The sequence below is a fragment of the Lepidochelys olivacea genome (genome assembly GCF_965140295.1).
Source record: "Lepidochelys olivacea isolate rLepOli2 genome assembly, chromosome: 10".
NCBI classification, from domain to species: Eukaryota; Metazoa; Chordata; order Testudines; family Cheloniidae; genus Lepidochelys; species Lepidochelys olivacea.
In genome coordinates, this window is record NC_140420.1 from 84,414,594 (window position 1) to 84,483,596 (window position 69,003).

Sequence of the window (69,003 nt, forward strand, 5' to 3'; positions counted from 1 at the left end):
AGGCCCAGCCTTTGTTTGTATTGGGAGGAGAGGGACAAGGTACCAGATCTAACACTGCGGTGTCCCCCAGCTGGAGGGAGGGTATCCTGCCCCCTCGGCCGGCTCCCCTGCGTTGCGAGCCACACACCAGTCCCTCGGCGGGACGTTTCACCCCAGGGAAGCTGGTGTGATGGCTGTTAGCGGAAGGGGATGACCCAGCGTCTGACCCAGAATCTCCTGCCCACAGATCAGCCTGTGTGGGCTGGGGGGCCCGGCGAGGATGGACAGTCCCTGCTGCAAGGGCGAGAACTGGCAGGCGGTATCCCCAGGCTATTGGGACGCGGCTGGACATCACTTCACAAGTGATCGGCCCCCTGTGACAGCCCCGGCTTTCAGGGAGCTTTCCAGTGGCAGGAGTCCAGGACTCCCTGACTTGTTCCTGGATTATTTTCAGCCAGCAGTTGCTATAGGAACATCCGCCCTCCCTGCAGGGACGCAGCCCCTTTTGGAAGCCCTGCAGCACTGGCTGCCTCCTGGCTTCATTAAGTCACCGCATAGGAGGCCCCAGACCTTTGAGAGTTGCTCTGTGTTAGCAAAACCCAGACAGCCACAATGCCTTCCCGAGAGCTGGCCCAGAGACACCCCGTGTTCAGATTCACTAGCCGCACCATTTCACACCAACGCTACAGCACGCGGCACGGCTCAGGGAGACATGCGGCTGAGCAATGCAAGCACACAGGGTCTGGCTCTGCCAGCGATTAATCCTGCCTCGGCACAAGGGGCTGGACTAGGTGACCTCGGAGCTCCCTTCCAGCCCTGCATTGCTAGGAGTGGATTTCCCATTGGTTTATCACAATGGTAATTAGGCTCCGAAACAGGGTCTCCTCAAACCCAGCATGTGATCCTGGCTCTGCCTCAGTTTCCCTGCTCCCCCAGCCCACTCACCCACCAGCACATCAGCAGGGTTCCCACCAGTGTCATTGCCTCGTTCTCTTTCCCAAGGGACACTCTTACTGTTCAAACATAGCTCAGCATCAAGCCAGACTGGTAACCATGTCCCGCCACCTGGCCCCACCGCTGCCCTCCGAGGAGAGGACGTAGGACTAGCCACAGGTGGAGCTATGGCCAGTCTCTTTCTAGGGCCATCCCACCTGTAACAGGCCCCAGAGGGGATCAAGACCTCGGTTTTGCTGCGTGCTGGACACAGGGCAGGAGAGACAGCTCTGCCGCACAGCGCTTACCATCTCACTAGACAAGACAGACAAAGGGTGGGTTATCCCCATTTAACCACCACCCACTGCCCCAGCTCGGCCTCCATCTTACAGCCCCATTCTGGGCTTTGCTTAGTCTTGGTGCTCAGAACCCTTTCAGGTGCAAGCCTAGCGGGGAGCCAAGCGTCCCAAGAGTCAGCGAACTCTGCCAGAGCAGGCCAGTAACCCGGGTCATCCGCTGGATGCCGAGACCAACCCCAACTCTTCCCAGAGAGGAGCCGTGTTTCGCAGGAGGATTGCCTCTTTTACGCAGATGTGCCTCCTTGTTTTCAGCCAATCGCAAAAAGGAATTAACCTGTCAGGATCCCAGATTGTGTCGTCTATGGTGGGACCCGCTCCCTTCCCCGGGGCAGTGGGATTCAACTCCCTGAAGAGAGCTGTCCAGGGCAACTGATGCAGCTGTCCAGGGCCACTGACGGCCTCCATGCTAGCCTCCTTCCCTGGGCTTCGGCCTGCCCCAGGGGTGCAGAAAGCGGGTCTACTATCTAGCTCTGGCCAGGGCCACACAGACAGGGTCCTTTAGCAGCCGTTAGCCCACCCTGAAGATGCTGCAAAGGTGTCAGTTATGGAAGGAGCCCAATTTCCTTTCTTGATCCCTCTTGAGATGGTCTCAGGAGCTCAGCGCCATGGGCTGGGACGCAGACACAGAGCCGGGCACATTTGGAACACACTGTTTCTGCTGGGCCCTAGTTGCTGCAATGCGAGGGCCATGCTGAACTGGGAATGACAGGGCGACGTCTTTCCAAACAGGGGAGAAATGCTCAGGTGCAACCCTGAGGAAGGAGATAAGAACCTGAACAGAGCAGAGCCCAGAAGTAACAGGTGATTTGGGAACAGCAGCTGCTACAATGCAGGGAAGTAGAGAATCAGAAGTGATGCAAACAGGTGATTATTTGAGCATTTAGGAGGGCTTCCTCCCTCAACCCAAGGCCATGAGGAACAGTTCCTGCATGATGTCTACATGGTCCTTTACGCTGGCTGAGAGCCAGGGAATTTGCTTTTCCACCAACTCTTTGTTGTAGCCTTCCCCACCCTGACACAAGCTCCTCCATCCGTGAATTAGCTCGGGGACAGATCTGCCTTCCCCTCCCCTGCTGAAAGTAAACAGCTGTTCCTCGGATTTTGCTTTCCAGGCCTTCCCCACTAGCCTGCCACCTGAGGGAGGGCATTACCTGCTCCCTCTTCCCCCACACAGTGCCAGCCTCTGCTTCCTCACAGCGTTACTAACCCCGACTAAAGTGTCCCTTCTGTTCTGTCAACCCCACCCATCTCCAGTCTGTATTCCTTCACCTTCCTCCTCCAGCCTGCCCGAGGCACACCGCGGCCCTGCACCTGCCCGGAATACAGCAGGTCTAGCAGCCAGGCCACCTCACCGTCCTCTGACTCCCGCCATCCGCTGGAGCCCTTGGGCTGGCTGCGTCAGGTCAGAACTACGTAGCCCCATCTTCCACACGCTGCAGCGCCCCATGGCGGCCTGCTCTCCACTCCCGCTCTGGTCATAGCCATGGTGGGCTCCAGTCAAGGGAAGTGGCCTGAAGCAGAGCCCCAAGCCCCGTCCTAGAGGCGGAATAAGAAGCATCTGCCTCACTGATGAAGCCTGATGGACATGGGGTCATTGCTCCAGGCATCCACTGTGAAAGGACAGCCACAGGCACTTCTCCTGAGCTGGTGCCATTTGTAATCCTGCGTCAGAGAGAGAGGCCACCAACCTGCAAACACCTGCACAAGTGGGTGTGAGCCCTTTGGAAGCTAGCAGCCTGGTCACCTAGGAGCTCAGTGCAGGAGGAAGGCAGGCCGTTTGGGAGGGGAGAAGGGATCGTCCCACCTGCAGAGAGCCTGCTGAGCTCACGGGGTAACAGCTCTGGGGATAAGAGGCCAAGCCAGGAAAGGGGATCCAGGGAGCTGCTGCTCGGGTGTGACGTACCTGGAACTGGTGGTGGCATGCTGGGACACTGGGCAGTGGGATTCCTCACTGGGCCCTGAGACTGCGCGCCAGGAGAGCCTGCCTGGGCTGGATGCTGAGTTACCCCGCAGACCCCAGCTCTCCCTGCTAGGCCGACCCCGACAGGCAGGCTCCTGGGGCGCCCTGAACAGCCACGTGACCCATGCAGGGGCCAGGGACGCTCAGCAGCCGGGGCAGCCTGGCTTTCCTGCCAGAGCGAGAAGGGGAACACCAAGCACAATTATCACAGAGCGGTGCATTGGCTCCCTGCAGCCAGTGTTCAAAGTGCCTGATTGTGAACCCTGGTGACCCTTCTCCAGGGCCTGCCTTATTTCTGATGCAAACACAAATATCCCAGCTCTTAGCGACAGGCACTTTATTCCGTGCGCACGATGCCCGGCACAAAGGGGTCTGGCTTCTAGGTGCTACCCAATGCAAACCCCACATTCTTAAAGAGCCCCACAGTTCTGTTGAGGGGTGGCCTAAACAAAGTATTTGACCTCACCTGGCCATGGGAAGGGGTTTTGGGCACTGTTGTTTATATCCAGTAACTGCTAGAAGCCCCAGCTGGGATTAGGCCACACTGTGCTGCACCAAGAAGGAATCAGGAGCATGTTTGCCCCAGACCATTCACAGCCGTGGTTTATGACAAGCCCCACCAGATGGGGAAACAGACTGGCAGGCCCCGGGGACAGTGAAACAAGTGTGTTTTACACAGTGCGAGACATTCCCTGCCTAAAGGCTTCATCATCCTTATTCCAGAGATGGCAGCCGGAGGTGCAGAGACATTCAGGCTCGGCTCCTGCCAAGAGCTCCCTAGGCTCTTCGCTGTAACCTCTGCTCGCAGGCTAAGCGCTGAGCACTGGCAGGATCAGGGCCAGGGCCATGTGCCCAGTCACACCTGGAGCTGGCGTAGAGCTGGGAACGGAGCCCAGATCTCCTGGTATGTGGGGCACAGGCTGGGCCCCAGGAGAGCCTGGCTTCCGGCACACCTCCTTCCTGGCCTTGCTTCTCCCCAGTTACACACACAGGGTTTGTGCACACGCACACACCGAATCCTGTCTGGAGGAGAGACATCTCAAAAGCACGCGCACTCTGTATTTCATGGCAGGATCACTGACATCCACCTGATTTGGACACTGCTCTGAGAGCCCTGTGCTCCCGAACAAACCAGGTGTTCTCTCGCCCCTTAATTCTGATTGCCACAAGGGGTGGTTTACTGCCATCATTCAGTTTAAGTTCAGATACTGGAGAGAAGTGACACTTCTCTGTTTCCATGGCTACCAGGCAAAAGTACAAGATACAAGTTAAGGGCCAGGAAAAGAATGTTTCGGAAGAAGATGATTCTACAGACAACGACACTGGACAACACGTCTGCCACTTGGCCCCATCCACAGCCTACCTCCCCCTGTCTCCAGCTGCTTAGTCTCCCCTGGGATCCTGGCCCCATGGGGTGCCCTCCACATGCCGTGTTCTAGGACCAGACACCCCCTGGGCAGGGGGGCTTCTGTGGTGCCCTGCTAACAATTTCTTCTTCAAAGAGCTTCTCAACCAGCTTCATCCAGGTGCCTCTCATCTGTTCACCACCCCTCGGTGGGGAGAGGCAGGGCACACATTTATTTACCTAAATAAAGCTTCAGAATAAAACTCATAAAGTCCCAAATCACAGCCCCTCCATTCTCCCCTCGCCAGCCCACTCCTAGGGCTGGTCCCACCTGGGGTCGCAAGAGCAATGCCCCGCACCCCAGCCCTTCTGATGGAGACCCCTCACTGCCCGCAGCCCCCAAGTCCCCCTGCCTGGGCTCTTTTCTGCTACCACCACTCCTAGGTCCTACCTGGCTGGAGCCTCGGGTTTCTGGCTGCAGAAGAGCCTGTCTTAGGGGGCTCCCTGCAGAAGCCTTTCTTCCATCCTGCAGTTTCCTGAACTTCTCCCTGCATTGCAGCCACCTGGGCCCTCTAGTACCTGATCCAGCCCAGGTGAGCCTAGTGCCTCTAATAATCAGGGTGGCTGGTCGGCCCCAGGCCCCTCGGCCCTTAAGGGGCAATCAGCCTGTTACAGGTGGAGCCACGGCAAACCACACCGAAGTGGGTCCCAGAGCCCCAGACCGTGTCACTGCTGCCTTCTCCCACTCTCCGCAGCGACCTCCCCGAGAAAGGGTGGCTCAGAGACAGGGCAAGGGCCAGAGGCAGTTTCTTGAGCACGGTTACGGGGGCTGGAACAGGAGCGGTGCTGAGAGCCATTGAACCAGACTGCTGCAAAGCCTGGATCTGATGTAAACCGCTTCAAGCCGGGGGTGCGGGAGCCCTCCCTACATCCCCAGTACCAGCACCTCTGCCTGGGCACAGCACTAACGTAAGCACCCCCCACCCCCCGAAGGCAGGGCCAAGACCCACTGTCCGATTGCACCAGACACTGTTGTTGTCAGTGGTTTGATTTATAAAATCATTCAGGGGGCTGTCCCAAGTGATAGAGCCTCTGTCAGCTCCCCGGCAGAGCAACAGATCCCCTCCCCCGGTCGGATTGGCCCCAAAGCCCCCACACACACACGCAGCAGCCATGGAAATAGGTGTGTCCTGCAGCATGCACCGGAGCTCCACACACTTGGGCTGTTTTGTGACCTCAGCCATGAGCCACGTCACAGGCTGCAGCCCAATCCATGCGGGCCTGGGCTCGGCCGTGGCCACCCTTGGACGCGCTCAGAGCAGGGTAATATTCAGACGTGTGACCTGAATAACCCTGTGCCAGCAACTCGCTGTCTGTTTGTCCTTCTTCTCGCTGACAGCCCTGAGCGCTCCGGTGTTTCCTTCTTGGGGAGAAATGTGTGTCTAAAAGATGCTGCTGTGCACAGTCAAGCCAGCAGAAATAGGTTTCCAAAGGGAGCTATTTCTAGTCAGTGTAACAACGATCACCAGTTGATCTGCAAAAACCACCGAAAATAGACTCTGACCGGCAGCACGGGCTCCCTGGGAGATGGGCCTGGTTAGCTCACCCGGTTACAAGCTGTGCAGGTGTCTTGCCGCTCCGATGCAGCAGCTCCCGGAGTAGCTCCAACGTTCAGAAGTAAGGGCTAAATCTTGCCCTGCGCTGCCCTGGAGCACGACAGCTGGTGGACGCGGGGGCAGAAGGGCTGGGGCGCTCTAGCCGGGGAGAATATCTCCACAGCTGACGAGGGAGCACAAGGAAAGAGGGGACCGACCTCTGACCCTCAGCAGGGAGGGGCACTGCCTGGTCATGCTGATGCCCAAGGGCCATTACACTGGGTGTTCTTATCCCGCCTTTTAACCCCATGTCCATATCCCAGGGCGGTGTCCTGCATGATGGGACAAGGACACGTTCTGGGTGTCTCCAGGCCCAGAAGACAGGTCCCCTCCCAGCTGCACAAAACCTGCAGCAGCTCAGCATTGCCTTCAGGGAAGGAGGCAGTAACTATCGCTGACAGCCTGACCTGCCTCCTGGCAATGAGGGTGACTGAACCTGGCACCAGGCAGGAGCCGCTGCCTCGAGAGGCCTGCGTCCAGTGCTAAGATCTGTCTGCTTAGATGCCACCAACCTAATCGAGCTCCAAGAGCTGCCGTCTGAGTAAGTGCAGGAGCCCTGGCGCGTGGCTGGACCGCTGGGTCCCGGGAAGGTTTGTACAGACGTGAGCACCGTCGGTAGCTGGGTGTTGGCTGCTGAGCGCAGTCAGGGTTTTCTACACGCTACTAAAGAGCTGTAGCTTGCCAGGCCGCAAGATACCCCCTGGTGACTGACCCCATTCCTCCCAATCCCCAGCACGGTACCAGGACCAGCATTTTCTCCACTCAGGGAAGTCAGCTCAAAAAGTTTTACAGACAAGAGTCAATTGAACTGCACAGGTCTCACGGCCCCCAAGAGAGGCTGAAAATCTCCATGTGCTCTAAGGGTCTGGCTACTCTGCAGTTGGACCCCCGCGTCTGGCCCGGGCCAGCTGCCTCAGGCTAAGGAGCTGTTTAATTGTGGTGTAGACAGTCCGGCTCGGGATAGAGCCAGGACTCTAGGACCCTGCTAGGTGGAGGGTCCCAGAGCTCGGACTGTAGCCGGGGCTGAAGGTCTACATGGCAATTGCACAGCCCCTTAGCCGGAGTCAGCTGGTCCAGGCCAGCCGCGGGGGCCTCACTGCAGTGTAGACAGACCTGAAGAGCTCCTGGTATAGACGGTCCAGCTGCTGACAGTGCCCTGGGTGCAGCCTGGCACTGCAGCCTCCTTGTCACTGTACAGCACTAGCCCCAGCAGAGACCAGAGTCCCGCTGGCCTCGCCCAGTCTGGCCCTCAGGAGACGAGAGACGGAGGGCAAGCCCCAGGTCACAGTGCAGGTCGGGGCAGTGGGCTCCTGGCCACCTGACCAGGCCGGGCAGCCTCTGGAGTCACACTCAGGGGAGCTACTTTGTTTTCCTGAATGTCTCATGCAGGTTCGGTGACTTCTCATTAAATCAGCCGAACTGGCTCACAATGACCTTTTGCTCCAATTAAATCAAAAATTTCCTCTTCTAATAAACAACTGACATTTCCATTACACCGTCCGCTCAGGGATCCCGAAGCCCAGCACACATTACAGCCCGGGCCGGAATATACCCGCCGGGGAGCCTGGAATAGTTAGATCTTCCTGACACTCTCAATGGGAACAGAGGGCACAAAAACGTGGGGCTTGTGTGAGCAGAAAGCACTTGGGGAAAGGCAGAGCAAACCCCTGTCACGGAGTCCCTGGACGATGCTCTGGAACTGCTCCCTACGAAGCCAGTCAGGACTCTGGGGAAGTCTCCTTTCTGTGAGCAGCCTGTCTGCAGGACACACAGCTCACCTGGCTTCCACCTTCCTGGGTTTGACCTCGGAGCATTCAGCCTCCTCTGCCCCTCCGTGCGCTTCCCTCAGCGAGTCCACTCAGGCAGGGATCCTGGGGAAGCCAGAGGGTCCTGCCCCCCAACTCTGCAGTCAGACGTGACTCTCAACCAACCAGTAAAACAGAAGGTTGATTAGACGACAGGAACATGGTCTAACACAGAGTTTGTAGGTGAAGAGAACAGGACCCATGGCCGGGTCCATTTTGCGGGGCAGTGAGCCAGACAACCCCATCTGCCCTTCACTCCATGTCCCCAGCCAGCCCCAAACTGAAACTCTCTCCAGCCCCTCCTCCTCTGGGCTCTGTCCCTTTCCCGGGCCAGGAGGGCACCTGATTCCTTTGTTCTCTAACCCTTTAGCTCTCACCTTGCAGGGGGTAAGGGCCAGACCATCAGTTGCCAGGAAACAGGGTGTCGGCCATTCTCTGTGTCCAGACCCCTGCACACACCTGCCCTCTAGGGCTCTGTGACAATCATACACCCTTACCCCACCCCCTAGATACTTAAGTACTGCCTAGGGGAAACTGAGGCACCCCCACACTATTCAGAGGAAACATTAAGAACAGTCCCACTTCGTCACAACCCCAAACTCTCCTAGTCTTCATTTACTTCAGAGCAGAAGTTAATATGCACTTGCTGGGTCAGGATGCTCCTAAATATTCTTTCATACCAAAACACGACCCTGCAGCTCTCCGTTCTGTGCTTCCAGTGGATCTGTCTGGATGTATTCAAATGACGAGCGATCACAAACACGGCGCTCAGGGTTTCTAGCTCAATGCCTTGACCTCCTGAAGAGGTGTTTTTATCGGCTAATGAAATACTCCTCATCCGTCCCCACACAGCATGACCGGCACTCAGACTCCCCCGACCGGAGCCATCCGCACACAGCCCGACCGGCACGTGGACCCCTCTGGCCTGAGCCCCCACACAGCCCGACCAGCACTCGGACCCTCCAGCCTGAGTCTTCCCCACACAACACAGTGCCATGTCTGGCACACAGATTCCCCCACTCTAAGCCGTCACCCCCCGACCCTCTCCCACCCCTCGCAGCGGGGGGGTTAGGCCCAGAGCAGGGGGTGCTGGACTAGAACCGTTCAGCAGTCTCCAGTCCTGAGTCCCAAGGCCTGAGCGATTCTGTGGCCGAGATGAAAGCAAAGGCATGGAACTAGCAGAAATCAGCCACTCTCCCAAGAGCACTGCTGACTGACCCCCCCCGGGGCATGGAGGGGCGAGTGGGGAGCAAAGGTAGCCGAGTGCCCCCCTCCGGCCCGCCCCAGCTCTGTCACCCCAGGGTGTCAGCCACACCTCCATGAACACACGAGAAGGGAGGGTTCCCAATACCCTGTATCTCTGGTCCAGGGTTGTTATCGGTGTGTGGAGGCAACCGGGAGTTGTTAGCCCTGTTCTCGCCAGGTACGTATACAGACCCGCCCAGCACACTGGGGTCCGTGCACCGAATGCAAGCGTGGGGCCACTCATCTGGTGCCTGGAAGGAAAAGCTGTGGCCGTTTGACTTTTCTAAGCTCAGTGTTTGGAAAGCTCCCGCTGTAAATAGTGGTTTCACTACTGTGTGTCTTAGCAACCGGCATCCAGCCAGTGCAGCTAGAGTCCCACGGATGGTTGGGGCAGGACTGGCCTGACCTTTCTGCTCTTTTATTAGCTCTCCGGACCCCTGCAGCTCCGCCTGCTTTTTGGCTGTTCCCTCCCAGCTGGCCTGTTCGCAGCCCAGTGACACTCGGTCACTGGCGGCTCAGGGAAAGAACTCTGCTCCTGTGTGTCACCCCTCGAGGCGTAAGGCCTAGGATCCACTTCTGCCCCTCTTCAGCCCAGAGGGCTGCGGCCCCAGGTCAGCCCTATAAGGCCATCGGGGGGAGATGCGCCCGATATCGTGCACTGCTGCAGAAGGCCATAAACTCTCTCTCCAGGGCAGATCAGACTTTGCCAGGGACAGTTCAGCCACATGCATAATCCCCACCTCCAACTCTCCTCCAGCACAAGGCCTCCAAGCAGGCCTGGGGCCAGTGGGAATAGCGGCAGGCCAGTGTCAATGGGCTCCCCGTTGGGCCCCGCTAGCCGCCCTCTCCCCCATGGCCTGATGAGCTGGGTTGGCCGGTGAAGACCTCAGCGCACTGCGCCGGACAGAACCCGGTCCAGGGTCACTGGGGGCGGGTCAGTTTGCAAACGACAGGTTCGTCTTTTGCCTTTGCCCCTATTGCTGTGTGATGCCAACAACTGCAGCGTGTGTGGGGCAGGCAGGAGCAAAAGCCCCGTAATGGCTGTTGTGAGCGGAGCTCCCTGCCAAGCCCAGGGCCTTGTGGAGGCCTCAAAAGCCACCCTCCAGTTACCGCTGACGGCCCCTGCTGCTGGGCATGGAGGCAGAACCACCGTGCCACATCGCAGCCTGATGTGTCTCCACACAGCAACGGGGTTTATATAAACCTGGGACAAAACCAGACCCTCGTGACCGGTCCTGTGCCAGGGCTGTGACAGACCCGTGCCTGTCACTCAGCCGGGGGCTTTCAGAGCAAGTCAGAGCACCAGCCAAAACCCCCGCTGCACTGACCCTGTTGTTGTGACAGGAAGCTACTAGACATTCCAGCCGAGTAGGATGCAGCAGGTAGCAGGCTTCCTTGCAGTAACATTTCTGCCCATCTTTGGGGCTGGGAAACTGGGTTTCTAAATGTGCGTGACACGTAGCAGAATCCAGGACGTTCACACCTCATACCGCTAAGGAGAGCAGGAGGCCAGTGTGGTTCCGAGCTCCTTTCCGCCCCTCCAATCCTGGACTGGCAGCAGTGGCAGGGGCCAAAATAGCCCTGGCAGAATTCAGGGAGGTGCCCAATGAGGCTCAGCCAGAGCACCCTGCGCTCTCCTTCCCCCCCCACCCCCCGCCTTGGCTCTCCCCTCTGCAGAGCAGGGGGAGAGGGTGGCTACTCAGCCCCAGACTAGCCCAGGAGTCCCTCTGTCACAGGCATCCTCAGCTGCCCTGGCTAGATACTCTTCCTACTGAGAGCCGCCAGAGCCGGGGCCCCTCGGCCCGTGTGCTGGAGCTTGGGGCAACTTGCATGCACCACAAGGCAAGATTTTTAAAGCTAGGTGTCTCCGTCTGGCTCCGAAAGCCAGGCCCAGGCAGCGCCGAGCTCAGGGCCTGAACTGTGGGCTTCACATAACACAAGAACCAGGGGTCACCCTGTTGCCGGCATCCAGTGCCGAGAGGCTGAACAACAGCTTGAGTGGTTTGTTACTTGGTGTGCTACACTTAATAATTACAACGGGGTGGAGACGCAGAAAAGTTTATTTGCAGCTGCAAAAAGGTACAGGGAGAATAAAATTTCAAATCCTGCACAACAGAGCAGGAAGTTACACAGGCTTTTATACATTTTTTTTTTTAGCATACTTATTTAATAGCAAGCTGCTCCAAGTATTCATATAGCCAGCCAATCCAGTTCCCAGCTAGTTCCCTGATTCTTTGTATTATTTGTTAAATTATACATAAAGCTGCTTTATTCAGCATTGTTCTTTCATATTTTCCCTGTTTGGCCTTGCTTAGTTTCAGGCAGTCTGACTCTGCAACATACTGTTGCAGATTCTCAGCATAACTGCTGTGTGTGCCTCCAGGCGGGGGGGCCAAGGACACTGGGGCCTAGCACGCAGAGCTGCTGCGAGTGCCTCCAGGCGGGGGGGGGGGGGCCAAGGACACAGGGGCCTAGTGCGAGGGGGCTTCATCAACACTCGTGGTCTTCCATCCCCTCGAGTTACCTAGTGGCCATGCCCCAGTGTTCCCAACAACTCCCCCCTTTGAGAACACTCAACAGCCTTGGCTTTGAGTTTTTTTACTTGGGCTTGCTACATTGGAGATATTAACTGGACGGCAAGTTATATTTTTAAATTTTTTTTTTGTGGTAAGATTATTTGTAAGTGTTTTTTTAAAAGGGGAGGAACTATTACACCTACACTGTTGGCCTTTTTTGTTGGTTTTTATTTAATATTTATTAGCCCACTGTGTAATAACATAGGAGCTTTTTTTTATAGGATGCCTATAGGGATTAGATTGGTTTCGGGTAAAACATAACATTTTTTTAGTGAGTACTGCAACTGAATACTTTTGGTTCTGACAGGTGGCTTGCTGTAAAGAGGTTTTGTTTTAGAACGGTGAGTTTGTTTTTTTTTGCTTTTTGGTGGTGGCTAATTCTGCTAGGGTCAAGGGCAGCATGTTAAGGGGCATTTTTGTTTTGGGGGATAGTGGAGTTGAATGAAATTAACAGGCAGCAGGTTTAAAACAAACACAAGGAAGTATTTCTTCACACAATGCACAGTCAACCTGTGGAGCTCCTTGCCAGGGGACGTTGTGAAGGCCAAGACTATAAGAGGGTTCAAAAAAGAATAAGAGAAGTTCCTGGAGGGCAGGTCCACCCATGGCTATTAGCCAGGATGGTCAGGGACACAACCCTGTGCTCTGGGTGTCCCTAAGCCTCTGACTGCCAGAAGCTGGGACTGGTCAGCAGGGGATGGATCACTTAATAAATGGCCCTGTTCTGATCATTCTGCGTGAAGCATCTGGCAACAGCAACTGCCAGAGACAGGACACTGGGCTAGATGGACCCTTGGTCTGACCCAGTCTGGCCGTTCTCATGTTCTTAAGATACTACCTCACCCACCTTGTCTCTGCAACAACATCTCTTCTGTCTGGGGCCTTACACAGGCACGGGAGTTTACAATACACCCGCTCAGATATTCCCTTACGACATGGGATCCAGCTATTATGAGCAACTTGCCTGCTTTCAATAAAGGCCGAACACTAAACACATTCTGACCAGTCTAGCACCTGCTTTAACACCATGAACCCACAGCTGAGCCAGCTGAGCCCAGCTACGTGCTTGTCAAGGCTCCCCTGAGTCTCGGGGACTCTCGCATGAGCCGGAACCCCCCAGCCCATCCCGCATTGGCTTCTGTCAGGAGTGGGGCGCACGGACTTATTCTGTGTCTGCAGCTGTCACTTATGGAACCACTGTAGGAAGCTCAGAACCCTTCGTCAGGTGGGCTGGATTCTAAAGGCAGCAAACAGAGACAATTAAAGGCTGCAACTCTGCAGGCTACTCACCATTTCCGCTCTGTCTCCCTGGCTCTCCACCTGCCCCGCTGCTTGTCTGCATTCAAAGCGTGTCTAGTTTAAATGGGAGCTGACCAGATTCTTTGCATCTTAGCCGGTGAGGCCGGGAGAGCTGGATACCTGGGTGTCAAGCCCACGGTGATGCCTGGTTTAGAAATGCCTAAGATAGAAAGACAGACAAGGTTCACACTGGAGCCTGATGAATGCTGAAAAACACTTTCGGGGACTCTTGGAATCAGTGCAAATTGTTCTTCCAGCTCTGTCTGCACCCCTTGTGCATTCCTTTCCCCAACTCCTCCAGGGAAACGAGCCCACTGGTGGGGTGGTGGCCCAAGCAGCTGGTTCCTGGCAAATGTCACAAAATAGTCATGGGATGTAAATTTCAAACTCAGTGTCTTGAGAATTCACCCTAGAAACATGATGCCAGGGGCCAGAACCAGCACACATGATCTTTGGCTGCAATCAGAACAGCACACGCTTCTGTCTCTGCGCCCCACAATTAACTGCTCATAGGCACACGACAGGCCAAGCATTATTGCCAGAGATGATCCAGGAAACAATTTTGAATAATGAACAAATGTGAGAAAATTGCAACCTGTTACTAGCCAATCTGTGAACAGAAAAGGAGCGTTGCCAGCACACTGCTCCTGAGGGATTCTTCAGCCACCCTTTGTTCAGACGGGGTGTGCAAACCCCACGCTGAGCAGAGACAGAGGGGGAGGAGACCCTCTCCTGTTTACAAGCAAGTAGCTTGATTCCACCCCCACACTGCAGCCTGAGCTGCCAGTCCTGCAGACAGGCCCCCGCAGCCGCAGCCGAGAGAGGACGCAAGGCCTGCTATGAAGGGGAGAACACCGAGAGGGGAGAGCAGGCAGAAAGGCCTGGGGTAACTAAGGGGAGGCCACACTGCACCAGCCTGCCTCCAAGAAAGCCATGGAGAGACTGTGGCAGAGGGCAAGCCCTGAGCTGGAAGCATGGCTAGCCATAATGAGAGGGGAAGGTCCCGAACCTGACCTGGCTGAAGACAGCTTAGGAGGGTCAGCCAGGAGAAGCTGGGCCCCTCCAGAGACCACGCCAAGAGACCGGGGCGGGAGGAGAAGGCAGAATTCCTTTGGGTAGGAACGGACGAGGAGACAACGAGCACCAGCCCTTTCAAGAGTGTCAATAACAGGCCAGAGTCTGGTCTTGGTCCCACCAGTGTAATTCAGGAATCGCATCATTGGCTTCAACAGTGCATCTCCAGAGGTATGCTGGGGCCGCTGAGAGCAGGATCTGGCTCCGTGTCGGCTCTAAAAGGTAGAGTGTGGCACATGGTGGGAAGTGACAGCCCCTTTCGAAATGATCAGATCTCGCGGAGAGTAGCAAGAGAGGGAGGGGCAGTGGGGAGGGTTTGTGGGATCAGTAGGGAGATGTTATTAGCGCTGTTTTCTCCCATTTCATTTGCCTGTTTGAGCAGCCCAGGAACCGGGTGCTCAGCACCCCAGAGTGGATCACAGAATCATCGAATAGAATCATCAAATATCAGGGTTGGAAGGGACCTCAGGAGGTATCTAGTCCAACCCCCTGCTCAAAGCAGGACCAAGCCCAGCTAAATCATCCCAGCCAGGGCTTTGTCAACCCGGGCCTTAAAAACCTTCAAGGATGACTAATTGGTACCAACAGTGCTGTTTTCGATGGTTTGTCACTCACCATCAGCAGCCCCTTCTCGTTAGCCCCTTTTGCTGCTCGATTAAGTATCCCTGGCCCTGACTCAGGCAAAGCTCTTGCTCCAGGCCAGGGGGTACACCAGCAAGCTTCTCCAGCCGCCCCTGGCTGTGCTGACGCATGAGAAGGAAAGAGCCCAGCTTGACTTTCAGATCCCACACTGCATTCACACCTAGAACACTGTGAACTGAATGGATTTGCCCTGGGGCCACTGAGACAAGCGAACTACAGAAGAGACACTGCTCAGAGCAGGTCAATGCAAAGGAAGGAAACCAACAGTGCAACCAATCAGTGGAGAGATGTTCGTGTATCCCACGTGCCGCAAAGTGTATTGCAGAAGCATGTTTAGAAAGTCTTTCCCGTCAAAATCTGAGCTGGGACTTGTGAAACTCAGGGGCGCTCTCTCTTCATTGGCAGTAATTCTGATAGGAGCAGGTAGCCCTGTCTGCCATGGTTAATCAGTGCTTGTGCTGGTTTGCCCATCCTGTCACCCGGGCCGGTATCTCACACACCTGTCCTTTGATGTTAGCCAAGCACCGTTTTATTCCTTTCCCTGCTGCTTGCCTGTCTCATGCAATTATGCCATCGTCTTCCTTTAGTCTCCAAATTGCCTTGAGAGGTGTGTGAAATAGTCCAGATTTCTTCTCTTGAGCCAGTCTGGCTGCACCTGCTTCAGAGGGGTTGCTGCAAAAGCCTTCTTTGATCACGATGTTCTCAACAGAGGAGAATGGGAGCATTTCAGAATGGCTGGTCAGTTCCTACTGGAGAGAGTTTGTGTTTTTAAATTTGTTCTGTTTGTAAAAGGTTTCTACTATATAATTTAATCCACCTCTCTCTCTCTCTCTCACACACACACACACAAACACACACACACGATGTTGGTAATTTAGCATGTTACCAGCACATCCTTGTATTATTTGAGATGATCAGGAAATTTCCATCAAAACATTTGGTCAACCAAGAAACTGGAACTTTTTTCACACAAATTGTTGAAAATAAAACCCCCCCATCCCTGTTCTTTGTTCCCCAGCTCTTCTTCCTGTTGAATGAAGGTTGAGATCTGAGCTAGTGCCCTGGTAACTGTGGGCCACATTCCTCTGATGTTAATCTGATTGGATCCAGACAGCTACAGTAAATACCACTCTAGGGAGGCAATAGCCACATGTTAAATTGCAGGGTCCTGTGTTAAACTGGATTTGTCGTGCATCTTTGACCACCACTCCTGTACTGTTAGTCTCTAAGGTGCCACAAGTACTCCTTTTCTTTGTGCCCACTTAGCCATTCCCCCAGGGACTGTCCCGAACCTTCCAAACTCCTCAGCAGCTCCAAAGAGAGGATGCGGCCTGAATCCCTTAGACAAGAAATCCACCCCCTGTCACGGAGTCCCTGGGCGATGCTCTGGAACTGCTCCCCACTAAGCCAGTCAGGACTCTGGGGAAGTTTCCTTTCTGTGAGCAGCCTGTCTGCAGGAGACACAGCTCACCCGGCTTCCCCCTTCCTGGGTCTGACCTCGGAGCATTCAGCATCCTCTGCCCCTCCATGCGCTTCCCACAGCGAGTCCGCTCAGGCGGGGTCCTGGGGAAGCCAGAGGGTCCTGCACCCCAACTCCGCAGTCAGACGTGACTCTCAGCCAGCCAGTAAAACAGAAGGTTTATTAGACGACAGGAACATGGTCTAACACAGAGCTTGCAGGTGCAGAGAACCGGACCCCTCAGCTGGGTCCATTTTGGGGGGCAGTGAGCCAGACAACCCCATCTGCACTTCACTCCATGTCTCCAGCCAGCCCCAAACTGAAACTCCCTCCAGTTCCTCCTCCTCTGGGCTTTGTTCCTTTCCCGGGCCAGGAGGTCACCTGGTTCCTTTGTTCTCCAACCCTTTAGCTCTCACCTTGCAGGGGGGAAGGGCCCAGGCCATCAGTTGCCAGGAAACAGGGTGTCGGCCATTCTCTGTGTCCAGACTCCTGAACACACCTGCCCTCTAGGGCTCTGCAGTGATCATACACCCTTACCCCACCCCCTAGAGACTTAAGAACTGCCTAGGGGAAACTGAGGCACCCGGAGAGGACACGGCCCAAATCCCTGAGACAGGAAATCCACCCCCACAAAAGTGTTTCCTTCTTTCTCCCCAAATGTGGCATTGCCTCCTCACAGGATGGCCAAGAGTCAGCCCTAGGTCCTAGATTTCAGTCTCCCCCGCCCCCAGGGGCAGACAGGGGAGCTTTATACAATGGAGATGGGGCGGTTCCCAGTGAAAGCCTTCCCGCTTGGCCGGACACAGCCTTGGCTGAGCTCCCCTTGGTGGACACTCAGCAGGCTGCTGGGTCCCTGAGACTGAGCAGCACTGGCTGTCTAGCCTGTCAGCACAGGCTCCCTGCCTAGTGACCCTTCTGGAAGTGGGACACCGGAGCCCAGCTGCCCCAGGCCCCAAGACCAGTGCGCTCCCCCAGGTCTGCCAGGATTGTAAGCACACCTTCTCCAGAGCTCCACCTGTGTGGGTTCTCCAGTTTACACGTCAGCCTTCTGGGGATACAGGACGGTTGAAGCCAGGCAGACAGAGGCTCTGCAAAGGAACTTCTTAAACACACACACTTTACTCAGAGAAAAAGCATGAACTTCCAGATCAATGCAAACAATATCCACTGCACCTCCCGGGTCCTCATCACAGCTTTGGGTTTTCATCAGTGAACACTGAGAAAGTCGACAAGTAACTACACAGGGAAAAAATTCCTGATAGGAACTGGTTCTTTAATCAAGCAGGAAAAGGGATAATCAGATCCAATGGCTGGAAGCTGAAGCTAGAAATATACAGACCAGCAATAAGGTGCCCTCTACTATCAGAAATCTCTGCCCTGTGTAGGTACTTACAGACCTGCTTAGCCTCTTGGATAAACTCGACAGATTGAACTTCTTCAATCGCTTACTGTGAGGCAGGTTTTCCAGATCTGAAATCATTCTGAACTGGTGCCCTGCATGACCTCGATGGGTTCAGGAGCTTGGCTGATTGGTTTTGGTTTGTTTCTTCTCACCAGGTTAACAAATAATGAACACTCAGTTGTATTATTTATATGGTATTTCTAGCTTGTGCATGTATTGCTATCTGCTTTGTTCTGTTACACATTTATATTTAATATAAAACATTAACAATAAAGTAAAAAATCATCTCGTAGCTCTTTTCTGAACCCCTCCAATGTTAACGTCCCTGTTGAAGTGTGGAACCAGGAATGGACACAGTATCCAGTGATGGTCTCACCAAGGCCGTATACAGAGATAATACCCTCTTCCTGCAACTACTTGATATTCCCAGGACTGCATTAGCCCTCTTAGCTACAGCACCACCCTGGGAGCGCATGTTCAGTGGGTACCATGTGGGTACAAGTGGGTACCATGTTCAGTGGGTACCATGCCCCCTAAATCCTTTTCAGAGATTGATTCCAAGGATTCAGCCCCTGTCTCATCAGTAGAAAGAAAAGGAGTCCTTGTGGCACCTTAGAGACTAACCAATTTATTTGAGCATGAGCTTTCGTGAGCTACAGCTCACTTCATCGGATGCATTCAGTGGAAAATACAGTGGGGAGATTTATATACACAGAGAACATGAAACAATGGGTGTGACCAGACAGACTGTAATGAGAGCCCAGCTTGGCCTGTGCGGGAGTGGGGCTCCCTGACAGACTCGGGCTGTGGGGCTATTCATTGGCAGTGTAGATATTCAGGCTCAGCTTGGAGCCTGGGCTCTGGAACCTTCTCCCCTCGAGAGGTCCCAGCCCCCTGAGTCTAGCTGAAGCCCAAATGTCCTGCAGCCCGAGCCCTGCAAGCCCAACTCAGGTGAGCCCAGCCAGCCATGGGGCTTTTACTGCAGTGTAAACGACCCCTGAGAGGGTTCTGAGGCTTGCCCATGTAGTTCAGTATGTAGGCATCTAACACAGTCATGCAGAGAGGGTGGGTGGGGTCTTGCTCATCCTCATGCCCCTTAGAATATGAACTGATGGGTCCAGCTATGCACCCCAAGGTCATGGTCATTGAGTTTAAGCCAGAATGGGCCATTAAAACATATAGTCTGATCCCCTGCTTATCGCAGACCACCAGCAGCACCCAGCACCTGCATACCAACCCAACACCGAAATCAGACACACTGGGACAGCCTACGGAGACTAGACTGACCTGCCACCAGCAGAGAACAGGTGAGACCAAGGGGCACCAGCGCCCCAGGCCCCCACAGGGGCAGGGAAAGGATCCAGTGAGATACACTCAGACAACGCTGGGGAGTGACCCACACCCACAGAGGAAGACAAAAAAAATCCCCAAGGTCCCTGCCAATCAGATGGAAAAATTCCTTCCTGGCCCCACATGCGGATCGGTTAGACTCTGGGCATGTGAACAAGATCCAGCCAGCCACTCACCTGAGAGACACAGAATGCTCTCCTCAGAGCCCTGCCCCCACCTTCCAATGGCCCATCTCCAGCCACAGCCATCCCTGATGCTTCAGAGGAAGGAGACACACGAAAAGCAAACAGCTCCAGGATAGCTGGGGATGGGAAAATCCCTTCCGGGCCCCTGCCAGTGGTCAGCTGAAGACCTGAAGCATGAGCTTTAGGAATGTAAGACACAAACCAGAAGGGATCCCCTGGGCTGCTGAGTTCACAAACACCCCGTCATACAACCCCACTGTCACGGAGTCCCCGGGCGATGCTCTGGAGCTGCTCCCCATGAAGCCAGTCAGGACTCTGGGGCAGTCGCCTTTCTGTGAGCAGCCTGTCTTCAGGACACACAGCTCACACAGCTTCCACCTTCCTGGGTCTGACCTCGGAGCATTCAGCATCCTCTGCCCCTCCGTGCGCTTCCCCCAGCGAGTCCGCTCAGGCGGGGCTCCTGGGGAAGCCAGAGGGTCCTGCACCCCAACTTCGCAGACAGACGGGACTCTCAGCCAGCCAGTAAAACAGAAGCTTTATTAGACGACAGGAACATGGTCTAAAACAGAGCTTGCAGGTGCAGAGAACGGGACCCCTCAGCTGGGTCCATTTTGGGGGGCAGTGAGCCAGACGACCACGTCTGCACTTCACTCCATGTCCCAGCCAGGCCCCAACTGAAACTCCCTCCAGCCCCTCCTCCTCTGGGCTTTGTTCCTTTCCCGGGCCAGGTGGTCACCTGATTCCTTTGTTCTCCAACCCTTCAGCTCTCACCTTGCAGGGGGGGAAGGGCCCAGGCCATCAGTTGCCAGGAAACAGGGTGTCGGCCATTCTCTGTGTCCAGACCCCTGCACACACCTGCCCTCTAGGGCTCTGCAATGATCATACACCCTTACCCCACCACCTAGATACTTAAGAACTGCATAGGGGAAACTGAGGCACCCCCACAATATTCGGAGGAAACATTAAGAACAGGCCCACTTCATCACATCTCTCCCCCCTTCGAGATCGAACTGAGCGGGGTCACTTTACCCGGTGACCTGTGGAAGTTCGAAGCCACCAATGTTCCCATGGATGCCCCAGCATCTCTCCCATTCCTTGGTAGGAGTTACACCAGGCCCTTCCAGTTTCACGCCCTCCCTTAGGTCGGGGGTGGTCGATAGCACTAGCAGGCTGCATGTGGTAAGGTTTCTGCAGCCCATGCCCTTTGGCCACCCCAAAACCCCAGGGGGTCAAACTGGGATTGGGTTTTCTCCGAGTGCTCCAGTCTGGAGGGCTGCAATTCGGGCTCTCTTGGTTAAGGGCCCTCCTCGCCTTCCCACCCTGCTGACTGGACAAAGCCATCAGATCACAAGGCTGCCTAGGCTCATCCAAACTTTCCCTACCAAGCACCTTGCCATCCCCACAGATCCCCTGCCCTGCCTGTGTCTCCCCCCACTCAGCTGGGGTCTCAGCTCCCACTGTGCTCAGCGCTGCCCTTGCTGTCCTAGTGGGGCAGGCCACTGCTTTCCTCAATGCATCAGAGCCAGCGAGAGTCCCCGCTCTGGTGTGCAAGGGGGCAGGGAGCATCTCTCTGTCCCACCCAGCCCCAGGGGTCTGGTTACAGGCAGGCAGGTAGCCTGAGCCTAGCGGCTCCTCCCTGCTGCCAGCCAGGTCATCTGCATTTTCACTGACCATTCCCTCTCCACCGATTGGTTCCCTGGATTCAAATTCAAACCCTTCGCGGTTACAGGAACAGGGCCTGGATCCTGTCCCAAAGAGACACAGTCACCCCACAACAGGGTCTCGCAGCTGGTGTCCTGGAGAACCCCAACGACCAGCCAGCCCCACTCCTCCTGGGTCTGCACAGGGATCTGGGCCATAGGGAAGGCGAGGGGCTTCGTCCCTGGGACCCTCACCCAGCTCACACAGCCCCTCAGCATCTGAGGCTGCACCACCCAGGGCCTGACACCAGTTCTCTCTGTCCCAGGATCTCGCCACCCCAGGAATGTCTCCCCATTGACCATCACCTTCCGCTCCCACTGGGGGTCTGAGGGGCCTGGCCCCAGGAAACTCCACACAGACATATAGGTTGGGGTCAGGAGTGGGAGCCTGTCCACCTCCCCACCCATCTGGCTGATGGAGTCTGTGGCCTTGGGACCCAGCAAGGGAGCTAGACACCGGGGCTTTTCCGCAGGGTCCCCTTGGTTCAAATCGCCAGCCTGCCCAAAGGCAGTGAGGTGGGCATCCACACACCCCCCCCTCCTTAACCAGGGGCAGCAATTTAGTCTCGAGGTTCCCTGCGGAACTGGCCCCCCGGGGTCTATCCCCACTCACCCCGGGGAGGTCCCCTAGGCCTCTCCACTCCCCCACCGCCAGTTCATGCTGCTGCTGCTTCTGCAGCTCTTTCTCGGGCTCTCGCTGTCTCCCACGGTCCTCTTGCTCTCTCGGACTCAGCTCCAATCCCGTCCGTCTCGATCCCCCGATGGGGAACCCGATCGTGAAGACCCCTGTCTGGTCGGGGACAGGAGTCTTGGCGATGCCTGGCTCCCACTCCAGCTGCTCGATTAACTCTGGTTTGGTGAACTTTCCAACGCTCAACCCTCTCTTTCTGCACAGGGTTACAATGTCCTTCTTAAGGAGACGGGGACAGGCCATCACTCTGCTCCTCCCAAGTTGTTGTGGACTCACAGGCCCCTGTGTTCTCAGCTCCCCACGGTTTCCAGGGAGAACCCCTAGTGTGCCAGCCCTTCTCGAGGTCACCACCTCTTTGCCAGGGTCGAGCTGCAGACTCCTCCGCCCCTTGGACTGCTCGCTGCAATCCCCAGGGGAACCCTGTTACTGCAAAAGTCCTTCTCTCTCCCCGGGCCAAGCCGCAGGCTCCTCCGCCCCTGAGAGTGCTCACTGCAGTCCCTAGGGGGACCCCATTACTGCACAGTCCTTCTCGCTGGTCACACACTCCCAGGGGTTAACCGCCCCCCGAAACCGCTCCTCTCTGAGCCTTCAGCATGCCTGGTCCTCGGCAATCCCCCTTCGTGTTACTGCTCCCAGTCACTTACTGCAGGAAGTGCCATCCACGGGGTGCAGTACATCCCACCACTGCCACCAGTTGTCACGGAGTCCCTGGGCGATGCTCTGGAGCTGCTCCCCATGAAGCCAGTCAGGACTCTGGGGCAGTCGCCTTTCTGTGAGCAGCCTGTCTTCAGGACACACAGCTCACACAGCTTCCACCTTCCTGGGTCTGACCTCAGAGCATTCAGCATCCTCTGCCCCTCCGTGCGCTTCCCCCAGCGAGTCCGCTCAGGCGGGGCTCCTGGGGAAGCCAGAGGGTCCTGCACCCCAACTTCGCAGACAGACGGGACTCTCAGCCAGCCAGTAAAACAGAAGCTTTATTAGACGACAGGAACATGGTCTAAAACAGAGCTTGCAGGTGCAGAGAACGGGACCCCTCAGCTGGGTCCATTTTGGGGGGCAGTGAGCCAGACGACCACGTCTGCACTTCACTCCATGTCCCAGCCAGGCCCCAACTGAAACTCCCTCCAGCCCCTCCTCCTCTGGGCTTTGTTCCTTTCCCGGGCCAGGTGGTCACCTGATTCCTTTGTTCTCCAACCCTTCAGCTCTCACCTTGCAGGGGGGGAAGGGCCCAGGCCATCAGTTGCCAGGAAACAGGGTGTCGGCCATTCTCTGTGTCCAGACTCCTGCACACACCTGCCCTCTAGGGCTCTGCAATGATCATACACCCTTACCCCACCCCCTAGATACTTAAGAACTGCATAGGGGAAACTGAGGCACCCCCACAATATTCGGAGGAAACATTAAGAACAGGCCCACTTCGTCACACCCACTCAGAAATGTATCCAGCTCTCTCCTAAAACTGCTGAAGTTGTTTGTCCCGGCAGCTCCTGTTGGGAGGCTGTTCCAGAGCCTCGCCCCTCTGATGGCCTTGCTTCCCCTTGGGGCCTCTCTGGGGCTTGGGCTCCCGCAGCACGCTGGGCCGTGGAACCGGGTCAGTGCCAGTGGGAAAGCGTGTAATTGTCTTTGTTCAAACAGGGCAGCTCTGGGCCATGGGAGGGTGTGGGTGTGCGTGGTGACGGCGGGGCTGAGGGGCCGTGGGTGACGGCAGGACTGAGGGCCGTGGGTGTGCGGGTGACGGCGGGGCTGAGGGCCGTGGGTGACGGTGGGGCTGAGGGGCTGAGGGCCGTGGGTGCGCGGGTGACGGCGGGGCTGGGGGGCTGAGGGGCTGTGGGTGACAGCGGGGCTGGGGGGCTGAGGGGCCGTGGGTGACGGCGGGGCTGAGGGGGCTGAGGGCCGTGGGTGCGTGGGTGACGGCGGGGCTGAGGGGCCGTGGGTGACGGCGGGGCTGAGGGGCCGTGGGTGTGCGGGTGAAGGCGGGGCTGGGGGGCTGAGGGGCTGAGGGGCCGTGGGTGATGGCGGGGCTGAGGGGCTGAGGGGCTGTGCGTGACGGCGGGGCTGAGGGGCCGTGGGTGCGCAGGTGACGGCGGGGCTGGGGGGCCGTGGGTGCGCGGGTGACAGCGGGGCTGGGGGGCTGAGGGGCTGTGGGTGACGGCGGGGCTGAGGGTGACAGCAGGGCTGAGGGCCGTGGGTGACGGGGGGGCTGAGGGGCTGAGGGCCGTGGGTGATGGCGGGGCTGAGGGTGACGGCGGGGCTGAGGGGCTGAGGGCCGTGGGTGACGGCGGGGCTGAGGGTGACAGCAGGGCTGAGGGCCGTGGGTGACGGGGGGGCTGAGGGGCTGAGGGCCGTGGGTGATGGCGGGGCTGAGGGTGACGGCGGGGCTGAGGGGCTGAGGGCCGTGGGTGACGGCGGGGCTGAGGGTGACGGCGGGGCTGTGGGGCTGAGGGGCTGAGGGCCGTGGGTGCGCGGGCAGCTGGGAAGGGAGCCGGGAATGTCCAGGGAAAGCGGAGGATGTTGCGTCTCCAAACTCATATGGGCAGCCACACACGGTGTGACACCGACACGCTCACCGCACCCCGCCGCGCCCAGACTCACACTTCCAGGCCCCTTTGCACACACGCCCCGACACACCCACCCCCGTGACTCCACGCGGCGGGGCTGCAGCTGCCCAGCCAGCTCTCACGGGCACCGGGAGCTCCGGGCTTGAGGCTCGGGGAGGCAGCGGCGCCGCGGGGCGCACGGGGCAGGGCCAGGAGCCCGGGGGCCGCCGGGCCAGCTGGGGGCCGCGCAGGGGCAGGTCGGGGCCGCGCAGGGGCAGGTCGGGGCCGCGCAGGGGCAGGTCGGGGCCGCGCAGGGGCAGGTCGAGGCCGCGCAGGGGCAGGTCGGGGCCGGGCTGGGGCAGGTCGGGGCCGCGCAGGGGCAGGTCGGGGCCGGGCACCGAGCTCAGACCCGCTCCCGTCACGCAGGCGCTCGGCTCCCAGAGGACGGGACCAAGCTGCCGGGCAGCGGCTCCGGGGAGCCCGAGCCAGCCATGCCGCGGGGCGTCGCCAGCAGGGCGCAGCCCGGGGCCAAGCCGGAGGCGCCCCGGAGCGCGGCAGGGGCCGCCTGGGGACCCGCGCTGGCGGCGGCCCCTGAACTGGCAGGAGCCAGCGGGCGGGATGCGCCCCGCCGGGAGCAGGTAACCGGGGCCGGGCCGCTGGCCGGGACCGGGACCGGGGCCGGCGCCGGGCGGCGGGGAGCGGGGCAGGGCGCGGCGCGGGCGGCTGCTCAGCACCATGGAGAGAGGCGCCGCGCCCGCTCCCGGGCTCCCGGCCGCTGGACAGCTCCAGCCCGACCCGCTGGGTGCGGAGGGGCCGAGCCGGGTCAGCAGCTAGCCCGGGGAGGGAGCGGAGAGAGCTGGGAAAAGGCGGGGGACGGGCCCCCCTCGCCCCACAGCCCCTAACGCCCCGGGCGCTACGGGCAGTCCCGCGGGGCTGCGCCCCGTCCTCCCCCGGCTCCGGCCGCTCGCCGGCGGCTTGTGCTCAGCCCCGCTTGCCGCGCCAGGGGCTCGAAGTTTCCGGGTTTCCCCCGCGCCTGGGGGCTCCGGCCCGGCGCCTCCGGGGCCCTCCGTCCGCCCGTGTCGCTCCCAAGGTCCGCGGGGCTCCTGGCGGGTGGCAGGCAGGGGCTGTGCCGAGCCGGGTAGCTGGGGAGCGGCCCGCGGGGGCCGAGGCGAGCTGTCCCTGCCGGGCCGGGGGGACAGGCCATGCTCATGGGGGTGGGGGGCAGTGTCCCCTGGCTGGCGCCTGGCTCGGGGGCACTGGCCCAAAGAGCGCAGCTTAGACAGGAAGGAGCCAGGGGGCTAAGCTGGTGTCAGCGGCCGCTTCCCTGCGGGGCAGGTCTCACCTCTGGGCGCTTACCCTGGAGGCCCTTCCAGAGCCCCCGGGTCACAGCTGTGGGACCTGCCCCCACAACGGTACAGTCATATTCCCACTACTCTCTGGGTCTAGGACAGAGCAGGCTGCAGGTGCCACTGAGCTGCAGCCCTGAGCTGGGAGGGGGGGAGTTCCCCCATCCCCAGCCTCCCAGGGGTGCCCAGGGTCCCTCCCCGGCTTGCACACTGCGCACAGACCTCTGCAGCCGGCAGCGGCCTTGAGCGGGGGTGTCAGCCTGGCCCTGCATTCAGCCTGGGATTCTCCCTGGGGCCTGAGGGAGGCAAGTGCCCAGCTGCCTTGGGCTTCCGCTGTGCGGGTTCCCTCCCTGCCTGGGTGCGCTGGGCCTGCTGCACACACCGGCCAGTGGTGGAAGGGGGCACACGCCAGGGCCTGCAGGGATCGCTGTGATCAGTTAGCCTGGCCTCCTGCTTAGTAGGCCTGAGACCTGCCCCACATACCTCCGAGAGCTGGGCCTGTAGCAAAACATCCCGTCCTGACTTTAAAATGACCAGTGATGGAGGATCCACCAGCCCCCGGGGGAAATGGTCCAATGGCTAATTACTCTCACCAGTAACAACCGGCATCTTATTTCCAGACTGAATTTGTCTAGCTTCATCTTCCAGCCACTGGGTCACGTTGTAGGGACTGAAGAGCCCGTTATCAAATAGTTGTTCCCCATGTTGGTGGTCAAGTCACCCCTTATCCTCCTCTTTGTGAAGCTAAAAGGTTATTTACTTGTTCCCATAAGATAAGAACTAGGGGCCACCAACTGAAATTCATGGGCAGCAGGTTTAAAACAAATACAAGGAAGTTCTTCACACAGCGCACAGTCAACCTGTGGAACTCCTTGCCTGAGGAGGTTGTGAAGGCTAGGACTATAACAGGGTTTAAAAGAGAACTGGATAAATTCATGGAGATTAAGTCCACTAATGGCTATTAGCCAGGATGGGTAAGGAATGGTGTCCCTAGCCTCTGTCTGTCAGAGGGTGGAGATGGATGGCAGGAGAGAGATCACTAGGTCCTTACCTGTTAGGTTCACTCCCTCTGGGGCACCTGGCACTGGCCACTGTCGGCAGACAAGATACTGGGCTGGAGGGACCTTTGGCCGGACCCAGGAGGGCCGTTTTATGTTCTTAAATAAATTGAGCTCCTGGAGTCTATCACCATGGGGCAGGTTTTCTAATCCTTTAACCATTCTTGTAGATCATCCCTGACCCCTTCCATTTATCACTGAACTCGAGTTGTGGGCCCCAGAACTGGACAGGGGATTGCAGCAGCGCTTGCATCCACGCAGAGGGAAAATAACCTCCCGGCTCCCACGCGAGAGTCCCTTGCTCATGCATCGCATGTGGCAACTCCCGGGGAGCCCATGTTCAGCGGATTGACCCCTGCCCCTTTTTCAGCCCCTGCTTCCCAGGAGAGAGGCCCCCAGGCTGTAAGCGCGGCCGGCGTTCCTTGGCCCTCGCTGTGTGTCTTTACCTGTTGCTGGAATAACACACGGATTGTTTGCTTGTACCCAGCTTTCCAGATTGCCAGGGCGCAGGTGTGTGCTAGGAACAGTGTGCTGTCCAAGCGCCCCCCCTTGTGGCCCTTCGGGACACTGCTCTGGCCACCGCTTGGTTCTGAGAACAAGCATCCCCCTTTGGATAAAAAACGCTTTAGCCCCGCCAACCCAACCCTTCTCCTGGGGTGCTAATTCTGACAGGCCTCTCCTACATTCAGGAGTCCTTCCGCCCTCCTTCTGGAGCCAGGTTACTATGGAGGGCAGCTGTGGCTGTCAGCCAGCTCCTCCTTCAGCTGTCCCCCACTCCAGGCTGTCCTAGGCAGGACTCCGGCCCTCCTGGTTGGCTGGGAGAGGGGCACCGTTCCCCGCCCTGCAGCACAAGGCTCCTGGTCCTGGGCTGTGCACGGAACAAGAGCCTGGGGTTTTCCCCAAACACTGGAGTTTGCCTCCTCTCTCCAAGGACCCTACTTCTGACATAACCTGGGCCCTTGTGTACCTCACAACTCCCCAAAGCATACAGGGCCGGCCACGCAGTAGGGGCTGGCTGACCCCTCATCCCTACACTCCTGCATGGGTCAGGCCACCCTGGTACAGTGCTCGGGCAGGAGGCCCCACTGAAAAGCAGGCCAAATGTAGGGGGAATTTAGACACCACTGCAGCCAAGGCCCACGCTAGAACCCGCACACTCAGCACATGGCAGCAGCTGTTCTGAGCGAGCTGGTGAGATCAAAGCCCCACCAGGAAGCTTGTGAGCTGTCCACATTAGGTAGCTGTAGAGCATTTCTGTTCCCAGGCACCATCATCCCTCCTGGGCAAACGGGCAGGTCTGAGTTCTCCTTGGATCTCAGGCCAGAGGAAGAGACAAGGAAACACCAAACATGGCAGTAGCTCCATGTGTCTCCAGACATCATTACTTGCAGGTACAGGACCCAGTGGAGCACAAGCAGGAAATGAAAAGGGCCAAGGATACACGCACCTTAAAAATACAGTCAGGGCCCAGAGGCCCACCCAGGAAAATGAGGGGGATGCACTGTCCCTACAGAGTTTGCCCCAGTCTCCCCTGGAGAGCGGAGGGCGACAAGGTGTTGCGATGACCCGGGGAGTGCGGGCGAGCTTTTATATGACGGGACTTGCCCTGCAGCAGAGAAGGCAGGCCTTACGTGTAGGAAAGGGAGAACCCAGGAAACGGCACCCTTGCACTATACACAGCTGGGGCCTAAGGTACTGTGGTGATGGGGACGCAGACATACAGACCCGAGTTCAGCCGTGGGCAGGATTTCATAAACATTAACAGGGGAACTGGTGGCAGAAGAGTTAGAAACATACGTCAGGTCCAGATGCTTCTCTTCACAGCTCAAGGTATGGAAGGGGAGGCGTGACCACACCTGGGTGGCTAGGGATACCTCTCATAGGAAGAGTAAGTGCAGGTGTGAAGCAAACAGACTGCAAGGCCCGCTGACCATCCAGTGGATGAAGATCCAGGAGACAGACCATTTCTATGGATTTGGGGTCACCACCCTCAGGCCCTGCCTTCCTAGGCCCTTTCCCATCTCATCACCACAGCGGGCAGCATTCCTGTGAGGCTCCACGGGCCGTGCACAGGTAGCCTTCCAGGAGGCCTCCAAGCTGTGGAGGGACAGTTGGGGTTCCTCAGGGTAGCAGCAATTCAGGATCATGACTGGTCACACAGAGCTCAGCTCATTCCTTGTGGCCAGTGAGTCATGCTGAGGGGATGTCCCAATGTATCCACCTTTTCCGTCCACACCCCGCCACCCCCCGGATCCCATCCCATGAGTTTGGTGCCCACCACGCAGGGCAGGGCGCACCTGAGCATTAATACAAGGTCATCGTAAGAGGACGTTTGGGCATGGCATGATTTCGGACCAGGCCCCGTAGGCCATGGTGAAACAACCAAACTCCTCTCGGTATTTCAGGGGGGCATGTGCTGCCCACTCACGTAAGGGACGGATTTACTGCATGGGGCCAGTGTAGATTTACGGGAGGAGCTGCTGGAATGGATTCAAACATCGTGTATGGATGGGACACACTCTGCCCTAGCGATACGACACTAGTCCAAGGGGCTAATTTCAGCAGGGTTCAGATCAGGCCTCATGTGATGGGGGTAGGAGCGTGGAGAGAGGGGTCAGCATTGGGACTCCTGGCATAGCAGGGCCCTTCCGGAAGGTAATCTACATTCCCGGGCAGCCTCCAGCTGTTAGCACATTTACTAAGGAAGCGAAACTGGGTGAGAGGCAGCCAGGATAAAGAGAGAGAGCAAACACCTCGGAGGTGATGCCTGTACAGTGGGCTGGGGGCAGCTAAGTGGCTGATGGGTAATAATGAGCCAAGGCCTTGAGACTCTCCACATGGGCTAAGCGCACAGGAGAGGAAGCACGAAGCCCAGCAGGCCAGCATGAGCCCAGGGCCGGAGTACGAGTAGCACAGTGAGAAAGGAGGCCAAGGCCAAGGCCAGGCCAATCAAGCAGATCTCTGCCGGCAGGGAGGAGGCCATACTGCAGAGAACCACACAAGTTTGCGCAGCCGGCTCAAGTTCTTCTCCAGTGCCCGTCCCCATGGTATCAAGGGGCTAGTACAAGAAAGGCATTTCTGGGACTGACACAAAGCAATGGAAGGCAATCAAAGTGAGTCCAATTGCTGAGAGTATGAGTGACGGGAGAGATTTTCACAAGCACCTAAAGGGTTTAGGAGCACAAATCTCATAGACTCTCACTGGGCTTCATCTGGGTATTGAAGAGCATGGTCCCATTGAAAGTCACTTGTAAAAGTCTCACGGTGTGTGAATAAAGCTCACTTCAAATCAGCAGAAAGTTCCAAACTTTTAACAGGTTTCAGAGTAGCAGCCGTGTTAGTCTGTATTCGCAAAAAGAAAAGGAGGACTTGTGGCACCTTAGAGACTAACCAATTTATTTGAGCATGAGCTTTCGTGAGCTACAGCTCACTTCATCGGATGCATACCGTGGAAACTGCAGAAGACATTATATACACAGAGACCATGAAACATACCCCCTCCCACCCCACTCTCCTGCTGGTAATAGCTTATCTAAAGTGATCATCAAGTTGGGCCACACACACACACACACACACACACACAAACTCACTCTCCTGCTGGTAATAGCTCATCCAAAGTGACCACTCTCCCTACAATGTGCATGATAATCAAGGTGGGCCATTTCCAGCATAAATCCAAGTTTAACCAGAACGTCGGGGGGAAGGGGGGAGGTGGTAGAAAAAAACAAGGGGAAATAGGCTACCTTGCATAATGACTTAGCCACTCCCAGTCTCTATTTAAGCCTAAATTAATAGTATCCAATTTGCAAATGAATTCCAATTCAGTAGTTTCTCGCTGGAGTCTGGATTTGAAGTTTTTTTTGTTGTAAGATAGCGACCTTCATGTCTGTGATTGCGTGACCAGAGAGATTGAAGTGTTCTCCGACTGGTTTATGAATGTTATAATTCTTGACATCTGATTTGTGTCCATTTATTCTTTTACGTAGAGACTGTCCAGTGTGACCAATGTAAATGGCAGAGGGGCATTGCTGGCACATGATGGCATATATCACATTGGATATATATATCAATTTGCAAATTGGATACTATTAATTTAGGCTTAAATAGAGACTGGGAGTGGCTAAGTCATTATGCAAGGTAGCCTATTTCCCCTTGTTTTTTTCTACCACCCCCCCCCCAACATTCTGGTTAAACTTGGATTTATGCTGGAAATGGCCCACCTTGATTATCATGCACATTGTAAGGAGAGTGGTCAGTTTGGATGAGCTATTGCCAGCAGGAGAGTGAGTTTGTTGGGGGGGGAGGTGAGAAAACCTGGATTTGTGCTGGAAATGGGCTACCTTGATTATCATGCACATTGTAGGGAGAGTGGTCACTTTGGATGAGCTATTACCAGCAGGAGAGTGAGTTTGTGTGTGTGTGTGTGGCCCAACTTGATGATCAGTTTAGATAAGCTATTACCAGCAGGACAGTGGGGTGGGAGGAGGTATTTTTTCATATTCTCTGTGTATAAATAAAGTCTGCTGCAGTTTCCACGGCATGCATCCGATGAAGTGAGCTGTAGCTCACGAAAGCTCATGCTCAAATAAATTGGTTAGTCTCTAAGGTGCCACAAGTACTCCTTTTCTTTTTGTGAAACTTTTAACAGCAGTGGTTTTCCATGGAGACTAAATGAGAGCATAAATACCCGTTTCTCCATCTCAGTTCAGCTATTATTGGCCAGGGGCCTGCACCATGCGGGTGCTGCACAGATCAGCCCCTGCCCTGTGGAGAGTTCATTGCTGGTTTTATTGCCTGCCTTAGAAAGGAGATGCCCGAAGCCAGTGTGACATGCCCTGGGGAACCGGGGAAGAGCCCAGATCACAGAGCCAGGCCTTTGAGAACCGGTGCTGAGGCTGGTTTCTCTGTTGCTTTAACAGGTGCCGGTTGCCTTTGCCTTTCCCGGCCAATAGACACTCGCTGGTGCGATGGATGAAATGATGGAGCTGCGGATGGATGGGAATTCCCTGCTCAAGGCAGTGTGGCTAGGCAGACTCCGGCTGGCCAGGCTCTTGCTAGAAGGTGGGGCCTACATTAGTGAAAGCAACGAGAAGGGAGAGACCGCTCTCATGGTGGCCTGCCTCACTAAACACGTGGATCAGCAGAGTACAGACAAAGCCCGGATGGTGAAGTATCTGCTGGATTATGGGGCTGACCCCAACATCCAGGACAAAGCCGGCAGAACAGCCCTGATGCATGCGTGCCTCAGAGGAGCTGGGAAAGAGGTCATTTCTCTGCTGCTGGAGAACGGAGCAGACCCGAGCCTAGAAGATCATTCTGGAGCCTCTGCTCTGGTTTATGCGGTCAATGCACATGACCAGGACGTGCTGAAACATCTCCTGAGAGCCTGCAGAGCTAAGGGGAAGGAGGTGATCATTATAACTACGGACAAGTCCTCTTCAGGTACCACAGCCACCCAACAATACCTTAACGTCCCGCCATCGCCAGAGCCAGGGGAGAGGCGGCGCCCAGGCGTGTGCATGACGCCTTCGGAGACCGAATTGAAAGCGCCCACTTCAGGGGCCTCAGCCGCTGCGAAGGAAGAGCCCTTCTTCCGCTTCCACCCCGCACATGCCAGCGGGTGCCAGCTGGCCCAGGCCCTTCACGAGCCCTGCTCTCCGACCAGGAAATTCTGCAACCCCAGAAGAGCCCGTCTGCCGCAGCTGAAGAGGCTGCAATCGGAACCCTGGGGCTTGGTTGCACCTTCTGTTCTCGCCTCCTCTGCCCATCTGGACGAGGCCAAGACGGTGCGTGCAGATGAGGAAATCATCCTGGGCATCAATGACTTGTCGCTCCGCAGAAAGGGTTCCTTACCCAGGAACGGCAGCAGGAAGGGTAGCGACTTGTCCCTCTTCCCTTTGGGGGATGACCAGGCTCTGAAGATCCCAGCAACTTCTGTGCCGGGATCAAGGAAACCATCCTATGACAAAACTCAGGCCCTTCCTCAGCGCGTAGCCAGGAGGGGCGCTGTCCCTGCTGAGCCAGAGAACCCCAGCTCCACCGGCTCGGGCTCCGCAGCCTGCAAAGACACCCTGCCTCGGAGAAGGCTGGGCACTGCGCATTACGATTCGGATTCACAGCTCTACTGTGACTCCAGCTCCATTCTGGCCGATGCGGGGAAGGTGCCTTTGGAGAGAAAACAGCTCACTAGTTCCCATTTGGCTAAGTCCAACAGCTCCTGGGAATCCCTGGACAGCATGTCCAGCACGTCTCCCGGCACCAGTCGCCGCAGGCCGCCCAATTTGCTGGAAAGACGTGGCTCTGGGACACTCCTGCTCGATCACATTTCTCATACCCGGCCAGGGTATTTGCCTCCTTTGAATGTAAACCCCAACCCGCCAATTCCCAACATTGGCTCTTCCAGCAAACCGTCTTCCCCGCTCGCTGGGGGCTTCAAACCCATAGTGCCCGCTGCTCCGAGCTCACCGAGAACGGGTGGCTTGCGAACCGCAAAGCTGCTTCGAAGACACTCGATGCAGGCTGAGCAAATGAAACAACTCCCCCATTTTGAGGAGATAGTGGCCCAGTAGTTTGTATTTCAATGGATTTTCCATAAACACGCACAAGGTCCCTGCTCTCCTGTGCTCCACACAGGGGCGTCCCTGCGGCTGACACCCCCCACTCCAGGAGGGGCAGGGCAGGGGGCAGATCCCCACAGCCTTGCACCTTGCAGAGGTCTGGGCACCGGGGCCAAGCCAGGAGCATTTTACAATCTCGTTGCCCAGCTGCGGGGACACCACCGGGTACAAACGGGGGGAATCAGCACCAAGTACTAAAAATGCTTCTCCACTAGTGCCCCAGGTCTGGGCTTGTTCCGCAGGATGGATCTGGCGAAGAGTTGATCCTAGAGGAACCTAGAGTGTGAGACACACAAAAGAGCATGATCCCCATTCCTTCGTTCTCCAATTCTCTGTCCTTGATCTCTAGTCTTTCCTACCCCCATGGAAACAGTCCTGGGATTGCCAGTGCCCGTGGGGCTGGTGTACTTCTCAAGTGCCTACCAGAAACAGAGCAGGGCTTCCTGCTGCCAGGGGGAGGAAGAGCCCAGCACCCCTGACCCGCTGAAGGGATTGACACCTGCCCTGAGCCGGAGAAGGGACAGGACTTCCAAGAAATCTTAGCACTTTAACAGGCCGGAGAATGGAGCAGATCCGCTCCTGGTGACACTCCAGTGCAAGCAACAGGACTGCACCAGGGGGGAAATCAGCCACTGAGGCTGCCAGGCCCCCCATTGCTTGGCGAGATGCTCTGCTGTGGGCACTGCGCTGCCTGGCAGGGAAGGCGGGCAGCATTCCCCATCTCTAGCCCGTGGGAAGGGCGGGGACTCGGCCAGGTCTTTTCTCGGGGGAGGGGACCCGGAGTGTGGAGCAGAGCAGGGCCCATGTCTCGGGCCAAGGGCTCGTGGGGAATTCAGCCCCGTGCTCTGCTCCTGGGAGGTGCTTGGCCATTTAAGTCACATGCTGCTACTGGCTCTGTTCCAATCAGGGAGGCTCAGAGGATTTCTACCCCATGGCCATCTGACCCCAGCCCCCAAAGGGCCCCCCCAACAGCACATAGCCCCCCCCCCGAGAGGCTGTGGGGGAGCCCCTCGCTGGGTTCCCGGCCAGCTGCAGGTGGTGAGTGAGGGGCTGCAGGGTCAGCCCCCACCCGCTGCATCCATGGTGACATGGGCAAGGCCCTCACCCTTGGCTTCACTGCGGCTGCACCTGGGGCACAAAGGGGCCCCAAGCCCATTCAGCCCAGCATAGGGGGACCCTCTGGTGACAGCACAGCAGCTCCTGATCTCTCCCTGCTGAGCACAGCTGCCACAACAGGCCCTTGGGGCCACTGGCAGCAGCACAAATTGGCGCAGCCTTCAGGCTGCTCTAACTCATGATGTGGGACCAGCCTGTTTAAGGCCAGTCCAGGCCTGGGGGAGGGTAAAGATGCCTTGAGCCAACACCCCTCTGAGCTGCACTGTGCATTCTACACCTGCAGCCAAGGATCGGGGCGTTTTACTGATCTAGCCCCCCCCATCCATCCACTTCCAGAGTGGGGGCTGGGATTGGCGTCACATTGCTTTGGCAGTTACCTTCCCTGCACCAGAAGCCAAGGCTGGGCTCTTCATAGGGGAAGCCCTTGCCCCCAGCCCAAAAGCTGAGCTGGGAGGGCGGCAGGGACAGACCTGAGCTAGTGCAGATTGGGGCTGCAGTGATGTGGGGGGAGGGGCAGCCAGGGACAGCCCTACAAAATGAGTGCCCCAGCGAGCTGTCCACACGGCCTATGCCTAGCCTTCGTCTGGAGTGAGCGAACGTGGGTACATAGCTGTACGCGGTAGGGTCCGTGCAGCCTGCAGGGTGTCAGAGGACCCTGGGCCCCCATTCAGCTGCCGGCTCTGCACGGGCATCCCATTACAGGATTGGGGCCTAAATAGAGACCAGCTGCAGCTGCTTTGTCAGGACAGCAAGGCCTGGGGCAGCTAACCCCATCTCAGCGCTCTGCACTCCCCCACTCCCAGAAGTGTTTCTCCCCATCTGGTACGGGGGTGGATATGGGTAGGCGAGTGGACTGGTTTGGCATGTAGGTGCTCAGCTAAACCCCACTCAGCCAGAACCTCTGCTGGAGGGGAAATCTCCTTCTAACCCTGGCGCCCACGGTTTGGATTGTTCATCTCCCTTAAACACGTGTCACGAGTTTACCCCAACCGAGGAGAACGGCCACAGGCTTAGCTCATGAATGCCTCAATATCCTGACTCCCGCTGCCAGCCCAGCCCAGCCGTACCTGGCACGTACCTCACTGCGACCTAGGGCGCTGCGTCCTTGTGTCATTGCCCCGGCCAGCCAAATTACGCGCTTCATTTAGTCCCCTCTTGCAGCTCTCCTGAGGATGCTCGTACCTTCCCCAGTGCACTAGCTGTTCTCTAGGCTGTTGCAAAACCTTCCAAGGTTCCTGCCCAAAGCAGCCTTGAGCTTTGCTTTAAACTGCACAAGAACATTCTTTCAACGTGCATTTCAGATTTCAATACCCTCTTTAGATCGAAGGTGAGCTTACATTTTTAGAGCCTTAAGGTCTATACTTACTGTAAGTCAAGTGTCTTCTCTATGGAACTTGAGGCATATTCTCCCTGTTGTAATGAAGTGTCTGTTGAAATATATTTTAGATTGAGGATTTCAAGCCTACAGTTCGCCACTTCTGGTCATTCCTAGATATTACAATCTTTTTTTTTTCTGACGGTGAACGTCCTTCGCAACTGATTTAGGACAATGGTGCCCTGCAGAACGCAGGTGGTATGTTTTGAGCTTCCTGCGCAATGTACATTGGATTGGAAATATGCCACGTTCTCCTTTAGCGTAACATACTGTGATATTGTTTGTTACATTTTAAAGCGTGCCTGTGCAGACAAAGATGTTTGAAGATACTGTGGGATAGTTTAGACTTTATTACCTGTCCTATTAATAAACAGGGTAACATTCCTCTGAACTGCACCACTCCTCCCCCAAGGTTATCAATGAAATGTGCCTGTGTAATGACACTGGTCCTGGCGGGACCCAACGGAGAGGGCCAATTCAGGACAAATTGCTTCAAGCCGGGCAGTGACAGCCCAAGGCTGGGGTTTCTGTGCACACCAAGGCAAACCAGACAGACAGACAGACAGAGAGGACTTTGGTCTCACCCCACTGGCTAACCACAAGTCGCACAAGCAGTTCCCTTAGACACTCCAGTTTCCCAGTATCCCCACCAGTGCCACTCGTTATGGGGACAAATGGTGATGAAAACCAATACCCCTGTCAAGGTTCCTTCCCCACTCTGAACTCTAGGGTACAGAGGTGGGGACCTGCATGAAAACCCCCTAAGCTTATTTTTACCAGCTTAGGTTAAAACTTCCCCAAGGTGCAAACTATTTTACCTTTTGCCCTTGGACTTGATTGCTGCCACCACCAAGCATCTAACAGATATATAACCAGGAAAGAGCCTGCTTGGAAACGTCTTTCCCCAAAAAATCCTCCCCAAACCCTACACCCCTTTCCTGGGGAAGTCTTGATAAAAATCCTCACCAATTTGCATAGGTGAACACAGACCCAAACCCTTGGATCTTAAGAACAAAGAAGCAGCAATCAGGTTCTTAAAAGAAGAATTTTAATTGAAGTAACAGAATCACCTCTGTAAAAATCAGGATGGTAAGTACCTTACAGGATAATCAGATTCAAAACATAGAGAATCCCTCTAGGCAAAACCTTAAGTTACAAAAAGACACAAAAACAGGAATATCCATTCCATTCAGCACAGCTTATTTTATCAGCCATGTTAGAGGGCTTATTCCTTCACCCGCTTCCTTCCCTGGTCCTTCTCGCATGAACAGAGAGCAACAATACCCAAAGTCCAAAGGTGCAAACAATTTGATGTTTATTGGGGTGAACTTCCAGCAAGCATGATTCCAGTTTCCTTCCTTAGTGTCCCCCTTCCCAGCTCTGACACCAGAGAGCCTTACACCTGTGTCCCAGTTCCCATTCCACCCCCCTTAGCAAAACATGATTCCATTTTCCCCACCCCCATTCCCATTTCTGACCTCCCCACACCCACCCACTCACTTCCTGATTGACTGCAGACATTTTCCTGAAATTTAACTAACCAATCCTAACATATTGTAATATGATTATTAACCAATTATATTCCACCACCTTAATTAGTTTACACCCAGCAAAATTAATTATACAGCAGACAGGAACAATCACAGAATCAGACAGAGATTATACAGATAAACAATAGCAGAGTGGGAACTATAATGACAAAACAATACAGAAGTGAGGATTTCACATCCCAGCTATTGATAAGTGAGTTCTTGCCAGGCAGGATGCTAGCAAACTAAGTTTCCTTTTACATCTTCTAGGCACTTCCCTTTCTCTGGAGGCAATAGGCATTATCAGGACAGGATTGTGTTCCTAACAGCCCAATAGCACCTTATTTCAATGTAACTAGTTTGGAATGTGAGGAGGTGACCGGTCGCTTCCCAGCTTATGGCTGCCTCTGCTGCTTAGCCAGAGGCCTTAGCCTAAGAACAGGGCCTCAGACTGTCACAGTGAGAGAAGGCTCTTACACCGGCAGACAGTGATTTTGATTCTCTCTTTTATACCTCTAGGACTAGCCAAGTGATAAGAATACACCTGAAGTCTTAAAGTACAGGCCTTTGCAGACAGGCCTGAATATCTATATCCTAACAAGCCATTTAAAGAAATCAGAATCTAACGCATATCTAGCTAGATTACTTACTAAGTTCTAAGACTCCATTCCTGTTCTGTCCCCGGCAAAAGCATCACATAGACAGAGAGAGCTTTTGTTTCTCCCCCTTCCAGCTTTTGAAAGTATCTTGTCTCCTCATTGGTCATTGTGGTCAGGTGCCAGCGAGGTTATCCAAGCTTCTTAACCCTTTACAGGTGAAAGGGTTTTTCCTCTGGCCAGGAGGGATTTTAAAGGTGTTTACACTTCCCTTTATATTTATGACAAATATAAAGAAAGAAAAGAGGTTCTCTCAATCCCAAAGGACCAAGCCCCAAACCCAGGTCAATATACAAATCAGATCTTACCCACAAATCACGCTGCTGCCAATCATTTAGAATCTAAAATCTAAAGGTTTATTCATAAAAGGAAACAGATAGCGATGAGAGCTAGGATTGGTGAAATGGAATCAATGACATACAGTGATGGCAAAGTTCTTGGTTCAGGCTTGTAGCAGTGATGGAATAAGCTGCAGGTTCAAATCAAGTCTCTGGAGAACATCCCCAGCTGGGGTGGGTCCTTCAGTCCTTTGTGTAGAGCTTCCATTTGTAGCAAAGTCCCTCCAGAGGTAGGAAGCAGGATTGAAGACCACATGGAGGAGCTGCAGCAGCTTTGTGTAGTCTCTTGCCATGTGGTCTCTGCTTTCTTTGTCCCAAAGACAAGCTGCCCATCCCATGGCCTGGAAAAACCTCAGAGTTCTGTCCATAGGCAGGTCCCTGCATGCTTGGCTGAGTCCCCAGGCGTGTCTGCCTTCTCTCAGTGGGTCATTTGTATAGCTGATGGTCCTTAATGAGCCATTCAGCAGGCTAGGCAGAGCTGACACCAGCTCGTCTGGGTGTCACCCAGAAGCACAGCAAAAGTTTGAGCTACAGACAGTACAGAGACAATACTTATAACTTTAAATACCAAAATGATACGTGCATAGAGATAGCATAATCCTAACCAGCCAACCTTAGACACCTTGTCTTAGACACCTTATTTGACCCCCTTTATACAAGATTTGGTGCCACTACAGGACCTTGGTTGCAACCATGTTCTATACAGTCCCAGTTCAAGTCAATAACGTGACAGCCTGTAGGGCCAGTTAGCCACTGGTGGGCAGCGGGCACCTTCCCACCCAGCCACAGGAAATCAGCCCAGCGTTATTCAGTGGAACTCATCCTGCAGGACAGCTGGGAAGTTAAGGTCCCAAGCCTGCAAAGGAGAATTTTGTACCGAACTGAAACATTAGGTGGGCTTTAGAGTAACCCAGGGCAAATTCTGTTTTCAGAGTATATTAGCCACACTGTAATTTGTAACTAACACTCCTAACGCTTCCTCTCCTGTGAAGGTAGCAGGGGACCACTTCTGACCACAGGCAGCCAGATCCCTGGTTTTACACCCTGGTGCTTCCATCTAGAGTTGGCTGCAAAATTGGCATCAAGTTTTGCGCTCCTCTTTCTGACACTGGAGCTGCGACAGGCCCCGCTCCCCTAGCACCGCGCTGGCATGTTGGCTCAGTGCTCACGCCCAAGGCCAAGCACCACCTGCCCAGTCCCCAGGGCCCCTTTCCGCCCAACCGGGGGCTCTTCCCTCCCCACGCGCCCCATCCCCCTGGCACCCAGCTGACCGAGCCGCACAGGATCAGCAAACGCCCCTGAGACTGTGAAGCCCCAGCTTTTCCCACAGCACTGGGGCGAGTGAGCAAAGGGCAAGCAGGTGAATAGCTCTGCTGTTGCAATAACCACTGGGTTGCTGCTGGGCCAGGCCCACCAGCCTGAAGGCCCGATCCAAAGCCAAGCCAAGTCGATGGGAGTCTTCCTCTGACTTCCCGGGGGCTTGGCTCAGGCGGCCCTAAGGGAAGGGAGTGGAGACATCCCCTTCCTAAAACGGGCGGGTCCATGGCGCCGGGTGAGGGCTGTGGCTTGTCTCATCGGTTTGGTTCCTTGCCCCTCTACTAGGGTTCAAACTGAGCAGATGGTTTCCTTTAGCCCAAAGGCAGCCATGGACTACCTGGGTCCAGTTACAGATTCTAACCCCGTTCCCATTCCAGGGCAGAGACCCTCCACTGGGGTCTCCCCTTTGGCTGCTCAGGAATTCCCAGCAGCCCACCTCACCCCCCCCCCCCTCGCAGTGAAGGAGGGCAACATTTCCATGCAGGGGGAGTCATCCAGGGGCCCATTCACCCCTCTGGCAGATCACATTTGCTCCAGTGTCCTGCCATCGCCGGGCTGCAAAGGGCAGCAGGCCCCCAGGACAAACAGCAAGGTGTGCCAGCATCCCCTGGGACCGGCCAAGCGGGAGCTGCCATGTTACAGCCCAGCCTCTGGGAGAATGAAACTTGTGGGGCTCCCTTTCGGTTCTGGCTACTCACTGGTACCTGGCCTTTGCCCCACTGGGGCATGAGCTATTCCAGTCAGAGGTGGACAGTTTCCAGAGAAGCGCCCGCATGCCCCATGTCCGGTTGGGCCCCTTGGGGCTGGAGAGCGGTGCTAGGCAGGGATCCGGCCCTGCTGGGAAGTGGAGGCTTCCTCAGAAAGGCTACCAGGGGAATTCCTTCTGGATTTTCCACCGGGGAGTGATCCGACCCTACTGCCTCTTAGAGGGTGCATGGAGGGGGGGCTGGGCAGGTTGGGGTAATGTGGTTCTGATGGATTCCCTGGGACTCAGGCTCCCACAGTCCCTCTGTGATGAAGCGGGACTGTTCTCAGTGTTTCCTCTGAATAGTGTGGGGGTGCCTCAGTTTCCCCTAGGCAGTTCTTAAGTCTCTAGGGGGTGGGATAAGGGTGTATGATCCTTGCAGAGCCCTAGAGGGCAGGTGTGTGCAGGGGTCTGGACACAGAGAATGGCCAACACCCTGTTTCCTGGCAACTGATGGCCTGGCCCTTCCCCCCTGCAAGGTGAGAGCTAAAGGGTTGGAGAACAAAGGAATCCAGTGACCTCCTGGCCCGGGAAAGGGACAAAGCCCAGAGGAGAAGGGGCTGGAGAGAGCTTCAGTTTGGGGCTGGCTGGGGACGAGGAGTGAAGGGCAGACGTGGTTGTCTGGCTCACTGCCCCCCAAAATGGACCCAGCTGAGGGGTCCTGTTCTCTGCACCTGCAAGCTCTGTTTCAGACCATGTTCCTGTCGTCTAATAAACCTTCTGTGTTACTGGCTGGCTGAGAGTCCCGTCTGACTGCGGAGTTGGGGGGCAGGACCCTCTGCCCCCCCCAGGACCCCGCCTGGGCGGACTGGCTGTGGGAAGCGCACGGAGGGGCAGAGGAGGCTGGAGGCTCCGGGGTCAGACCCAGGAAGGTGGAGCCGGGGGAGCTGCGTCCCCTGCAGACAGGCTGCTCCCCGAGAGGAGACTCCCCCAGAGTCCTGCCTGGCTTCGCGGGGAGCAGTCCCAGAGCATCGCCCGGGGCCTCCGGGACACCCTCACTCCGGGCACACCCTGCGCAGCCCCTGCCCCAGCCGGGACCCCAGCTCCTGCCCCCGCCCCGCCCGGGGCCCCCTCGGCGGCCGCTGAGCCCCCCCAGCCCCGGCCCCAGGGCGCACGGCTGCGCGCTGGGCGGCCCGGAAGCGGCGCTCTCCGCCCGGCTCGGCTGCCACGTCTCGGCCGGCGGCGGCGATGGGCGGGCGGGCGCTGTGCTGGCTGCTGTGGCTGCTGCAGGCGGGCCGGGCCGGGGGCGCCGAGCTCACCTTCGAGCTGCCCGACAGCGCCCGGCAGTGCTTCCACCAGCGGCTGCAGCGCGGCCTCAAGTTCACGCTGGACTTCCAGGTACCGGGGGCCCCGCTCGGCCCGGCTGGGGGGGGGGGTGTCGGGGGGTGCCGGGGGCCCCGCTCGGCCCGGCTGGGGGGGGGGTGTCGGGGGGTGCCGGGGGGCCCCGCTCGGCCCGGCTGGGGGGGGGGTGCCGGGGGCCCCGCTCGGCCCGGCTGGGGGGGGGGTGCCGGGGGGCCCCGCTCGGCCCGGCTGGGGGGGGGGTGCCGGGGGCCCCGCTCGGCCCGGCTGGGGGGGGGTGTCGGGGGGTGCCGGGGGGCCCCGCTCGGCCCGGCTGGGGGGGGGGTGTCGGGGGGTGCCGGGGGGCCCCGCTCGGCCCGGCTGGGGGGGGGGTGTCGGGGGGTGCCGGGGGGCCCCGCTCGGCCCGGCTGGGGGGGGGGTGCCGGGGGCCCCGCTCGGCCCGGCTGGGGGGGGGGTGCCGGGGGGCCCCGCTCGGCCCGGCTGGGGGGGGGTGCCGGGGGGCCCCGCTCGGCCCGGCTGGGGGGGGCGGGGAGTGTCGGGGGGCCCCGATCGGCCCGGCTGGGGAGGGGGCGGGGGGTGCCGGGGGGCCCCGCCAGCCCGCACGAGGCACCGCACCCGAACACCGCGCTCCGGCTGGCCCTAGCTGGGGGAGCCGCGGTCGGAGCCAGGGACGGGGCGGCTCGGGGTCCCCGCAGAGGGACCGGGCTCCGGGGCGGAGAAGCCCCAGGCACGGCCGGGCTCTCCCCGGGCCAGGTACCGCCGGCCCGGCTGCGCCCAGAGCCCCCGGCTGGCGCCTCCCTCCCGGGGCCCAGCGCCAGGGGCCGGGGCCGGGGCCGGGGCCGGAGCCTGCAGCACCAGGGAGAGCGGCTCAGCCCCGGCCCGGCCCGGCCGCGGGGACCCGCTGCCTGGCTCCTCCCGCCGGCACCGGGCTGGGGCGGCCCCGGGTCGGCCCGCGCCGGGTGTCCCTGCCCGGTCTGGGGCAGCCTCGTGTCCTCCCTGCCGGTCCGGGGCTCCTGCCGGTGGCCAGCTCCGGCTGGTGACCGGGAAGGGAACAAATCCCGAGAGCCCCCGTTAAACTCCTCGGGCCTTTCACGCGGCCCGGCGGCGGGTGTGCGCCGCACACGGCCCGGCCCTGGCCCGCAGGGGAGGGGAGCGGCCCGGTGCCAGAGATCGGGGCACTCGCCAGGCAGCCAGGTCCGGACTAGAGCCGAGCTTCCCTCCCACGCAACCCACTGGCCACCCTGCCTCAAAACGCGGGGATTTAAGGCTGCGTTGAGAGCATTCCCGGGTCGCTGAAATGCCTGATAAAGAAAAGGTCCCTGGGCCGGGCCATGCTTTAAATAATGAGCATCCCAGCCTTTATTTCAACACCAGCCGCAGAGCTCTGTGTAAAGAATCGGGATCCCTTTGAAGAACACACTTCTCAGCTCAGAGCTGCCAAGCCAGACAAGGGCTACTGGAATATTTCTAAAAGCTACAAAATCTCCCCCAGCTCCAGGGATTCAGGGTGGTCCTTCCAGTCCGGCTCCAGGGCCGGCTCCAGGGACAGCTTTGCAAATACAGAGGGTATTTGCATGACACAAAACCGGGGGCTGGAGCCAGAGGCCCCGGGGCCTGAGTGAGATACAGGGAGTGCCATGCTCTGCCTGGAGATCTCTGGAGACAGGCCCAGCCAGGGGTGAACAGGAGGGGAATTCCCCCTCCATGGCAGACATGCTTTGTTTCAATAGGTGATTTCAGGGGGGCATTACGATGTGGACTGCTACGTGGAAGATCCCAATGGCAAGACCCTTTACAAAGAAGCGAAGAAGCAGTACGACAGCTTTTCCCATCGAGCCGAAGCCGCAGGCATCTACACGTTTTGCTTCAGCAACGAGTTCTCCACTTTTTCACACAAAACCGTCTACTTTGACTTTCAAGTTGGAGACGAGCCCCCGATTCTCCCAGACATGAGCCACAGGGTCACAGCCTTGACACAGGTCTGTCGGGTTCCTGCTCGTGTCCGTTGCGTAGGAGTGGGGCAATTGCGTCACTCTCTCGTGTGGTAGAACAGTGCAGGCCTTCTGAGGTTAGATGCCGGTAAAGCATGGCCGGGGTTGAGAAAGAAACTGTCAGGCCCGGGGGTGTCCTGGTCATGTGCACAGGTTAGCACTCAGCTAAAAGCAGAACTTCCAGCCACAGGGTAACGGTACTGTGTGCAGGGCAATGCAATGCCCGTTCCAGCAGACGGGAAGAATGCAGCTGGCTTAGAAAAAGGAAATGTACCAGAGTCTCAGGTAAAGGACAGGCCCAGTCCACACAATTCAGATCCAGATCAGAATTTTTCCTGAGCTGGGGGCCGGGCCAGAGGTCTTTGGGTCCACGTGTTGGCTTGGGCTTATCGCCAAGGAGAGAGAGAGGCATTGTGAGCCATGTACGTACACACACACTCGCCTATACTGTCAAGAGTGGCTTTGGCTTTGGGCTACCTCCATTTCTCAGCCCCACACAGCTGGGCCTGATCAGCACCCGCAGCTCCCACTGACTCCAGCTGGAGAGCTCTGGGTGCGAAGCACCTCCAAACCCAGGCCCCAGGTTGGGCACCCAAAATCAGAGACCACTTTTGAAAACTTGGGCCTGCATGTAGAAGTAGGACGGTCTTTAGCCAAAGACTCGCTCCTCTGCCCCTCCTGTGCAGTCCTGTTGAGTCTTGCATGGCATGGTGCTGGCCCGTGAAGCCTCTGCCTCCCTCTGACGTGGGAGGATGGCATTTTACTCCCTCATCAGAATACAGCCACTAGCCGCAGATGTGTGAATTGTCCCAGCTGGGCCCAGCTGCGTGTAGTGATGCAGGTACAAAGGGGGGTGTGTTTGTTTCCCCAGATGGAATCTGCTTGTGTCACCATTCACGAAGCTTTAAATACGGTGATCGACTCCCAGACTCATTACCGGCTGCGGGAGGCTCAGGACCGGATCCGGGCTGAAGAGCTGAACAACCACGTCTCCTACTGGTCTGTGGGAGAGACCATCCTCCTCCTCGTGGTCAGCGTCAGCCAAGTGATGCTGCTAAAGAGCTTCTTTACGGAGACGAGAGCCACCCCTGGGGCGGTCAGCACCTAGGAAGCCAGAGTCGGTCCTGTGCCAGAGGGTGGGGTGGGGTGGGGTGGGGTGGCGAGGCGGTATTGGGGGAGCTCATGGGTCACACAGTGGAGTGCTGCCGAGGGACTGTGAGTGGGGCCAGCCCGGCTCACCTGGACAGGGAGTAGACAGGAATTCACGGGACAGTCACCTAAGCAGCGGTTCTAATGGAGTGAAAGCTGTTAATAGCCAACACCCTCTCTCTGGCTGCCTCAGAGGGGCCCCGGGAAGCAATGGGTGTGCAGGGGTTGGGGCTCTCTGTGCAGCTGAGCTGTGACTTAGGACAGGGAGCATTAGCACCGGTGTCACTGTAATTCGTTGCATTGGTTTGACTCTCATTTGTAACCCTGTTGCATCTTCACTGCGAGGTGTAACCACAACATGCAGCCGGAATATCTACCCCCGAGCCACTTAGGGCCACCTGCTCCCAGCACAGAGCAGAGTCCCAGGCCAGCGTGGGGGAGTGTGTCACAAAGGGGCACCAGACGTGCCCTGGTGTACAGACAGCCTGAACTGCAGTAGTTCACTGAGCTGCAAACCGGGGCCACGACCGAGGTAAGAGTCAGAGCAACCCCACTCACCCCTATGGTGTGCCCAAACATCTGCTTATTGTCAGGAAGCCCCCTCAGCCCAGGGTCGCCAGAGTGCCAGGAACTTGCCCATAGCACACTACGTGAGCTGTGGCTCCTGCTGCCAACCAGAGAGGCTATAAACCTTACTCATTTTTTTAATGGAACCTGAAATTCTCCCATAATCACCGGACTCCAGGAGCTGGACTTTACAGAGAAGCACCAAATTCAGCTCAATAAAAGTGGCAGAAATTGGTAACTCTTGGCTCCCTCCAGGTTTGTTTGTGCTAAAAGGGATCATGTGGTCCCAGAGAGTCAGAGAGGTTAAGGCCAGAAGAGGCCATTCGATCACCTAGCCTGACCTCCTGTATAGCACTTGCCACCAGCACCGCATGCTAGCCCCACACCCGAAATGAGACCAACGTGTTACAGCCCACGGGAGACTGGGCTGTTACGTGCCACGGCAGAGAACAGGCAGGACTGCGGTGCACCAATGCCCAAGGCACCTGCAGTGGGTGGGAAACAAATGAATATGCCCAGATAATCCTGGCAAGTGACCCCCACCCACACGCAGCAGAGGGAGGTGAAAACCCCCCAGGGTCACTGCCAATCTGACCCTGGGAAAATCCCTTCCTGACCCCACACATGGTGATCAGTTACATCCTGAGCAGCTGACCACGAACCAGCCAGCCCAGCACCTGGGGGAAGGAGCGCTCGCGGCCACCCCAGAGCTGTGGACCTTCCTCTCCCATCACCCATCTCCTAGCACGGCTGTCTCTGATGCTCCATGCAGTCGATAGATCAGGCCCCATTCAGAGAAAGGCAAGTTAGAAACCAAACACACACCCAGTATTGTGTGTTGGAGTGCACAGGAGAGTCCCGCCCTGGCTGCTGCAGGGATTGGCGGAAGCCCTGACGTGGGACCTTTGGGAACATGACGGAAACCAGAAGGGCAAATCAGGCATTGAGGGAGTTAGCCTTGGAACGGTTTCCCAAGGAGTGTGGTGCAGGCTCCATCACAGGCCATTTTTAAATCAAGATGGGAGGTTTTGCTCCAAGGTCTGCTCCTGAGGCAGGTCTCTGGCCTGTGCTATACACGGGGCAGCCTGCGGGATCACACTGGTCCCTTCTGCCCTGCGCTCTGTGAATCTCGAGCTGCCGAGCCCCAACCTCCCCTCGTGGAACAGTCCAGAGGACCCTTCCCTAGCACAGCCCGTGGGGATGCCCTACTCTGCTCAGACAGCAAAGCCTCCTGGGCTAAAGTCCTGGTATTTCTTCAGAACACAAAGCAGGAGCCCCATGGATCAGGCCTGCCACTGTCCCAGGAGAGGGGCCCTGACTTAACCACTACACTGAATACACCCCACGTTGCCAGCAACAGATACCGCAGGCTGTTGTGCAAGACCCTTTGCAATGCTAGTATTGGTCAGACAGTGCTTTGCACTAAACCACCCAGATGGGCGGGGTGGGGAGGATTAAGAATGGCAATGACCCTGCTCAGCCGGACTGACACCACTGGATGCAACCTTTGCCACTTCTCAATAAACCCATGAGACCGCAGTTTTCCTGCTCCACTGATTAGACACACTGTCCCCCGGGCACGGCAATACAGTAACAGCGAGCCTCCTCTCCTCTCAGGGCACAGCTACTGGCCTGTCAGCCCATCCTTTGCTCACTGTTTGTAACACCCACGTTCTAGGAAGCCTTAAATAAAATGCATTTCCTACCGATTCCATCATCGTCCTTTGGCAGCACAACTGCTGTTCCTGTAGGCCCCCATCACCCTGCACCCCCCATGCTGGCCACTGGAGCACATTGCTCCGGGAACTGCAGGCCCCATCCTGCTCCCCTTCCCTCACCTGGCCCGAGCCCCATCGTGCTTGGCTCCAGGCAACAGATCCACAGCTGGGTTAAATCAGCATAATTCCCTTGACTACCCCACTGAAGCTGTGCTGAATGAACCAGCGGGCCTCTGGCCCCTGGCTTGAGCAGCGCTCCTCGGGGTTTGTGACAGTGTAAACGGCCGCAGAGCAGTGCATGACTGCGGCTGGGCAGCAGACGGAACCCACGGGATGGCTAGCTGGGCACGTCACTAGCCCAATTCTGCATGCCCTGGGCCCGCAGCTCACCCCCCGGCCTTGTGTGAGCTCAGGTGCAGGAGCCTTTCCAAACAGGGCCCTACCTGGTTTGATACTCTCCTCCCCTGGCTACTACGGGAAAGTTTTATAACGCAACTAGCAAGCCTCCTGCCTCGTCAGTGTTCCCGCATGAAGGGTTTGGGCGCGGACCCTGCTCCACGGGAAAGCCTTCGGCAGCTGCCTTTGAACGCTGCCTGTGCAGGCAGCTCTCCTGCCCTATGGCAGCCTTCGCCCAAAGGGGCCATTGGAGGCCAGGGTCTCTTCGAGCTTCTGTCAAATGCTTGGAAGGGCTGAGTGACACCTACATGGCCTGTCCTAAGACGTCACCAGTGGTCCAAGGTGGGCTGAGCCCTCCTGACTGTGGAAGAGATGTGCTGGATGGGGGCAAACCCCTCCCGTCGGTGCAGTGCCCCATGGCAGCAGGGAAGCCCAGAACATGGTAGGCTACTGGGAGGAAGGATCCCAGCATGGAGTGCAGAATGGGAAGTCCCCGCTCTGGGCTCCATCTTGCTGCCTTTCTCCTGGAAAGGAGCCCCATTGATTTCAGGAGGCCCAGGGGTGCAGGTGCAGTTTTGGAGGAAGAGGCTCATATTGGGCTGTGACAGAGCTGGAATTTTTTGTGATATTTTTATGAGTCCTATGTGTGCCTCAGTTTCCCTTAAACTTTGCATGGCTACCCACCTGTGGGAGGATTGAGTTTGCTCACTGGGCAGGCTAAGAGATATGGGGAGAGGGTGTAACCTAGCTGACTGAGCTGACCAACGGGGTCTTTAAAAAGGATTGGCTGCTGCTGACCCACAATAAAGGACTGAGAGGTGTGAGGGGGGAAATAAGGAACTGGCTTCTGAAAGGAGCCAGAGCTCTCATCCGGGAACCGAATAAGGAAGGCAGTCAGGGAGAGACGGAACCTGAACTGGGCTTCACGGCAGTGGGGCTGGTGAAGTGCTGTGGGCTGGCCAGCATGGACCTTCATTTCTCTGTGCTGCCCGAAGGCCTCCCTAAGCTGTGTCCAGGTGACTATAACCCGACTGTTTTCACAGTCCCTGCAGCCGCTGGGCGAGGTGCTTAGTCCCTGCAGAGTGGGTGAGTCTCTGCCAGGCTGTCGCAGTTGGATTCGCTGGGCAGAGCTCACCCTGTGAAGCAAGAGGGCTGGAGCCCCAGAGGTTCAGTCTCCGGAGGTGGTGAGCGCATGTAGCTGACCCTGAAAACAGAGTGAGACCCCTCGGAGGTCTGACCCATCGAAGGGGTTCCCCCGAGAGACTGTTCCAAAGCTGGGGGCATAGCACCAACCCTGTGGATCTGTGACAACACCAAGGGACAAGCTGTAAGTAGCCAGGACATGCAGCTGCAGTTCAGCCTGGCCCAGCTACCCACACAACCTATTAAAGAAATTAACAGGCAGCAGGTTTAAAACAAACAGCAGGCAGTATTTCTTCACACAACGCACAGTCAATCTGTGGAACTCCTTGCCAGAGGATGCTGTGAAGGCCAAGACTATAACAGGGTTCAAAAAAGAACTAGATACGTTCATGGAGGATAGGTCCTGTGATGGGTTTGGTCACAGAGACCCCCTTGGGACTGTCACCTGATGTGCTGAGATTACCTCTGAGCCCATTTTTCCTGCCAGCTTGGGACTCCAGAGCCCTGCTTTGTTGAGCCAGACATGCCAGCCTGCTAGAAACACAGACCCAGGGTCTGGGCCACACCCCCAAAGCTGCAGGCTTTAAGTGAAAACAGCTCTGCAGGTTTCCTGCCTCCAGCACCCGGACACCCAGTTCCCAATGGGGTCCAAACCCCAAATAAATTCGTTTTACCCTGTACAAAGCTTACAGGGTAAACTCATAAATTGTTCGGCCTCTATAACACTGATAGAGAGATATGCACAGCTGTTTGCTCCCCCAGGTATTAATCACTTACTCTGGGTTAATTAATAAACAAAAGTGATGTTATTAAGCATAAAAAGTAGGATTTAAGTGGTTTCAAGTAGTAACAGACAGAACAAAGTAAGTCACCAAGCAAAAATAAAGCAAAAACACGCAAGTCTAAGCTGAATACATTAAGAAACTGATTTCAGGGGGGCAAGGGATGGGGCAGAGGCACCAGGAAGGAGGGTGGTTTACTTGCTAATCTCACCTCCTTGCACCCATCAGCCCTTCTGGGGAAGCAGCAGGCTACATGAGCCATGGCCGACCCATTCCCCTGCCCCAGCCCCGTCCCCATCTCTCCTCCCAGACCCTGCAGCAAGGTACTCCCCCCACTCCATTCTGGCCGGGGGGCTACGCAGAGCTAATGGCCTGGGACTGGCTCTTCCCCCTACCCCCCCCCCCAAGCCTGGCCCTGCATCCTGTGTGGAGCGGGGGCAAGGAGGCCAGCAGCAGTGCAAGGACAAGGGGAGAGAGCGGGCGAAGCTGCTGATCCAGAAGCAAGGTCCTGCCTGCCGGCGTGTCTCCCAAGGACCCAGGGATTAGCTGGTCTCCAGCAGCGGGTACTGGCTGTGCCGGCCGGCTTTGCAGCAAAGCCGGCTGGTGACGCACACGCTGCTCTGGCACCAGCTGGCCATGTTCCAGCCCCTCACCTGGGGGACAGGCCCTTCGGGGTCCATCCCAGGCGTAGAGTGAGACCCTGCTGGGTGCTGGGGACAGGGAACCGGGTCCAGAACCTCCCAGATCCAGGGCCAGTCCGTCCCAGCAAAGACCTCACTCCTGGCCACCCCGTGGGTCCTCCACTGCCCCAAATCCCACACTACAGATGGCAGCAACCCAGACAGCCTGCTCTCCCCTCCCCAGGATGGGCGCCTCGTGGCCTGCCCCGTGTGCAGATGGCTCTGACCCTGGAGCTGTCGCTGTGCACAGCTCCGGAGCCTGGAGAGCAGCGACCTTCAGTGAGAGCAGGGAGGCTCCAATTTCCAGGAGAACGAGCTCCCGGGATTAAGGGGTGGGCACAGAGCCCACGAGCTGGAGCCAAATGTCCTGGCAACCCCCGTGTCCATCTGGCCCCACCTGCCACCAACAGCAGGGCCAGCCCTCGGCTAGGGCCCATGCAGGCCCAGCGGGGCACAGGGGAGGGTGGAACAGGGGATGGGGAGGCAGAGCCAGCACCCCACGCAGAGGAAGGATGAATTATTCCCAAGGCCGGCAGAGGAAGCTCCAGGTACGGTGCACAGTCCTCCCCATCCCCTGAGGGGTGCCCAGCCAGGGAGGGAGGGGCTTGCCCTGTCCCAGAGCAGCTCCCAGGCCTGGAGTCTGCATGCCCAGAGGCTGCTGCCAAGGCATCTCCGCTGGTGGGGCAGGGAGCGCAGATGGCAGGAAGGAGCCCTGGCCAACTGCCCTCCAGGCAAGTTCATCTGGATCTACAGGGGCAGCATGTTCCTTTGCCTCTGTTGGCGTCAGGCCTGCCCCTTCCTGCCCAGCTCTGTGGGCCTGATCTCCGAGGTGCTGAGCAGAGGGTCCCCCCGTCATTGAGCGATCTCCATGGCCCACCCCTGCGCTAGGGAGGAGAGCGGCTCTGATCTGCTCTCTGGGATGCAGCCCGTGGGCCCCCAGGGACAGGCGGGTTAGGCCCCGCAACAGAGCCGTGGGGAGGCGCAGGCTCCTGGCCGAGCTCAGGGCCGTGCCACACACGGCTGCATTGGGAACGGGAGCGAGGGGCCCTTGCCCTCTCTTCCAGAGCGGTCATAGCCCCTCTGCAGAGCGCAGGGTCCCGGGGCATATGCCGAGTGCGAGGGGGAGGGAGCAGACCAGTGGGGCAGCACGTGATAGGAGTCCAGCAGCCCTGCTCCACCCAGGGACCAGGGAACACTGCACAGCGCACCATGTGCTGCCTTCACTCCTCAGGAGCCTCGTGGGCTGCAGCTCAGCCTGGCCGGGAGACGCCTGGCTGCCCCAACCACAGCTGAGCCAGACCCAGGCACCGTGGGCGCAGGCCCAGGGGCGACCACAGCACGCAGGCCAGGACCACGAGACACACCTGGTATCGTACACAAAGAGCCTGCCCGGGGACAGGTTTGCCCACTTTCTACACCCTTGCCCCGCCCCTTCTCCAAGGCCCCACCCCTTCTCTGAGGCCCCGCCCCCACTCACTCCATCCCCTCCTCCCTCTGTCACTCACTCTCCCCATTCTCACTGGCTTGCTCATTTTCACAGGGCTGGCTCAGGGGGCTGGGGGGGTGGGCTCTGGGGTGGGGTTTGGGATGCAGGAGGGGGCTCCGGGCTGGGGGGCGGGGGAAGCCGAGAGGTTCGGAGTATGGGAGGGGGCTCCAGGCTGAGGCGGGGGGTTGGGGTGTGGGAGGGGCTGGGAGTGCATGTTCCCACGTGGGGCCAGAAATGCTGGGTTCAGGTGCAGAGGGGGCTGCGGCTGGGGGGAGCGGGCTCTGGTGTGGGACCAGGGATAAGTGATTTGGGGTGCAGGAGGGGGCTCCAGGCAGCACTTACCTCAGGCAGCTCCCAGACGCGGCAGCATGTCCCTCCTCCGGCTCCTACGTGGCCAGTCCACAGGTGCTGCCGCCACGACACCCATGGGCCGGACTTCCAGGCCAGTGGGAGCTGCAGAGTTGGCACTTGGGGCAGAGACAGTGTGCAGAGGCCCCTGGCTGCCCCTATACGCAAGAGCTGGAGCGGGGACATACCACTGCTTCCAGGAGCCCCGCTGTGCCACCAACCGGACTTTTAACAGCCCAGTCAGCTCCACCCAGGGTCCCTTTTTGACCAAGCATTCTGGACAAAACTAGATGCCTGGCAACCCTAGTGGGGAGGTACGACCCCAGCCCCTAAGCCCCACTTTCTTTTAAGGCAGGGCAATTGTCAGTCAAAACTCCCATTATGAATATTAATGGCATAAGAGGAGCCAAATCCACCTTTCAAAAAAGTTTGGGAGAGGAAGGAATCGAACTCTCCAGCTCTGGAATTACAGGAGGGCTGCGGGTCAGGACTGAGGGGCACCGCAGAGCTGTGGGAGGCAGCCCAGGTCTGGGATAAAGTGGGGGCTGTGAGTCAGGATTGGCAGAGACGACCCATGCCTGCCGGTAGTGGGGGGGGGGGGCAGAGTGAGGGCAACCCACCACTCAGTCTGTGTGAGCATGCTCAGTACAAGCCAAGCAGCAAATCTGGGGGGCACATGACCTTGCATGCCCCCCATGCATCCCCTCTGATTGAGGGGCGCTGGCAGAGCTGTGGGGGTGCCCAGGGTTGGGGTAGCGGGGGGCTGCGGGATAGATTGAGGGGCACCGGCAGAGGTGTGGGGGAGCCCGGGGTTGGGATAGCGGGGGGCTGCAGGATGGATTGAGGGGCGCCGGCAGAGGTGTGGGGGTGCCCAGGGGTGGGGTAGTGGGGAGCTGTGGGATGGATTGAGGGGCGCCGGCAGAGGTGTGGGGGTGCCCAGGGGTGGGGTAGCGGGGGGCTGCGGGATGGATTGAGGGGCACCGGCAGAGGTGTGGGGGTGCCCAGGGGAGGGGTAGCGGGGGGCTGCGGGATGGATTGAGGGGCACCGCAGAGCTGTGGAGGGGAGCTCACGGCTGGGATAGTGGGGGGCTGCGGGTCAGGATTGAGGGGAGTTGGCAAAGCTGGGGATGCTGCACCAAAGCAGTGGGGATGGGGCCAGCTGATGCTCCTGGGTTGGAGCAGAGACACAAAAGGAGGGGGCAGCTGGGAGGACAACATGGGACTTTCCACCACAGAAGCTTCTGCCGTCTGGGGCACATGCCCACATGCGCCCTGTCCTGCCCCCTCTGCACACTGAGACTGGCTTGGCAGGAGTGGGGCTGGCTCTCTGCCCCACACCCTGCACCTGACACTAACGCTGCCGGGTGGCTGGTGAAGTCCGGTGGGAGCCTCACTCCTGCCACGCGCTCCGTGATTCACCCTCCCTGGTGCCCTGCACGGCCCCACTTGTGTGCAGCCAGCACCCCCGGGGCCAGAGCAGAGAGACCGGCCCAGCCGGGAAGCAGGGCGCAGCCAGGCCAGGGAGCAGGGCAGCCCACCCACTCCAGGGGCCCAGCGGAGCCAGCACCGTCAGCCCCAAATAACCTCAGAAGGGAGACTTCCCACATGGCCTCCTCCTAGCCTGCAGGGCTCCTGGCCCACACTGCTGATTGTGTCCAGCCTCGCTCCCTATCCCCCATCCTAGGGAGCGAGAGACCCTGGAGAGGGCCCGGCTGCTGTCACCGCCTGCCCCTGCCCTCCCAGTGCCCCCCACGCTCCTCCCCCAGCCGCGTGGATTTGGGCTCCACCATTCATGATGTTCGGTGGGGTGTTGGGAGCGTGGGAAGCCCAAGGGCAGAAGGAGATGCCTGGCTTGCCCTGCCCCTCTGAGTATCAGCCCAAGGGGTCCGTTTTCTCCTGCAATGCACCGACCCCTCATGGCCCCAGGCTGAGCTGGGCACAAGGGCAGAGCCCACTAGCCCGGCCCATCCAGGCCCTGGCCTCACGGGCAGCTGCTGTCGACGCTGCCGGTCCCATTGCCCAGGTGGCTCTGGGCCCCGGGCGTCTTGTGTGCCCGGGTGGCCATGGCGCCCCGCTTGGCATGCGAGGAGGTGGCGGAGCAGCGGGAGGATCCAGTTGCTGGGGAACAGGGCTCAGGCCCTGCTCTGTGCCCCCCCCGGCAGCAGTGCCCCGGCCCCCTGCGGAAGGGGATGGTGAAGAGGCCGTAGGTGAGGGGGTCCAGGCAGGGGTTGAGGAGGCCGAAGATGAAGAGGAGGTGGGTGAGGGACTGCGAGACCGTCTCCGCCATGGCACGGGGGCAGAACCAGTGCCAGAGGCCCAGCAGGTAGTAGGGTGTCCAGCAGGCGATGAAGGAGCTGACGATGACCACGCTCAGTTTCAGCACGCGCAGCCGTGCCCGCGGGATGTTGTTGGTGGAGCGGCGCAGGGGCACCTCCTTGGAGGAGACTAGCGCGACAGGGAACAGGGCTGTCAGGGCAGGGGGCAGCCACCCCCACACCACGCTAGCCATGGGGGCGCTGGCGCACCCCAGGGCCCAGGCTGCCCCCCGCGGCCCCACGCCGCTCAGCGTGCCAGGTCCATGGGCTTCGCTGCTAGTCGGTGGCGTCTCCGGAGAGGAGCGGCCATCCGAAGGGTGAGGGCCCAGATGTGAGCCCCAGGGCCAGGCTGGCTGCAGCACTCCACACAGGGGCAGCCAGCTCTCTGGGTAACCTGGCCCCACGGACGAGCCTCGGGGCAGGGACCTTGGGCCTGATTCTGGAACTCAGGACCGGTCCAACCCTCAGCATGAGCCAGAGCCGCCTCAAGGCCCACCCCAGCCCCACCAGCGTCTCCCCAGCCCCATCTGTATCTGGGAGCGTGGGAAGCCCAAGGGCAGAAGGAGATGCCTGGCTTGCCCTGCCCCTCTGAGTATCAGCCCAAGGAGTCCGTCTTCTCCTGCAATGCACCGACCCCTCATGGCCCCACCCCATCACCAGGTTCTCCCCAGCCCCCACAGCCCCACCCCAGCCCCGTGCGTCCCCAGGCCCACCTCCCAGCCCCAGCCCACTCACAGAGGCTGGTGCCCATGCGCCGGGAGATCTCCAGCAGGATGCGGGCGTAGCAGCAGACCATGATGAGCAGCGGCAGGAGGAAGAGGCAGGCAAAGCCCAGCATGTTGTAGGCCGTCTCATGCCAGCGCTGGGGGAAGCTGCCCTGTGTCGTGCACTGGGTGAAGTTCTGCGGGGAGCGGATGGTGACTGTGTGGAACAGGAACAGCTGGAAGCAAAACAGAGCGAAAGAGAGGAGAGTCGACCCTGGCGTGGGCCAAGAGCCAGACACGGAGAGGGCTTTGCCAGCCCCTCCCAACCCCTCCAACACCCGGGTGAGGGCCAGGGCTTGGAACCACAGACGTTTGTGGGCCAAGCTAGCTTGCTGGGGACCTGGACATCAGGGGACAATTCCAGCACTCCCATGTCCTGTGGTGTGAGCTGAGCCGCAGGGAGATGGGGGCGTCCGCCGTGCCCATCTGAGCCCAGCTCCGGAGAGACGACTGCAGGGAATACCACACAGGGGGGTGCCGCACTAGCTGGGCTTTGCCATTTGAGGGAGCCCCCAGAGAGCTCCCCGCATACCACCCCTTCCCCCCACACCCTCCACCCCCAGCTCACACTGCTGCAGCCTGACTCACAGCCCTGGCAGGCTCCTGGGGGCCCCTTTCAGCCTGCTGGGAGAGGAGCAGTGCAGTGCGAGGAGCCCTCCCATGTGAGATGAGTTTGGGAGAGCTCAGCGGCCCCCGTTCTGCGCACAGCTAACGGCACAAGATCCCCACCCATTGCTAACTGGCCCAGCAGACTCTGCTCCACTCAGGGGACTGCAGGAGGGTAACGAGGGGCTTCGGCAGAACTGGGGTGGGAGCCCAGGGCTAGGACAGCAGGGGCTATGGGATGGATACCTGGGGAAGGGGAGAACGGGGCGGTATCTGCGGTGGGAGAAGAGGATGGGGTACCTGGGGTGGGAGGGGGCAGCAGGCATGTGCGGGTGGGGACCGGCAGGTACTTGAGGTAGGAAGGGACAGGGGGTGTGTACCTGAGGTGTGAGGGGGCAGTGGGTATCAGTGGGGTAGGGACTGGTGAGTATCTATGGGGTGGGAAGGGGCAGGGGGCAGGTACCCGGAGTGCAAGGGGGCAACAGCTATCTGTGGGTGTGGGGGACCAGCGTGTACCCACAGTGTGAGGGGGTAGTGGGTATCTCTGGGGCGGGGACCGGCGAGTATCTGTGGGGTGGGAAGGGGCAGGGGGTATCCGCAGGGTGAGGAGGACCGTGGGGTGGGAGGACCGGCAGGTATCCAGGGGGTGGGGCCCGGGGGTGCCCAGGGTGGGAGGCCCGGCGGGTACCTGGGGGGTGGGAGGCCCGGTGGGCGCCCGGCGGGCGGGGAGGCCGGGCGGGGAGGCCCGGCGGGCGGGGAGGCCCGGCAGGTATCCGGGGGGTGGGAGGCCCGGCGGGGAGGCTGGGCGGGGAGGCCGGGCGGGGAGGCCCGGCGGGCGGGGAGGCCCGGTGGTACCTGCGGCACGGAGAGCCCAGCACTCAGCAGCCAGGCGGCATACAGCATGCGGCGGTTCCTCCTGCGGGCCTGGGCGGCGGCCAGCGGGCGCAGGATGGCGGCCTGGCGGTCCAGGCTGATCACCACGGTGACGAAGGCCGAGGCGTGCATGGCCAGCAGCTTGAGGTACATGAGGAGGCGGCAGGCCAGGTCCCCCGCCCGCCACTGCACCGTGAGGTTCCAGACGGCATCCAGCGGCATCACCACGCAGGTGAGCAGCAGGTCGGCCGCCGCCAGGTGCAGCAGGAGCAGGCGGACGTGCGAGAGCTTCCCGCGCCGCCCGCCCGCGCCCGCCCACAGCACCGCCAGGTTGCCGGCAGCCGAGAGGGTGAGGAGCCCGAAGGTGAGGATGACGCGGGCCTTGGCGGCGGGGGAGAAGGTGGGCAGCTGCAGAGCCCCCTCGCTCCTGTTGGGCCAGGGGCCCCCCCCGCAGCTGCCCTCGGAGGGCGGGGGGCTGCTGGAGGGCCCCAGGCCCACTCCCTGGCTGGCGTTCATCACAGAGACACGGGGGGCACAGCCTGCTTCCCCCTGCTGGGACAGACAGACAGACAGACAGACAGACAGCGTCAGCACCCACTCCCGGGGAGTGTGACCCCCGAGGCAACTCCCCACCACGCAGAGCCCCCAGCCCATGGGCACAGGTTCCAGGCAGCATCCTTGGCACTGCACAGGGCACCTCCTTATGGGGCTGAGCCCCGGGCCAAGACAGCCTGGCAGGGCCTGGGCACGGCAGGGCGGGGAAGCCTGGCGCAGCTGGATGAAGGGGTCCCGCTCGTACCAGTGCAGTCGGCCTGGGCCAGGGGGCAGCTGAGCTCCGCATGGGGGGAGCTGCAGGCCCAGGGGCTCCCACCACACCCCTCACTTGGACAGCTCCCCCATAGGACACCAGCCTCCCAGCCAAGGGCAGGAGCCAACAGCCCCAGCCTGGCAGTGGGCCTGGCCCGGCTCCGTGCTGCCCCCGCCAGCTATTTGTGTCTCTGCTTCTCCTCTCGGAGCAGCCTCCTGAATGACCTATGAGTGGCTGGCACCCAGCGCCAGCCGGGGGCACTTCCTGGCAGCCTCCAGAGAGCCCCGGCTGGGGAGTGGAACCTGGAGGGGGCTGGGAGCTCAGCCGGGGGGACACGCTGGCAGGCAAGCTCTCCCTGAAGATCCACCAGGCCCCGAGGAAGGCCAGGAACAGCTTCTCCTCCCTCCCCACTCTCACCGACTTCCCTGGTCCTGCCGTTCTGTGCGGCCCAGACGCCGCAGTGATGGGCTCCAGCTAACGATCGGAGTGGGGAGGGTGGAGCTGGCACCAGCGAGGGGAGGGCCGGGAGCTGTCCCACCCTCCAGAACACAGCCCACCTCACCTCCCCGGCCTGCCTTGGCCAGAGAGCTGCTCCCACAGCATCCCTGGCCCCAGCAGCTCCCTTAAAGAGGGAACGCCCCATTCGGTCTCTGCTCCAGGGCCGCTCTCAGTAGTGGGCCCAGGCTGGCCCGGGGGGGTAGTGGAGTCACCAGCAATCAGCCTGTGCTGAGCAAGGCAGGTGCCCCCTCCCCCCACAGGGAGCTCCCAGTCCTCCCCCACCCCCAGGCTGGCAACGGGCACGGAGTGGTCCCAGGGGTCTGTGAGCCATAAGAACATGAGAACGGCCAGACTGGGTCCGGCCAAAGGTCCCTCCAGCCCAGTGTCCTGTCTGCTGACAGTGGCCAGCGCCAGGGGCCCCAGAGGGAGGGAACCTAACAGGTAAGGACCTAGTGATCTCTCTCCTGCCATCCATCTCCGCCCTCTGGCAAACAGAGGCTAGGGACACCATTCCTCACCCATCCTGGCTAATAGCCATTAGTGGACTTAACCTCCATGGATGTATCCAGTTCTCTTTTAAACCCTGTTATAGTCCTAGCCTTCACAACGTCCTCAGGCAAGGAGTTCCACAGGTTGACTCTGTGCTGAATGAAGAACTTCCTTTTGTTTGTTTTAAGCCTGCTGCCCATTAATTTCATTTGGTGGCCCCTAGTTCTTATATTATGGGAACAAGTAAATAACTTTTCCTTATTCACTTTCTTCACACCTCTCATGATTTGATAGACCTCTATCACATCCCCTCTTAGTCTCCTCTTTTCCAAGCTGAAAAGTCCTAGCCTCTTTAATCTCTCCTCATATGGGACCCGTTCCAAACCCTTAATCATTTTAGTTGCCCTTTTCTGAACCTTTTCTAATGCCAGGTCAGCGTCCTTGCCGTGTGCCACACTCTCTGGGACACAGGTGCATGCCGTGTCCACAGCAATACCCAGGGAGGGGACGTCCCTCCATCATGCCCGGGGAGTGGACGTCCTGACAGGATCCACGCTGTCGCTACCAGTGGGAGATGCTCCCTCCGCGGTCCCACCCAGACACCTGCTGAGGCGGTTGTGGGGCCGGGCAGCCCCCGCACCCAGCCTGCACCAATCCGCATCCCCCAGGCGCATCCGGCCCCTGGGCAAGGGGATGCCTGCCCAGCCTCCCCTGCCCCATGCATCCCTCCCAGCTGGGACAGCAGAGGACAAGGAGCAGGGCCCCAAGCCACCCACCCCCTCTCCTCACCTCCGGCCACAAACTCCCACTGCTCTGTGTGGTTCAGAGCTGGTGCTGCTGGTTCCTGCTCAGTGTCCGGAGCCTCCCTCGGCATTAGGGTCGCACTGCATCCCCGCGGCAGTGAGCCAGCCGGTGGGCCCCCCCGACAGCCAGCCCCCACTCGGGCTCCAGTCCCACCAGTCCCAGGGCTGGGAGGGGGAGAAGCTGCTGTCACTGCCACCTGCCCCCGTCACGGGACTCGCTGGACGCTGACGCAGCTGGTCGATGAGATGCCCTTGACGGCTCAGGTTGCTTCTTGATGGAATAAACTTGTGTTTAAAAGGCTTTGCTCACCCATCCCCCATGTGGCACCCACACACACGGTCACACGCACTCACACACACACTACCCCTGGGTCACATGCAGTCACACCCACACACACACACTCATTCACACGCACTCCCAGTCAGACGTGCACTAACACGGCATCACAGGCCCGGTCACACACTCACATCCACGCTCTCACACACGTGCTCCCACCAAGAGCTGCTGCGAGTGCGGTGGTCTGTCCGGACAGCCTCCCTTGCTGGACAGTGGGGCAGGCATGGGGCACACAACCCTGCCAAGCAGCCTGTCTCCGCTGTGGAGGGGTGTCTGGCGCCCCATCACAAAGCACAATAGCCCTACCCCAGCTTGCCTCTCTCTGCAGCTCCTCCATCCAAAGCCCTGGGCAGATGAGGGGCTGGATCCACGTCTGGGGATGTTGGGCCCAGGGGCCAGGTACAGACCCTGCCCACGGGGACCAAGTGGACAGGACAGCCGGGGACCCTGGCTGGGGTGCACCAGGTCCTTAGGGCTGTGGGGTGAGCTGTAGGCCTGTCTCCCCTGTGCCCAGGATTCCCCTCTGGCTGGGCTGTCTCCCCAGCCGGCAGCACCAGGGTTGTCTCTGGTGCTGGTGCAACCTGGCATTAGGGTGGAGCAGCCCAGGAGCTCCTGGCGACCTGGCATGACCTCTGCGGCCACAGCGCATCCTGGCCGTTTTCAGCAGGAGCCACTGAACCAATGTGGTTGCTGGTCTGTTAAGCTCTCTGTGGTGCAGGGCTAGACCCACAAAAGCAATGCTTTGGCATCCAGAGGCTGGCAGGGTGGGGGGCTGGACATCCACCCCATCGCTGCCAGACTCACAGATCGGCTCGGGGCCCACCGGCGCCCTCCGACTCCCCTCTGGTGCAAGGGGCGCCCCTGAGCCTGGGAAGCCTGGACGTCCCTGCCTGATAGGAGGCAGCGGTGCTGGGCAGGGGGCCACTCTGCACCCAGTGCTCCCTTGGCAGCAGCCTGCCCCCGTGCTGCAGGCCTGGCCCGGGCAAAGCACCTGCCCTGCAGCCTCTGGGCCTCACTCCTCAGACACAGCTCTCCAGTGACACCCCGTGGCCGGCCAGGGCACATGTCCAGCCCCGGGGAAAGCTGGCAGACACCAGCACAGACAGCCTGCCGGATGTCTGGACCCGGGTGTCACGGCGTCCCCAGGCGATGCTCTGGAACTGCTCCCTACGAAGCCAGGCAGGACTCTGGGAAAGTCTCCTCTCGGGGAGCAGCCTGTCTGCAGGACACACAGCTCACACAGCTTCCCCCTTCCTGGGTCTGATCTCAGAGCATTCAGCATCCTCTGCCCCTCTGTGCGCTTCTCACAGCCAGTCCGCCCAGCCGGGGTCTTGGGGAAGCCAGAGGGTCCTGCCCCCCAACTCCGCAGTCAGACGGGACTCTAGGCCAGCCAGTAACACAGAAGGTTTATTAGACGACAGGAACATGGTCTAACACAGAGCTTGTAGCTGCAGAGAACGGGACCCCTCAGCTGGGTCCATTTTGGGGGGCAGTGAGCCAGACAACCACGTCTGCCCTTCACTCCAGGTCTCCAGCCAGCCCCAAACTGAAAACCCCCTCCAGCCCCTCCTCCTCTGGGCTTTGTCCCTGTCCCGGGCCAGGAGGCCACTGGATTCCTTTGTTCTCCAACCCTTTAGCTCTCACCTTGCAGGGGGGAAGGGCCCAGGCCATTAGTGGCCAGGAAACAGGGTGTCAGCCATTCTCTGTGTCCAGACCCCTGCACACACCTGCCCTCTAGCGCTCTGCAATGATCATACACCCTTATCCCACCCCCTAGATACTTAAGAACTGCCTAGGGGAAACTGAGGCACCCCCACACTATTCAGAGGAAACATTAAGAACAGTTCCACTTCGTCACACTGGATTCAATCAACCAGGACCCAGGTCTGAGCCGCTGCTGTGGCTGATGCGCTTGGCCTGGCTGCACCACGGGACAGGCCTGGGGAAGGACAATCCAGCTACCCCACGGTGGGTCCCGACCCCCCAGCCCAGCTGCCAGCAGGAGTCTCCGCAGGACACAGTGAGGTGCTGAGTCCCCATGGACTGTGCGACCTCACAGGGAGCATGGTGCTGTCACACGCTCACCTCACACGGGCAGGGGATGTGCTCTGCGCGTGCATCATGGCACTGCCTGGACACGTCAGGGTGCAGGGATCGCACACGCTCGCATTCAGCGGAGCAGCATGTGGCCCCTGTCCCGAGATTTGCCCAGACAGGCCCAGACAGGGGGCTGCTGTTTGTCTCCGCAGGTGACCTGAGGTGGCAGAGCAGGGAACCAAGCAGGGCAGAGCCAGGATCCTCTGAGACAAACCGAGCGTCATGCTGGCTCCAGAGTGCAGTTCTGGGACTCTCAGAGGCTCAGCCCCTCCATCTGTTGGGGGTGCTGAGTGCCCTGGAGCCCCCACCTCGCCGTGAGATTCCACCCCCACCTCCATGGCCCGCGGCCCTGTGCGTTGCACAGCCCCTTCCAGGCCAGCGGCCCGTGGCGAAGGGCTGTTCCCATATGGAGGGTGCCCAAAGACTCAGGCTGCTGCAGCCACAGAGAGAGGTGCAGGCTGGCACCCCGGGGCTACTGGCCATTTAACCTGGGGCCAAGGGGGAACCGATGGTGCCCAGAGGAGCACAGGACTGGGGGGGGGGCAGCGTGGCCCATGCTGAGATAGGCCTGGGCACAACAGGGGTGTTTTGCATCTCAAAGGCCGTGTCCCTCTGGCAGAAGGAATTAATGTTATTAGCAAGTCAGTTCACAACTAAGTGGGGCTCATTAGCTGCCCAGCTCCTGCCCCAGAGCCTGGGGAGGGGGGAGGAGATGGAGCCTCCTCTGGTCTATTAGCATCTCCCTGTCAATCCCAATTAGCAACATCCCTGTAATGGGCTCTCCCAGCTGCCCAGGACAGGCCCCACACACCAGGAGCGGAGCCGCCCCACAGCGGGCCCCATGCTGAGAGCCAGGGTCAGGAGCCAGCGCTGGCAGGGATCCCAGCCCCCGTGGACACAGGCCCCACTCTGCCCCACATCCCCAGCGCCCCATTCCTGAGCACAGTGCTCACCACCACTCCCACAATGCCCCTCATGCCTGGAGTCATGGGGAAAGTCTCAGCTCTCAGGAGAGAGCAACAGGTCCTGGCCCTGGGCATTGGGGTGGGAAATGCGGCCACACAGCTCTGCCGAGAGCCCTGGGCTAGGACCCGCCCAGCCCCTTAGGCCCGTTGCCACACTGCCTGACGGGGGCGGGGACTCCCCAGGGAACAGCTGTGACCACTTTCCCCAATTCCCACCCACAAGCCCCCACAGGCTGCTGCCTCCTGGGCTGGGAGGTTTCACACCCTGCACCTGGCTGCATTTACACATGTGCCAAAGCCCCAGCAGCTGAGCCCAGCCTCCCTACGACCGGGCAGAGCCCCGCCTTCCTTACCAGGGCATTGGAGAGTGCTCTGAGCTGGGACCCCGCTCTGCCCAGGGTCCAGGTGTCATGGGACTGTGACAAAGTGGGACTGTTCTTAATGTTTCCTCTGAATACTGTAGGGGTGCCTCAGTTTCCCCTAGGCATTTCTTAAGTCTCTAGGTGGTGGGATAAGGGGGTGTAACTGTTGCAGAGCAAAGGGCCAGGGTACATAAATGGCGACACTCTGTCTCCTGGCCACTGATGACTGGGGCCCTTCCCCCTGCAAGGTGAGAGCTAAAGGGTCAGAGAACAAAGGAATCCGGTGACCTCCTGGCCTGGGAAAGGCACAAAGCCCAGAGGAGGAGGGACTGGAGGGAGTTTCAGTTTGGGGCTGGCTGGGACATGGAGTGAAGGGCAGACGTGGTTGTCTGGCTCACTGCCCCCCAAAATGGACCCGGCTGAGGGGTCCTGTTCTCTGCAGCTACAAGCTCTGTGTTAGACCATGTTCCTGTCGTCTAATAAACCTTCTGTTTTACTGGCTGGCTGAGGGTCCCGTCTGACTGTGGAGTTGGGGGGCAGGACCCTCTGGCTTCCCCAGGATCCCGCCTGGGCGGACTCGCTGGGGGAAGCGCACGGAGGTGCAGAGGAGGCTGAATGCTCCGAGGTCAGACCCAGGAAGGTGGAAGCCGGGTGAGCTGTGTGTCCTGCAGACAGGCTGCTCCCAGAGAGGAGACTTCCCCAGAGTCCTGCCTGGCTTCGTAGGGAGCAGTTCCAGAGCATCGCCCGGGGACTCTGTGACAGGGATCTCCATCTAGTTATCCGGGGCTGAATCCTGATCCTCTCTGTTGTGTCGTTCCCCCCACTCCCGCAAGCTGGGCCTGCGACACCCAGTTTCCTACAGGGGGACAGAGCTGTGAGATAATTGGGCACAGAATCACAGAGTCGCCATTGATACCATGTGTAACTAACACCGCACCGTCTATTGCAAAGGGCTTGCCAGCCCGTACACTGGGATCACTCACCCCCTGTGGAAATGCAGCCACCTCTGGGGTGGGATGCAGCAGCAAAATGACACAGCATGTTAGAACAGGAAGCTCAGAAGCATCCTGCATTCAGTGGACTCTAGTGAGGCCAAGTGAAATGAGCCACACAGGAACAGGGGCAGGACACGGGCTGAGCTCACCCACCCCAGGGCTAAGCCCCAAGTGATCTTTAATGAGCCCCAGTAGCCAGGCCATGTGTTGGGGGCACTTAGCACTAGCCTGCACCCAGCCCTGGGGAAGGCAGGACAGCCACCGCACAGGGGTGCCTCACGCCCCTTGCAGAGCTGGGATTCTGGGGGCTGTGCAGCGCTCTCCCAGGCCTGTGCATGCAGGAGAGGGCAGAGGAGAGCAGGGGCCCATCCCCCCCCCCGCAACCGGGGCAGTGGCCTCCATGGCTCCTTAAGGCAGCGGCTCCTCGTGGGCGCCAGGCAAGGGACCTCACATACTGGCTGGTTCGAGTCTCCTTCCCTGCCCTGGGGGTGCCCCAGCATGGTGGTGGTCCCATGGGGTCACAGGGATGTGAGGGAGGAAGGGAACGCTGGGTCCTCCCCCCGCACAGCTCAGGAGAATCCCTCCTGCAGGCAAAGGGCTTGTGTAGCATCCTCCCCAAGTGGGACCGAGGGAGACAGAGGCCCAGAGGGTGGGCAAAGGGAGCTGCCCAACAAGCCCCCACACCAAATCGATGTCTACCCACCCACGGGCTTATCATGGAGCCCACCGCTGGGGCGTGAGCTCTGTGGCCAAGCCACGAATAGAACCCAGGAGTCCGGGCTCCCAGACCAGTGCCCTAACAGCAGGGCAGCCTCCTCCCAAGCAGCAGGTCCAGTTCTAGCTAGGAGGCCGAAGCAGAGATGCCTGTTGATCCATAATGGTTCCCCCTTCCCTCCCCCAGCTCCCCCGGACGCCATGGCAGCAAGAGGCAGGAGGTCACAGACACAGGTTTATTCATTCACAGCATCACATCAGCTTTCAGATCTCTTCAGCTATTGTCCCCTGGCCTGGAAATAACTCAATAAATACCCTCCCACCCCTGCATGTGCCCCACGCCTGCACATCTCCAGCGTGCTCCACGCCTGCACGTCCCCAGCGTGCCCCAGGCCTGCACGTCCCCAGCGTGCCCCACGCCTGCACGTCTCCAGCGTGCTCCAGGCCTGCACGTCCCCAGCGTGCCCCAGACCTGCACGTCCCCAGCGTGCCCCAGACCTGCATGTGCCCAGCGTGCCCCACGCCTGCACGGCCATGCACAGCGGCATTGTCCTCAGAAGGGGGCACACGATCCAGGGCAGAGTCCGTCAGCCAGCGACAGCAACAGCGTCCCTCTCATTCCTCCCGTGCGTGTGGCCCTCTACAGCCGGGCTCATGAGGACTTGCTCAGCCACCGGCTGCTTCTCAGGCTTCTCCCCCTGGCCGGGCAGTGGAGATCAGTCCTGGGGAAGCAGGGCCTCCAGGAGGGAGAGGAGCTCGCTGGAGAGATCCTGCAGAGAGGAGCACAGGGATCAGTGGAGCCACAGCCCTGGCCAGACCCCCGGGCGCTGACTCCGGGATCCGGACGGAGAGGGGGGCCCTCTGAGCGGGACCCACAAACTGCCCCTGGAGGGCACAGACAGGCTGCAAGCAGGGCAGGGCCAGCGAGACCCTGGAGCGAGGGCACTGAGCCATTCGCGCTGCCCTGTCAGCCGAAGCTGACTCCCACAAGGGCCAGGGAAGCGGGGTGGTCTGTGTCAAGCCCCCACAGGCTCTGCTGTGCTGATCGGCTGAGCAGCCCTGAGCATGTCACTCCCAGCTCCCCATGCCTCAGCACCCGCCCTGGAAAACCCTTCCCCGCTGTCCCCCGCTTCCCCGGGCAGGGCATGCTGCCCTCCGCTCAGTCCCGGCCCACGGGCCACTGCAAGCGGCCGGGAATGTGGGGAGTGCCTGGTTCCCAGAGGACGCCACTCAGGCAGAGCCCTGCCAACTGCAGCAGTCACAGCGCCAGGCCAGGCGGAAGGCGGGTTCCCCAGATCTGGGGCACCGAACACGTCCTCTGGCAGGTAAACCGAGGACGCAGCCTAGGCTGACGAGGGGGCGGAGCGTGAACATACCTGGGAGGACAGGCCCGCGCCTGCAAACTCAGCTGGCAGCAGCATTGGCCCCGCATCCAGGGTTTGCGCCCCGTGCGGCTCGGCGGGCGTCCCCGCGGCAGGGCAGTAAGGGAGCGAAAGCCAAGCGGCCGTGTCTGTGCCGAGCGCCCCGTGCGGCTCGGCGGGCGTCCCCGCGGCAGGGCAGCAGGTGGGCGACAGCCAGGACGCTGCGGCCGGGGGGGACCCCTCCCACGGGGCTGGAGATGCTGCCTGGAGGCCAGGGGTCCTGGCCTGGCAGCAACCCAGCCCCTCGGGGCACAGCTGGCAGCGCCGGCGTGGGCCCTCTCTCCTCTGGGCCAGCGTCTCCTCGCTGAGCCCCAGCAGCTCCGACAGGTGGGAGATGTAGCGGATGGTGAGGCGCAGGGTCTCGATCTTGGTCAGGCTCTGGCCAGCCGGTGCCACCGAGGGGGGCAGGTAGCGTCGCAGGGTGTGGAGAGCCTTGGACAGGTTCCTCATGCGCAGCTTCTCCCGCTCGCTGGCGCTCTGCCTCTGCCCGCCGCCTGCCCTGCCCCGGCTGCCCTTCCTGCTCCCGTAGGCTGGGCGCAGGCCAGCCCTGCGTCTTGGCGTCAGCACCAGGCTCAGGGCTGCAGGGCAGCTGCTGCGGGGCTCCTGGGGAGCTGGGCAGAGGGGGTAGAGGGGTGAGAGGCCGCTGGAGTCTGTGGAGGGCGTTGGGGAGCAGCTGCTGTACCCCTCCGTGTTGGGCTGGACCCTGCCCCACTCCTGCAGCAGGGCCTGGCTCGGGAGCAGCTGGAGATCCCGGGCTAGGAGCTGGGCAGGACTGCTGGCCATGGCGTCAGGGCTTCTCAGGCTGCGTGTGGGGAGAGCGCAGCAGCCCCAGGCTTTATGCTGAGGCCGGAGGTGTGAAGTGGCACCTTCGCAGGGACCATCAACACATCAAAGCCCTGGGGGGCTAGGGGGCTGGGGGAGAGAGCTCCTTTGAACAGGCTGGTGTTGAATTTTACCCCAGCTGGGGTGGAGCTGTGTGACAGGTCACGGACCCCACGGAGCCCCAGCTGCCGGCCTGCGACAGAGCCTGCCCAGGTCCCCATGCCCAGCTGGCGAGGGCACGGGCGGCTCTGTGTGGCTGGGCTGGGCCCCCACTAGCTCGGAGGGGGTAGCTTGCACCCCACTGCCAAGGGCAGGATGAAGCCATATGTGGGAGGGCGCCCCAGAGGCTGTGTGCATGTGTTCCTAGGGGCGGTGCCAGCAGCCATGTTACTTGGTGGGGGACAGAGGTCCAAAGCCACACAGAGAGGATAAGAACCCAGGAGTCCGGGCTGCACGCCCAGGTGCTAACCATTATCCCACACTACTCAAACCTGGCCAGGCCCTGCCCTGAGTGATGGGGCAGGAGACTCGTCCTCACTCAGTGTGGTCTGGGGGCAGAGCTTGGGCCAGAGGGGCCTGGGGCAGATGCCTCCTAGAGCAGGGCCTGAACCAAAACCCATCCCTCCGGGATGCTGGAGCATCGGGCCCAACTCCAACTCCAGGCCCTGATTCCCCAGCCGGTTCCTGAGCCCAACCCCCGACATTCGGGGGGGGGGCCCAGCAACCCAGGGAGATTCCCCCTGCACGGGCCTGGCCAGGAGCCTTGCGCCAGCTCCCGGGGCACCACTGCACTGCTGCCCTGCAGGCGCCGGGCAGCCTGGGCCAAGGGGGCAGGAGACAGCGAGGGACCAGAGCAGCCTGCCCCTCCCGGCCCCAGGCTAATGGCATTTCACACCCTGCCACTAATGAGCCCAGCAGCCGCATTATCACATCCAGGCCAGGCTCAGGGGCTCTGCCCCCACCCGGGCCTGCTGGCTGCAGGGGGCCAGGAAGAAGGGTCTGTCAGTCTGTCTGTCTGTGGCTGCCCATCAGCACGTGCGGGGTGGGGGGCAATGGGGTGAGAGGCCCTTTGCAGTGGTAGCTGTCATGGGGAGGGGCAGACCCAGCTCCCCAGGGCTGGGAACGTGAGGGCACCTCGCCACCAAGCACCTGCCCCAGCGAGGGGCTCGTTGTGCCCTCCGCACCCAGGGGGCAGCCACCACACAGCAGGGCTGGAAGTATCCAGGAGCCCCCGACCCTGGGGGCAGCAGTGGGCTTGGCCCCAGCTGTTCGGAGATGCTGCCCCAGAGCCTGCGGCCATCCCAGGCAGACAGCTCAGCTGCAGGGACCCTGTGCCCAGGGAACTGGAGCACTTGTGAAGCAAGAATATTAAACACACACCCCCAACACACACACATACCCGCTGGACACTCCCGGGGGGTCGGGAGGGGCCTCAGCAGGGAAGGGGCCAAAGCAGTGCATTGTGAGAGGGTGACAAGAGGGAAACAAGGTGCACCCGGCAGCCCAACCCGGTGCACAGGCCCCCAGATAAACCCCCAAATGTGGAGCCCTGGGGTCACAGCCAGGCCATCATGGGCCAGGCCAGGTCTGTCCCCAGGGCTCCTCCAGCGGTAAGAGCCTCTAGCCATGGGGCTCCCAGCCCTTCCCAAGGCTAATGCCCCTGCCAGTGTCTCTCCCCAGAAGGATGGGCACCCGACAGGCTGACGTGCCAGCTGGGGGGCAGGGGCTGATGTCAGCACCATTTCCCCTTGCTCAGTTGCCCTCCCTTGGAGCAGCCTGGCCAGCCCTCTTCTTCCCTGGCACTCATACCGCAATCCGCCTTGGCACAGGGATGTGACGGGCTGGGCAGTTCGGCCTGGGACTGGGAGCCAGGACTTCTGGGTTCTGCTCCTAGCTCTGCCACTAACTCACTGAGCACAGCATGTCTCTGCTCTGTGCCTCAGTTTCCCGATCTGTGACATGGCGCTAGATTGTAAGCTCCTCAGGGTGGGAGCTGTGTCCCCCTTCGGGTGTCTGTCAGCACCTGGCACTGTGGGGCACTGATCCCTGGCGGGGGCCCCCAAAGCAACCATATGACAAACCCCAGCCTGAGTGGGGGGCCGGGCACCCCTGCTGGAGAGTTCTGAGGCTGGGCTACGCCAGGATTTTCCCGACCAGCTTGGGCCCCTCTCTTATAATGAGACGTCCAGACCCAAGGCAGTGTCAGGGGTGGAACGCCCCCCTGCCCCCCCACGCGTCCCCCTGGAGCCAGAGCGTTCTCACTGAGGGGAGGGAGGGAGGGT

The 69,003-nt window shown here is 59.3% G+C and overlaps 4 protein-coding genes across 4 annotated transcripts in view; 2 read left to right on the plus strand and 2 right to left on the minus strand.

Annotated features, from left to right (window-relative positions):
- Positions 1-31,567: 31,567 nt before the first annotated feature.
- On the plus strand, positions 31,568-33,169 carry ANKRD34C (ankyrin repeat domain 34C; the record flags this gene model as incomplete). The annotated part of the gene is made up of 1 exon (XM_084641255.1): positions 31,568-33,169. The coding sequence occupies one exon, from the start codon at positions 31,568-31,570 to the stop codon at positions 33,167-33,169; it is 1,602 nt and encodes a 533-aa protein (XP_084497381.1).
- An 8,256-nt stretch (positions 33,170-41,425) lies between these two features.
- Positions 41,426-45,537, plus strand: TMED3 (transmembrane p24 trafficking protein 3). Its single transcript, XM_084641260.1, has 3 exons — positions 41,426-41,631; positions 43,323-43,571; positions 44,455-45,537. Exons 1-3 carry the CDS (start codon positions 41,482-41,484, stop codon positions 44,689-44,691), a joined length of 636 nt encoding a protein of 211 aa, XP_084497386.1. The 5' UTR covers positions 41,426-41,481; the 3' UTR covers positions 44,692-45,537.
- An 8,296-nt stretch (positions 45,538-53,833) lies between these two features.
- On the minus strand, positions 53,834-59,079 carry LOC311527361 (gonadotropin-releasing hormone II receptor-like; the record flags this gene model as incomplete). Its single annotated transcript, XM_084641267.1, has 4 exons — positions 53,834-54,297; positions 54,903-55,107; positions 56,393-57,222; positions 58,995-59,079. 4 exons carry the CDS (start codon positions 59,077-59,079, stop codon positions 53,834-53,836), a joined length of 1,584 nt encoding a protein of 527 aa, XP_084497393.1.
- A 6,115-nt stretch (positions 59,080-65,194) lies between these two features.
- LOC311527362 (mesoderm posterior protein 1-like) overlaps positions 65,195-69,003 on the minus strand; it is a gene marked incomplete at its 3' end in the record, with an annotated part of 4,624 nt that continues 815 nt past the window's right edge. The window contains exons 1-2 of the mRNA XM_084641268.1: positions 65,855-69,003; positions 65,195-65,248 (exon numbers count right to left, since the gene is read on the minus strand). The exon at positions 65,855-69,003 is cut by the window's right edge and continues 815 nt beyond it. Coding sequence (XP_084497394.1) covers positions 65,195-65,248; positions 65,855-66,682 — 882 coding nt within the window. The 5' untranslated portion in view covers positions 66,683-69,003. The remainder of the gene's footprint in view (positions 65,249-65,854) is intronic.

Excerpts from the sequence above, each read along its gene's own strand:
- TMED3 (XM_084641260.1), top strand. The coding sequence starts at position 41,482 with ATGGGCGGGCGGGCGCTGTGCTGGCTGCTGTGGCTGCTGCAGGCGGGC. Across the intron at positions 41,632-43,322 it reads AGTTCACGCTGGACTTCCAG|GTGATTTCAGGGGGGCATTA; the intron begins GTACCGGGGGCC and ends TTGTTTCAATAG. Across the intron at positions 43,572-44,454 it reads GGGTCACAGCCTTGACACAG|ATGGAATCTGCTTGTGTCAC; the intron begins GTCTGTCGGGTT and ends TTGTTTCCCCAG.